The 60,345-nt window shown below is 35.2% G+C and overlaps 4 protein-coding genes across 5 annotated transcripts in view; 2 read left to right on the top strand and 2 right to left on the bottom strand.

The window, feature by feature from the left end:
- The first annotated feature begins 7,975 nt into the window (after nt 1-7,975).
- LOC136810290 (bystin-like) lies at nt 7,976-45,193 on the top strand. Its single transcript, XM_067066859.1, has 13 exons — nt 7,976-8,152; nt 8,738-8,839; nt 9,345-9,473; nt 10,705-10,837; nt 39,708-39,759; nt 41,667-41,849; nt 42,502-42,580; nt 42,985-43,050; nt 43,488-43,605; nt 43,836-43,926; nt 44,202-44,267; nt 44,751-44,823; nt 45,069-45,193. Exons 1-13 carry the CDS (start codon nt 8,018-8,020, stop codon nt 45,162-45,164), a joined length of 1,323 nt encoding a protein of 440 aa, XP_066922960.1. The 5' UTR covers nt 7,976-8,017; the 3' UTR covers nt 45,165-45,193.
- On the bottom strand, nt 12,038-19,245 carry LOC136810289 (uncharacterized). Its single transcript, XM_067066858.1, has 8 exons — nt 18,764-19,245; nt 18,116-18,245; nt 17,290-17,555; nt 16,701-16,850; nt 14,060-14,222; nt 13,601-13,777; nt 13,007-13,210; nt 12,038-12,673 (listed from the first exon to the last, which is right to left on the bottom strand). Exons 1-8 carry the CDS (start codon nt 19,010-19,012, stop codon nt 12,345-12,347), a joined length of 1,668 nt encoding a protein of 555 aa, XP_066922959.1. The 5' UTR covers nt 19,013-19,245; the 3' UTR covers nt 12,038-12,344.
- On the bottom strand, nt 20,427-32,836 carry LOC136810329 (uncharacterized). The gene is made up of 14 exons (XM_067066887.1): nt 32,766-32,836; nt 32,073-32,323; nt 31,534-31,653; nt 31,086-31,269; nt 30,523-30,685; nt 29,970-30,139; nt 29,184-29,421; nt 27,316-27,520; nt 26,567-26,693; nt 25,464-25,705; nt 23,935-24,054; nt 23,366-23,540; nt 22,828-23,160; nt 20,427-20,871 (listed from the first exon to the last, which is right to left on the bottom strand). Exons 2-14 carry the CDS (start codon nt 32,310-32,312, stop codon nt 20,519-20,521), a joined length of 2,670 nt encoding a protein of 889 aa, XP_066922988.1. The 5' UTR covers nt 32,313-32,323; nt 32,766-32,836; the 3' UTR covers nt 20,427-20,518.
- Nucleotides 45,194-53,571: 8,378 nt separating the features above from the next.
- LOC136810283 (uncharacterized) overlaps nt 53,572-60,345 on the top strand; it is an 8,302-nt gene continuing 1,528 nt past the window's right edge. Inside the window, exons 1-5 of one of the 2 annotated variants that reach the window (XR_010847085.1) lie at nt 53,572-53,609; nt 54,094-54,181; nt 54,524-54,563; nt 55,579-55,755; nt 60,265-60,345. The exon at nt 60,265-60,345 is cut by the window's right edge and continues 1,528 nt beyond it. Coding sequence is in view for 1 of the 2 variants with exons in the window: in XM_067066851.1 (XP_066922952.1) it covers nt 60,292-60,345 (54 nt within the window). In the remaining variant the exon portion in view is untranslated. Of the gene's footprint in view, nt 53,610-54,091; nt 54,182-54,523; nt 54,564-55,578; nt 55,756-60,264 lie in introns of those variants that run through there. The other variant, XM_067066851.1, reaches the window with a different exon arrangement.

Genomic DNA, 60,345 nt, shown 5'->3' with positions numbered 1-60,345 from the left:
CTTTGAGAGACTTTTTCCTAAATTTTGGTCCATTTTTTCCAAATTTTGGTGAAAATTCTTGGAAATCGTGACCCTTTGAGAGAGAAATTTTTGATTTTTGTGATTTTGGGACCCTTTCAGAGACTAACTTTTGAATTTGTACCCCTTTGAGAGACTTTTGAGGAATGAGAAAAGGTACCCTTATGGCTCGCACATACCCGGCACCCATTTTGCCTAAGTACCCCCCCCCCCCGGGGGTGGACGAACTAAATTAGTCTTTTACCCTCTGGAAATTTTAGAACAACTTTTTACCCCTTTGGAAAAATGAGAAAACACCCCCTGGAAATTTTTCTCAGATTACCTACTGGAAATGTTCGTCCACCCCTGTATGGATATAAAATGGAATGGCCCATTGTGATCCTTAAAATGTAAGACTTCAAGGGCTTCAAGGTTTAAAAAAAAAAAAGTTTATTAGCCAAATTTGGGTAAGATTTTGGATTTGTGGAAGATACTTCATTAGATTTTATCTTTAAAGAGCTAGAGTGATCTTTACATGAAAGAAAGGACTGCTGTTGTTTTTTTGTACCCAAAACTTAGCATGGATCCTTATCTCTAAAACATCGTAAAGCCAGTGTGAAACAAGCTTCACCATGTTTTTCAAGCTTATACGTATCTCTATGCTATGCTGTTATCTTTTCTTTTTCGTTCAAACAATTTTATCTGACTATATCTCAGGTAGGTCCATTCAGCATGTTGCTTGTTCTCAAATGGAATCAACCGAAAATCATTTCTTTACCACATCTTTTCAACACTCTTCTCTGGGGACTAGGGGCTGGCAGATGAAGGGTATGTGCGGACGAGACCACCAAAACCCGACCCTTAGAGAGACAGATTTTTGCTGAGAAGGTGACCCTTAGAAAGACTCTTTTACAATTTTTTCTCTCGAAATAAAAAGACCGTCCGCACCTATACACGAGTGAGTTTATGTATTTGCACTTTTGAGGACGGTAGAATAACTGTGAAGTGATTTGGAATAACTCGCAGCTCCGCCCGCAAAATTGAGGACGGTAAAAGTGCTGATTTTCCGTCGTCCTCAGTCAGTAAGGATCTAGTCCAATTAAAACCTTACCGTCTCCGTCGCAGAAAAACACACATACATTAACTCGGTACTCTGAAAATTGCTATCTCTAAGGGCTCTAAAGTATTTATTTGTACACCGTCGCACCGTGTACAGCATTATTATAAATCGACAAAAACGGTTTTCAGCAGAGCAGTGTTGTTAAAACACATTATTCACAGTTCACACAACCTAAGAATGTAATTCCAGCTTAATTTTCTTTCGAAAAATTTGGGGTTCATTTTAAGGACATTAGGGGTCCAGGTTTAACAAGATTGGGGTCCTTAACGGGGTCTGAGGTCCGGGTATAAGATGCGCGTACAAAAGTTTTGTTTGTGCGTTAAATGGATGCTGTCGAATTAATCCAAAATGGTAGACCAAGCAGCGATAAAGCATGGTGATGGTAGATATTTTTTTCTTACTGTTTTTTTTTGTGATTCATTTAGAATTTTTGTTTCAATCTTCACAGAAGATACAGTACATCAGTTTCCATTTTAATGCAATTTTTGTTTTAATGTAACACTCAATGAGAATGGTTGAATAATACCAATAAATAGTCGTTTGGGAGATGAGAACATGACCAGTCTTTTGATTGGGCTCTTCCAAAAAAAATCCGTTCATGGGGGGTGGAGGATATATTATTTTTTTCAGGAATTACCCCTGGACATTTTGATTTTTAACCCCCTGGACACGGGTTATACCCCTGGACAAACATCAAATCAACCCCGTGGACACAAAAAATTACCCCTGGACATTGGAATTTACCCCCTGGACATTGCAGTTTTTTGGTATTTTTTCAATACCCCTGGACAATTCATCCTCCACCCCCCATGAACGGATTTTTTCTGGAAGAGCCCATTATTGAATATTAACAAATCTTTACTCAAACTAGTCATACTCAAACCAAAGTAAGACTGTATAGAGATTTTTTTAAATAATAACATCATAAAGTTGAGTTGTCTTTTACAACACAGATTTTACCTAGATAATTTATACTGTTTTTACTGGCAAAAAGCAAACTAGCCGTGTTGTATAAGGAGGGTTGCGAAGCAATCCAGCAGACTCCACCTCAATTCGCAAGTTGGTCAGAGTTGGTAGCAAAATAAGAGCCACTTTGATAAAACCCCAAAAGAGACAGAGTGTTAACAGTGCATCACAAAGTGGGATATACACAAAATCGATCTTTTATCGACCCTATCGACTCATACTCGATTTACGATTGATACTAAAGCGATTAACGATCGATGACAAATCGATTAACGATCGATTAACGATCGATATACTCGATTGAAATACTAGCTCGATAATGGATCAATGAAGGATCGATACTCAAGACTTTTTAATGGCTGAATCTTCCATCGATCTCCCATCCGGATCGTTAAGTAATCAATCGATCACATATCGATCCGTCATCTAGCCGTTCCGATGATCAATCCTATCGAGCGCGGACGTCTGGAGTAACCTCAAAAACCCATCAAAATTTGAATTTTAAAGATTCTGATTTCTTCTACTTCTAATAATCGCCATCTTGAGATGTGATTTAGTTTATGATTTGATGTTATAGTCATGCGAAACAAATAATATTGTTCTTTGATTAATAGCCTTATTAGCTTTAGCTTAACACAGGATTACAGTGAAAATAGTGCTTTTCTACAAGAGTAACCCTTCAACAGTGCGTCACAAACAGCGATATTTCGATCGCACAGAAGCGCTTCAAAACACCAGCTTTTTTTGAGTTTTGTCTCATTTACCCAAACGCTTCAATCTCGCATAGGCTTAGAGGTCAAGACTAGAACCCCAATACGAAACATTTGCCTGACCGAAAAGAAATCATCATCATCAATTTTGTTAATTGTCAGAATCGTTTACTCACTGGAAATACGCAACTTTCTGAAGTTTCGTTTTTTTCGGTTGTGCTTCATTTTAAATATAACGAAGATGAAAAGTTACCATCACTCTGGCGAGTAAAAGAAAGTATTCCGACTAGTCTACGAACACTAAGCTTGCACGGCGAATAGAATATCTCGCAAATTAATATATGCATAAAACTGACGAAATCCTTTCTTTTTTATGCTTAGGTGACCTCACCATCGATCCTGACTTGACAATGGAGAACCAAATTTGGCAATGCATAATTATTACAAGCAGCCGAGAAAGTTTGTATGACGCAAAAATTGCGCGACAAACGAAGCCCTAGAAAAACGCCCACTGAAAATTGAAACTAGGAATTTATTGAATATTTCACTAATGAAGTATATATCAAACTTTTTTTTTTTTGTAAATATTATAAATTCATAATTTTTAAGTACTATTTTTTGAAAGTCAAAGGACAATTAAAGTGAATTTAAGCTGATTGGGTGGATATTGGGCGGACAGGCGTTTTGCACGTTCCGAGATCGGAAATTTTAAACGAGAGTAAAAGACGGGGGCGTCTTAAAATATGTAATATTAAGTCATTCTTCTTTTATTCTTATTTTTTCGCAATTGAAAAATGAATTTTTGATTTTTGAATTAAGGAAATATATTATAATATATTATAATTGATTGTTTTAGTAGGCACTTCAGTCACTTGACTAAAAACCGCGTACCGTAGAATTGTCTAATATAGACAACCCTCCTTTAAAGTCGACACCGGATCTGTAAAATAATCAAAACAAACCTTGAATGAAATTCCTGGTATCATTCTTATCAAACAAGTTCATCCATCAAACTAGAAGTTCAGTAAACATTGCAATTCTTTCAATTAAAAACAGCTAAATTATATAAGCAATTTTACACAACATATGAAACATGAAACGAATTATTCTCGTGCCCATCATTAAAATTTTACAACTTTATTACGTTTCAACGTTCAAGTCACGTGATAAAACTAATTCGCGCACTTAGTTGGCCTGGTTTCCCCTTCCTTATTTATAACAAACACACGCTCTAGGCGCTAAGAGGCAGCACGCCGTAATGGCCAGTATGGCGGTCACATTAAATTCAAAAGGAAACCGGGTTCTTTTTATTATTTTTGGTTCACGGTAAAAAGGTCTACTAAAAAATTCCTCGTGTGCAAAATGTTTTTTTGATTTGGATATCTTCGTTGAAAGCATGCTAATTAGTTTTTAGTGATGACTACATCGTTAAAGTTTTCTTTTCATACATAAGTAATAACACTTCATATTTCTCATATATCAATAATTTGTGACGTGATAGAGAGAGTACAATCTAGTGATTGATTGGTAACTTTGGTATGTATTTGTTTATGTTTAATTTTTTATTTCGAAGACCAGCCTACAGCTATGTCAAAATAACAAGACGCATGTCGATATTGGACGATTCTACGGTATATGTTGAACCCGACTGAATAAAAGAGTAATTACATAAATTATTGTGGAAGTGAACACAGTCAGAAATAAAAGGGGGTTTTGTGACATTTCTACCTTCTGTCATATCTGATACCATATATAATATGGTATTATAATATATAATACCATATAAGTATAGAAATTTCTCGTTGTTTTAGAAGAAACACGAATTTAAGAGGTTACTTCAATCCTGAGTAATACTTAAAAATAGGATGTGGTTAAATTGAGGTTACCCAAATGAGGTTACCTCATTCTAAAGCTTATAAATCGATACCTACTGAAGCAAAATTGCTCAAAATTTAAATATGCCTCAAGTAGGCCTCATTCTAAGCAAAAACTAATTTGGATTTTATATAAGCTGTATTTTTGGGGTTAAATTGAGGTTACAGATTCACAATTTTCATAAACCCCATTATCATCTAATTGGCTTCAAAAAAAGTGGATATTTTGTTGGCAATTGGTTTGATAAAGGTAATAGAAGCTAAATTCATCATGAAAATTATGACTGATAAACAAAAAGGTTGTATATTTAACAGTGCGTCACAAACAGCCATATAAACAAAACTCAACATTCTCACAAAAGTTGTCTTTTTGATTTCCCAAACATTTGTCTAAAGTGTTCACTTCCACAATAATTTTAATGTAATTTCAATTTCGGTCAGTCCACAGTCGGCTTCAACATATACACGTGTTTTTATTTACGTGACCGAAGTGCCTACTAAAATAATCTGGGGGTAAGTGGCGAAGCAACACTGCAGATTATTCTTTAAGTAAAGAAATATCTTTTGGCATTGACTAGGGAGGTCAAACTCGCACGTATTTTTGGCGCGAAAAAAAAAGAAGGAAAAGGAAAAAAGAGTCTTCGAGTGACTTTATTGACCCATAACTTACCCAATACTTTGAGTTTTGCATCCAAACTTCTTTCCAAATGGTAGAGAATTTATCAGAGATGAGAATAAAAAAAAATCACTTCGATATCTTTTTTCTATTGAAAGTTACATTCATATCCCCATCACGTGTCGCCATCTTGAGAAAGAAAATGGCACCAAAAATTTTGATTGAGATGTAAACAAACGGCCGTCGCTATTGAAGCGATGGTCCGTTCGTTCTCATTTTTTTTTTACTGAACGCGGGAAGTTTCAAGCTTTCTTTTGAAGTCTGCCGATGCACGGTTTAGTTTAGTCTTTTCTTTTAGAAAAAATAAGTTTTACCTCAGCCAGACAAAGTTCTAAAATTATAGAGCTTGGTTCACCTAGAAATCAGGTGAACCCCTGTTGACAGATTTTCCTGCATGAATCCCATGGCTGCAAATAAATATATGCACATAATGACATTCATAATTTCAAGATGGTACCCCAGCAGTGATAAATCAATTTAGAATGGCAGCCTTGACCATAAAATTAAAAATAGACAGTGTGGTGGAAAGTCTGTTAGACAGAAAGTGCAAAGTGAATTTTGGAGAAAAGCACTACAAAATTGGCAAACATAAAAGAAGAATTGAAGCAAAATAAAGATATACTAGTTCTTTACACGATGCAACCAAGTCATTAAGAAGATTATTAAAACAAGAATATCTAAGCAAGTAATTGAAAAGAAAACAACCAGAACATCTAAAAATTCCCATGTTTTGATCTTCCCACTTCTTCCCTACCATTATTGTTGTTTTTATTTAAGATGCGTGGTCAAACACCCAAGGGAGATAATTAGGTACTCTATTGTTATTTGTTTCGAAAAAGAAAAATCAGGAAGATTTGCAAAGCAGCGTACACGCCTTGCTGATCGCCCGCGCGGTCCATCCAAATACTTAGGCGGACACTTCAATTCGGCTCGCATAATTTCTTATACACGCGCCACCATTCAGATCTCTGATTCGCTTGGACCAACCAATCAGAATATTCGCATAATCATCCTCAGATGAGAATGCAGACAATCTAGGTAAACCAGACCGTAAACATAAGAAATATCAAAATCAAGAAAAAAGTTTACGGGCTGGATATCCAGGCTAGGTTTAGTCGGAAGGTGACAGAAAAGTCAAAGTCAGTTAGGAACATTTGGTGAGTTCCTGTACGTGGCCGCAATCAAAAAAATTATAACCACACTCATAAAAAATTACGTTTGCGTCTTTTTTTTACCGTTTTTTGCCTAGACGATATAGCAAACATAGTAAGTATAAGCAGACTGTGTCTTTAATTGGCTGTAAAAAATTTCTGCGTCGGTAGAAATTTCTCCAACTTTAAACAATGATAGAACACACCTATTTAAAAAAATTAACCAGCGCATTTTTTATCTTTCTACTTCTTCGTCTTCCATGAAGCTCTCAAAGTCAAATAGAATTAAGCACATAAGATATTCTTATAATTGTGAAATGTCGTTCGAGCTTTTGCTACATTGGAGTGCATGACGTAACCCGCGCGGCAACAAACTCGCCTTCTGTTGGCTGATCATATTGGGCGTTTTGGCGTTACCACCCTCAAAGCAGTGGGCGCCTTCATCATTCCGTAACTTTGTCCACCATTTTAAATGAGTTAACAATAGATCCAAAAGGACCCCTTATCAAGAAAGATCATTTGCTTTGGTCTCCGGCTTTGGGAAGTAGTAATATTTTCGATTGTTTTCGATGGAAAATGGTAAGAAACTTAAGTTTACAAGTGTCATTTAGTTTTTGCTGGCTGATAGAATGGCAGGATCCTGGATGGTTTCCCTAACTGAAAGTAAAGAAGATTTTTAAGATTTTTTATACTTTTCTTTAACTTTTCACATTATCAGCAGGCATCAAAAGAGTCCTTAAAGCTTAGGCTTTCTGTTGGTAACATTTGTTTTTCTTCAAATGAATTGCTTCAATAGCAATTGCTATTTAAAACATGTGTGTGACGTGTGTGTGACGACATCTTTATAGTCTGCTTCCGCGCCCCATTTTGGAATATTTTGGTGCGCACGGTGCTTTCGATTTGGCTTGGAAAGGTTGGATGCATTTTGACCAAAACAGTGAGTTTTTCAGAATCCATTTTTCAAATGTGACCCTCATTTTTTTTCTTATGCTTAGGGCTATCAGATGAGCCTACTTTTGTTTCTTCTGATTTTTAAGTTTGAAAATTTGACTGACTCCCTTACATTGACATTCAAATATAACAGTATAGACCTAACTCTTTATACAAAAATTACAGGAAACGCATGTTTGGACTTTGTACTTTGCTGCAAGCAATCACTTAAGCCAAAGTCCCGCAAAGGCGGGACAAAAATCAGTTTTTTGAAGTTTGCAAAAAAACGCTACATACAGTAGAAGATCTTTCAAATTCAGTATGTGAATAGAGCAGTAAAAAATACAACTTTTCTATTTTTCCTTTTTTTTGCAAAAGTTCTAGGAATGAAAATAAAGGGATAATGATAATCGAATACTATCCATTGATGATCCGCGGCAAGAATCACTTCACGTACTCTTAGCTTGAGAAAATGATTGACAGATTGATCAAAAGTGCAAATACTGCTGATATTTGGTGTTTGTGCTGTAGGCATTTTCTCTTTTCTCACTTTCAGGTTAAAAAATAAAAGGTGTAACAGTAAACAAGCAATAATGGGAAAGATTAAGACTGAGAAAAGAGCTGCGCGTAAAGGTTTGAGTGAAGAATTGCTGAATAATTCATCAGAAGTAAAACTGAAGAATCGACCAGGTCGTGAAAAGACTCACAGAAAGGATGATGAAGATAAGGTAAAGCTACCAACTTATCGCGTCTCCCAAAAGAAAGTTCCATCTTTTTTGCCTTTATTCAAAAAAGTGATGTAATGTTTTAGCTGACCAAATTTGACAAATGACACCTCAAAATTTAAGTTTATCCTGGTTTATCCTTCCTCTTTCCACGTTCTCTTATTAAGTAGAGACATTTCACTAGTGGATAAATTCTAGGAAACAGCTCCTTTTTCAACTGATTACTTTCATTTTCCTAGTGATTTTTGTAAAAATATCTATTAATCATTTTTCGGGGGGACTTTACTCCACTCAAAATTTAATCTACTTAGGGTATCTTAAGCCTATCTATTTTAGGGTCACTCAACATTGGTTGTCATTCAGACACAGTCTTTTATGTAGGTCTTTGGTAGGTGCGAGTCTTAGGTTAAAAAGAATTCAACTTCTTGTTTTTTTCGTGAAGTGCCTCTGTAATGAAAAACGAGTCAGTATTTGGATATAAAATAATTTCAATTTATTATTTGTTTATTACAGGATACCTTTAACAAAATTCACAAAACCTGTTAACAACACTGCATTATACTCGATAATATATTTTCAAAATTGTAGTTTGTAGACGATAAACTTTCCAAGAAGATTTTGGAACAAGCCCGAGCACAACAAGATGAATTGGAAGAGGAACATGGCTCGTCCAGTAAAAAAACTAGAAAGGTAAAAGATTCACTTCACAATATTATATTGATTGACGTTTCATAGTTGTCTGAGAATGTAAAGTGAAACCATACACAGTTTCGATGTAAAATTAATTCTTCTTTATAAACAATAGATTCTTCTGTTCTATTTATATAAATTAAGATTTCAAGTTTCACTCACTGTGTATAAAGTTGACTTACCGCTGGTAGTATACAAACTTTTAAAACACCAACAGGCTTGATCCCTGTAGAAACAGTCAAAAGACATAACAGACAGAAAATCTGTTAGCTTTCAAAGGAACTTTTTCCAGCTCACACTGGTTACCTTGACATAACAGGGATAATTATCTAAGCCAACGTGAACGATAAAAACCACCATTATAGTGGACGAGTATGTATGTTGTAATAAGTGGAGGACTAGCCTGAAAAAATCTGTAGACTGAGAACAAAGTTCTATCGACCAATCAGATTCATTCTTTAGTGATTCACCTTACCCCCTTTTATATTCTTATTTTACTTTCCAGGGATATTTATCATCAGAGAAGAGTAAAGGAACGAAAAAGAAAACTTCAAAGCATGATGACACAGATAGTGAAGAAGACGAAGAAGAGGAAGGAGATAATTTTGATGCTGAACAATATTATGAACATTTTGTGAGTTTCTTTGTAGATTTGAGTTAACGTATTTTCTTCTCCCTACATTTAGATATCCAAAACACCCCGTCTTGGATATTGATAAAATCTGGGGTGGGGCTGTTGAAAGTTTGAATTTCCTAAGAGAGGGGTTGCCAATTTTAGGTTGGAGAATTTGTGAGTTACTTGTAGCATGAAGTTATCTATCCTATCTAAGCTGTAAACTTTTTTTATATTTCTGGTTTTCTTAAAGCCATTCACATTCCAATGTTACTACTCGAAGGCTGTACTATGTCTATTCGTAGACCAAGCTATAAATAAACCGAAACATCAAAATAAGAATATGTGAGCCTTGAATATCAAGGCTAGGAGTTATATATGTAGATTAATCATCAACGCTTCTAATCTACATCATAGACAGCTCCAGACTTAAGATCTTTATCTAAACAGTTTTATGCACTTACATTATGATGCTCCATTGTATCAGAGTAAACAGCCAGTTTTTCATTAAGTGTGATCCCTACCCGGGGGGGGGGTACTTAGGCAAAATGGGTGCCGGGTATGTGCGAACCATAAGGGTACCTTTTCTCATTCCTCAAAAGTCTCTCAAAGGGGTACAAATTCAAAAGTTAGTCTCTGAAAGGGTCCCAAAATCACGAAAATCAAAAATTTCTCTCTCAAAGGGTCACGATTTCCAAAAATTTCGACCAAAATTTGGTGAAAATCAAACCAAAATTTGGAAAAAATGGACCAAAATTTAGGAAAAAGTCTCTCAAAGGGTCCCAAAATCACCAAGATTTTGTCTCTCAAAGGGTCGATTTTCGATTTTCGGCTCGGACATACCCGTCACCTCGCAAACCTAGTACCCCCCCCCCCCCCGGGGATCCCTATTTGTCTCCGCAATCAAAGAACTGTCAAGAAAGTTCCATTTAGATTTTCATCTATTAAGACTTGAAATTTTACCTGTAACATCATTCCTAAAATCTATTCACGCTTTTTTCACATCATAATAAATTACTTTTCTCTTGGGGAGGAAGCGGGTAGCTTGCCTGATGACGGGATGTTGTTGCCTGATTTTTGGGTCAAAAAACTGCGAATAAAGCATGAAGATTCTGAGCTTTGTCCTGACTTTCCTCCTTTTTTGCTACCCTAAAGTTAGTACTTACCCATACCTTCCAATTGTCTTGGTACCCTGGGTTTCAGCTCTGCATTCATTATCACCAGTCATAGAATCATTTTACTTTGCTTTCAGGAAGTTGATGAAGGAGATGAAAAAGCCATGGCAAGCTTTATGTCTGAGAAACCACAAGATCGAAGAACTTTGGCTGATATCATTATGGAAAGAATCAATGAAAAGAAAACTGAAATACAAAGCCAAGTGTCAGGTTTGGACAATTTTTTATTTCGGTTTGAGAATTGTTTGTCATCGTATCTTCAGACAAATCGATAGCATTAAAGGTAAAGCATTTGCTACAGCATGCAATTAATGGGTTCGAACCCCCGTTCAGCTCTGAGTCTTACGAGTCTTACCAGCGAATTGGAAATGGGGTACCGGTTAGAAAGGTCTCATTTTTGGGTCCAAGGCCATTTCCTATATTTGGTCGGTAAGTCGTTCGTTACTGCACGCAAGGATTTTGGGTGAAAGACTTGGGAGAGGGGTTTGAAATACTGATTAGAGGGGACTTATTTTGAACCCAAGACCTTCTCCCATCTTTAGTTAGAGTTGCTTAATAATGAAAAGGGAACCTACGACGCGCCTGCGATTGCGAATGTAATTTAAACTTGTGTTGAGTCAAAACGAGACAAAAGTTATTTAAAACAGATTCTTTGTGACAGTTTTTCTTTCAACAAATCTTCTTGACAAAAAACCCTCAGTTCAATCAAGGATATTGTTTGGTATCCTTAGATTTCTTTGATATGCTTTTTATACGGAAGTCATTCGCAGCCAAATTTCAAATTCTTTAATTAGCTATTTCTATTAAATCCATAATTAGGCGGCCTATTTTCAATTCTGTAAACAAATCATTAAAGTAATTAATACCGATATGGTTAAAAATGTCAATTTTCTTTGAATTCCTCATATTAAAAATAATATAATTAACCAGTTCGTAATCATTAACACGGATTTCCTATTATAAAATTTGATTATGTAATGGAACCTCTTGTAACTTTAATGAATTGTAGAGACATCGTTTAACAGCTTAATTAGCTAATTTTGGTATACTGTTTGATTTTTAATTTATGGCTTTAGAAATGCTCCGTCGTCGCCGTCTAGGAGGTCTATTTAAAATATTTTTTATCAAGACAGAATATAAAATTGTTACCCTATATTCAACGGAAATTAAGTCAGACTGAAGTTAATTTGCCTTGACAGATGACTAGATAGCTTTTCAATTTCAGACAGGGACCGTAAACAACTTTGATTTTGAACTTTGACCTCGTCAAGCGGTCAACGACTTGAAGTCGTCTATTTTGTATCCTGAACCTATCAGTTAGACCTTTTGTAATTCAAGGGTCAAAAGTTTAAGGGTCAAAAATGGATTTAAATCTCAAACACAAAAAATTGGCACCTGTTTGTGTATTTTACAGACCTGGACAGGTTCGTCTCATGCTTTTACGCCTTTGTGCACAGTTTTTAGACCACTAGACTATACTATATTAGGTTTCGGTAAATTTAAAAAGTTTATTTAAAAAAAATTAGCTTAAAATTACAATAATTAAAAATCATCATTGAATTTAAATATTGCTTAATGGACGTACAGTGTTCATTCATTAACATACATATTAATCAGATTGTTTTCGTTTTTCGTTTCATTTTTAAATAAAATTTCATTCATTCATTTTGTTCTTGAATTTTCACAAAATCACGTTTTCAATTTCTGTCTTAGAAAATCATCTAAGTTTTCGTGGATGGAATTTTCCTTTTGGTGCTTTAGTTGTGGTGTTTTTTGGCGGAGTTACCGTGGTTGTGGTCATGTCCGTTCTATCGCCTTTACCGGAACACTTGACATTTCTCGGGAAATCGCACATTCCCGTATTCTTTTCGAAGTCCGGTTTGAAGAACAGTCCAGCGGGACATTTGAGTTGGATACTTTGTGTGTTTGAGCAGGAATAAAAATTTTCGCAAGAGTTCGGGTCTGGGATTTGTCCGTTTTCAAGGAAGAAACACAAGTTGTTGCTCACAGCTGTCGGTTGTCCTCCACCCACTTGAAGTTCAGATACTGAAAAGAGAAAAATGTTGTTAGATTTTGTTTACAACAGTTAAAACCATTAGATCATTATGGTTTCATTTGTAAACAATAGCGGACTATGTATTTGCACTTTTGAGGCAATAAAGTGACTGAAGTGATTTGGAAAAACCCGCAGTTTTGACCCGCAAAATTGAGGACGGTAAAAGTGCTGATTTACCGTCTTCCTCAATTGGTCATGATCTAGTCAAATTAGAACCTTACCGTCTCCGGCGCTGAAAAACACACACACATAAACTCGGTAATAACCATAACCAGACAGTGTTTAGACCCTCAGAATCAAAGAAAATTATTATTATAACTTACCATCAAGGCCGTCAAATCGGCATTCGAAATTCCCAACGAAATCACATACTCTGATGATAGGGTTATATTTTGTTCCTTCAGGGCAGTTTTCAAAGCTTCCTCTTCCATGCGAACAGTAGATAAAAAGATCACAGTTGGAGGGTAGTGCGTGACCTCCGTCCTCTCGGAACAAGCAAAAGTCGTTCAAACTTTGTTGTATGGCGTCTACAAGCAGAAGTTTACAAAGTATTGTTTGAGTCAGCTTTGGTAAAGTTTCTTTTAGAAGGTATATATTAATATACGTCACTTCTAACCAATAGAATGGCTTCATTCTGTTTCGGAGCGAAACGGAACCGTCACGTGCGAACATGGTCTTAGAAGGTATATACTGAATCTAGTCAATGACTGATTTATTTAGGCAATGATGACGGAATTATATTGTTTAATAACAGTATGTAGCTTTTTTGTTACTTGAAAAATTTAGTGAAAATCATTTCAATTGGCGTATCTGTCAAGTCTACTTTCTTGAAGTCAATGATGACGAAATTATCAGAAAACAATAATTTAGAAATATTCTATATGCGAACGAAATATTACACCATCTAGATTTTATACCTTCTGTAGTCGTTGTTGTGGCGTTTGCGTCTGTAGTGGAAGCTGTGCCTGTTAATGTCGGAGCTACTGTCGTCGGTTGTGGAGCTTCTGTTGTGGTTTCTGGTGGTGGTCTTGGTCTTAGACATCTAGGATCATTAGAACTTCCACATCTCACAGTTGGAGGTACGGGTTGTTCATCTGTTGAAAACGAAAATTCAATTCATAAGTTTTTTTTTTGTGTTTTAAGCTCTTCCGTCTGAAATGAATTTCTATCTCAAAGTTTAGCAAAATTCGCTAAAATATTTTACCAATCTGGGCTAGTTTATTTTGGAAAAGTCGATTTTCTATCTTTTCTATTTTCTATCTTTTCGCTATCGAATCCCGAGCATTAACTGCTGACAAAAAGGTCTAAAAGATAGAAAATTGACTTTTCAAACTAAATATGAATATACAATCGTTAGTATCGTTTTATAAACTTACCAGTATTAGAGTTTAAATCGAAGGTAAAACTGCCTTGGTCATTGAATCCAAATTCATTTGACAACTCGTTGAATATTGTTGGTAGATCGTTAAATCGCGCCCGAAGGTCTACTTGCCTTGTGTCCCCTTTTTTGTTATCATCCCTTCTAATCGATATTCCAATCTATCAATTGAAAATAAGAGGAATAGTTATTTTTCAACATAGAAAAGTTTGTAACTATTCATTTTTTTCATTTCAAACCACCTAATACAAAAATCTTGTAAAAAATGATAGATTTTTGGCAAATAGGTCGAAACTTCGCATGTCGGCAAATCCCGACAATGGCAAGGAAATCGAAAATGCTCATATCGGCATATGCCGACATCGGCACGGAAAGGGTCAAGAGTTTTATTTTCCCATCGCAAGAAAATATCTTACTGGTAATTTCCAACTCGAGCAACGCGGACTGGGAATCATCTCAAGAAATTGAATCAATTCGAAAAAGTGCGGGTGAGGAAGTACTGTAAAAATCACGAAAAAATTCGGAGAATTGCGCACACAACATTAACCCTATTAGCCCCAGGGGGGGGGGGTAGAATCTACCACGCCGGAGTTCTTTTGTGAATATCTCTGAGAAAAATTTTTCAAACGACTTGAAACTTTCCGACTTTTAACAAAATCTTATTAAGAGTACTTGTGCAAAATTTTAGGGTCATAGGTTGTTCAGATCAGGTTTTATGACTTTATTGTGAAACATGACATAAAACCCAGCTAAAACCGCTTAAAACTGAAAATTTAAAAGAGCTGATAACTTCTGAACTATTTATTCAATTATTTTCAAATTTTGACACGTGATAGGCATTGACAATATAAATTTGAAAAATTGAAAAAAATATTTTGAAAATAATGACGTCATCATTTATGACGTCATCAAATTTTGAAAACTTTACTCATCTTCAGTATAGATTTTACGATAAAATCTTCATGGAAATTTCAAAACCGGCAATTATGTTAAAGAACCACCTTTTATCTTTCTGAATCTTTAAACAGAATCTAAATATCTTTATTGGTTCGATTGTAATAGACAGTTTAGTAAACCATATATTTGGGTTTTTTTCCGACAGGTGGAAATTTTGTGATGACGTCATCGGTTTTTGAATGATGTCATCAAATTTTTTTTTCTTCCTGGAAATTTGTTTCATGATGGAGAACATCTGTACCAATTTTCATGACCATAGCTCTTCTAGATCAAAAATAATCGAGGGTGGTAGATTCTACCCCCCCCCCTGGGGATACCAAAGTCAAAAAAGCTTGGGGCCAATAGGGTTAACATATTTTCTTTAAAGATGCCCAGAGTATGAAGTAATGTTTGCATGTCTCAGCCGATCATACTTTATTTATTCGCAATTTAATTGTGACATTTACATAAATCAGCTAATAGGAAACCCCTAAGACTGCTGGAATTCTACTAACGGATTCGTACTCCTTGTACTATCTGCGGTTTTGTAGAAGTCTGTGATTCAGAATAGAAAATCCTAGTCTAGCAAGCTAGACGACTAATTTAGACATAGTAGAAATAAAGCAAAAAGTAATGGAGGGAGCAATTTTAGTCGTCTAGAAACCTTTGTGCACTAACTCCAAACAAAAAAAGTGTCAATATTTCAATTATAATTTTTTCCCGCTCAAAATAAATTCTTGAAAAAAATGTGTGTGGATTTGTGCGTTAAAAGTTTTTCACATTTGAATTGATTTTATTTTAAGAGTTTGTTGTTGCTTGATAAATTGTTTTTGGACCTACCCCCGGGTACCCCGGTGGAGGTCCTTTTAAATTAACCCATGTTCGCTCGTTCGTTCGTCTGTTACCAGCTTTTCTCGGGATTGGCTGATTACTTTTTTCTGTTTTTAGGCACAATGATGCAAAATGATGATTCCTAAAAAGTGGCGGAGCCCGATTTTTGAAAAAAAAAATTTTGGGCAAATTTGGGCCAAAAACTACCTAAAAATAGGGTTTTTTGGACTTTGTGCAAAATCCTGTCATTACTTTTTTCTAATTTTTTGTACAAAGATGGAGGGAAAGATTCTCTAAAGAATGACTTAAGTGGTTTTTCCCGGAAAATTTTTATTCGCCTTAAAAGACGGATTTTCGTATTTTGGGGTAATTCCCTTTAACCAAATAAGAAAATATAGCTTTTCTCAATGTTGACTCATAATTTTTTTCTAATTTTTTGCACAATGATGCAAAATGGCAATGCCCAAAATGTGACGGAGACAGATTTTGAAGGAAAAGTTTTTGGGCAAATTTGGGCCAAAAACTGCTTAAAAATAGGGTTTTTTGGGCCTGAATGGTTTTCGTATTCGGGGAAATTCCTTTTTACCATTTTACATTATTCAACACACAAGCTTTATTTTTCCATTCTGAATTTTTGTACAATTATTGTCACTTTTTTTCTTATTTTCATCTGATGTTAATCATTAGATAGGTCCATTCAGCATGTTGCTTGTTCACTACGCAAATTTATCCGGAACACTGGATTTTTCCAGTTGTTTATACAAACTAACCCCCATAACAATGATCGTATTATCATATAACGCCTATACTACTGTATTACACGTATTATAAACGACTTCAGTCTAAGGAAATCGCTGTCTTGATAAACTTACATGTGCTCGTTCTTTGCAATCATTTCTGCCCCTTCCACCGGGTGATTTCAAATCTTTGAAGTATGTCTTAAGAAACCATCCTTCTCCTCCCAATTGGTTTTCTTCATCTTCAACACTTGCTTTAATCAAAAGTGCTTGGAAAGTGTTTTGCTGAAAAATGAAATTTCTTGAGATTGATATGTTGGAAAGAAGTGCAACCCCTAAAATTGAACCGTATTTACTTAAATAAAAAAGGTTTTCCGTGTATATTTAGATATAGGTAGTATTTCGTGGAAGTCTCCATTGCAGGAATACAACCTGGGACTGGTTTTCGAGGCTTGTTCTTAAGGGTTTGTCACCATTAAGAAACAAAAAAATTAACTCTAGAATAGGAATATTTTAATTATGTTGCTTCCAGTCTTTGGGACTGTATTTTTCTAGGAATTACACTTCTTTAACGTCAACATGTGAAGAGAGATAAATATGATGGGAGAAGAATCTCCCAAAACGTAGCCAAACGTAAATCTAGTGATCCAAGCCACGATAAACTTCCAATATGAGAGATCAATTTTTTCTTGGAAAAGCCCGACTCGTAGTAATATAGACAAACCTCTGCTACTTGCTGGCTTTCTCTAGCCCGCTCTTGTACCATTTTGAACCACGTTATAACGTAAACTTTTTCGATTTTATTGATCACTCTTTTCTTGAGCTCCAATGTTCTACCTTGTAAATCATTAAGAAAGAAATTGACCGCATCATTCCCGAATGCGTTGTTTAAATCATTTTTAATGATAACCAAGCGAGGATCCTCTTCTGCAGGAGGATCTACCGCAGGAGGATCTTCTTTCGCAGGTATTTCAAACATATGCACGGTACCTATGGTTGGAAGATTATGATATTAATGATATGTACCATTGCAATGTCTGCTGACATTACATCACAGACCCAACAGCTGATTGGTTGTAAGTGACGTACAGCCAATACCTCACTTTTAACCAATCAGCTGTTGGGTCCTTGGAAGACATTGCAATGGTGCAAATCATGAATATCAAAGATGATTTTAATGTGACTTTTTACTGAAACTATCGGATGGGCTTTTCCAGAAATAGTCCGTGCCCCCCCTGTTGAGGATATCGGATATCCAGGGGTTAACGATTTTTGGTCCAAAGTGGATATCCAGGGGGTTAAATATCTAAAAGGGAGCAGATATCCAAGGGGTAAAATGTCTTTTCAAGTAAAAATACGATATCCAGGGGTAAGCATCTTTATAAGAGAGGATATCCAGGGGGTTCGATACTTCGAAAAATCAATATCCTCAACAGTGAGGGTAAATTTTTTTTCTGGAAAAGCCTAATTCATTGAAAACTGTATAAGCTCGCAATCAATGACAAATTATCGAAACAAAATATGAAAGGTTTCATTCAATCTTAACTTGCCAGAGTTGTATCGCTGCCAGTAAACAGCTGCAAGGTTCTCTTCCGATCCAATGGGGCTTTTTTGACATGTATTGCCTTTAACGCTGTTGGCTGCACTATCATCGAATGTTATGACACCGTTAAAATGCACCTTGAATATAATATAAAATGTTTTATGTTGAACAACTATGTTGAATTACCCAGCTGGCACACAACGTTGTTTCAACGTTCCTCTAACATCAAATGGACGTTATGAACGTTAGATGAACCTTGAAGTAAAGTTGTGTGCCAGCTGGGAAATTTTATGAAAGTCCTTGATAAAGTTGTCAATAGAAACGGTGAATTGAAGTCCATTTGCTTAAGTGTGCTCTCTCTCTCTTGCTACTTATGTGGGAACCACACGCGAGGAAATTACTCTTAATTCTAGCATTGTTTCCACACGGTAGCAAAGAAGAGTTGCACATAAAAGCGAAAGGGCTGTTCCAGTGCCTCCCCCAATCAGCACAGCACAGATTTGTTATAAAAATTACATAAAAAACTTACATGCTTGACTTGCAATTAGGTTGCTTGTATTTAATGATGCCTTTACAAATAACACTTTTCAAGAGCAACTTTGGTCTTAAAATTATTTATTATAGCCCTCTCACTAAAATAACGAAAGTTTCGCACCTTAACACCTCTACCTGTGGTCTCAAGATCAAAGTACTTAAGTCCGTCTGCAACAGGTGGGTCGTCTGAATTACGCGGATATGATCCTTTTTTAGTCAGTATCGGCATTCCAAAAACAAAAGAAGCGCCGAGTTCGTTCGCATCTGCCACATTTCTGTTTGGTAGAGTAAACAATGATGTAGCTCCTTCAACATGAGATAAACTCAAAGTAGCCACAACTACAAAGACACTCAAGCAAAACCTCAACATCTTGATTATGTATGGGTGACCAATCACTCCTTTCTAGTTGAAAGTAGATCCAAGAATGGCTCATATCATCTTAGAGTATCTTCATTTTAATAGTTACAGTAACAGTTTGTCAGATCATTTCCGTCCTGAAATTGCTCTTCAATTTTTATTGTTCTATTGTGTTGATTTATTTATTTCCTATTTTGCTTGTATGTTGTTTTCTTTTTTTTGATCGGATATGTCTTATATAACCTGGTTGTCAAAATTATCATTACACTGGGTTATAAGTGAAGAAATGAAAAAAGAAAATCACGATATCATAAAGTGCGCCCTTCTTCCATCTCCCCTACCCAAATCTTTCTTGACTTCACCTAAAATATGGTATCTCCTTCACTACTGGGTGCACCAAAAAAAAATATACAGGTTTGTTGAGATATTGTGAGCTTCAGGATTGGAAATTTTTTGTTCATTCTTTTTTTATCGTATAGAGGATGCTCTAACTTTAATTTTGAGCTATCATACATTAAATTTGAAAAAGTAGTTCGAAAATTATTTCAAAAAACTGCTTTTTTTCCGTGTCGAAATTTCAAAAAATCATCAAAAACAGCGAGCAAATTTTTCCTCTTGACACTTACCTTCGTTACACATAAAAATACCAAAAAAAGCAACTGTGCTCGTCAAAACTTGTTACTGAATTTAAAAATATTTGGGATAATATGGAAAAGCTGAAAAAAGTTTTGGAAATCTCCAAGATAGGTTTTGATGTTGTGTGTGTGCTAAGTGAGAAAACTTTTGAGGAAATAAATCACCATGCTTCGACTAGTTGCTCAAAAAAAGGTCTGCATTGAGTTTGTTTGTTGGAAATATTCATGTTCAAATGAGATGGAGAAACTGTTGGCAAAATATAAATAACTGTTCGAACTACTTTTTCAAACCTAATGTATGATAGCTCAAAATTCAAGTTAGAGCATCCTCTATACGATAAAAAAGAATGAACAAAAAATTTCAACCCTGAAGCTTACAATATCTCGACAAACCGACAAGCCAATTCCGCAATATTTTTTCGAAAATTATATGACTTTCTTTGGAAAAGTATCAGGTTCTATCAGTAGAAAGACTTTTTAAGGGTTTTCTTTTAATTTTCATATTCATATTTTTCAGACATTTAAATTCTGAGGGGCCCGAAAATGCTGGTTAGCTCCAAGAAGCTATTTTTGGCTGCATTCAGAGATAATTTTGTCTGGATTTCCTAGTAGCTATAAACAGTATACAGGAACTCTAATATACCAAATCTTAAGAACATTTTTGCGATATTTAAGGAGCTGGAGTCAATTATTAAACACGATTTTTTGGTAATTTTGATGGTTCAATTTTTTATGTAAAGATTGGAAGTGCAACAATAAATTGAATAAAATTGAAAGCACATAGGCTATGCAGGATGTTTGTACCTATATTTCAATTCATAGGAATATATAATAATTTGAAAAGGAAAATTACAATAAGTGTTTTAAATAAAAGAAGCTATCATCAACGATAATATTTTGTTGTAGTAGGCGTCGTCTTTGTCGTTCGTTTAGTCATCGAAGTTGTCTTTGGTGTCGTCGAGTTGTTGCTGCTGCTCCCAGTAGTTGAGTCTCCAGGGCGTACTCCTTGACCGGTACATTGAACGTTCCTTGGGAAATCGCATCTTCCTGTTCGTTTTGTTTCGTCCGGTTTAAAGAACAATCCAGCGGGGCATTTGAGTCGGATACTTTGAGTGTTTGAGCAGGAATAAAAATGTTTGCAAGAGTTCGGGTCTGGGATTTGTCCGTTTTTGACGAAAAAACATAGATTGTCGCTTTCTGATGGTGGTTGAGTGACCAGTGGGCGTAATTCGGTTACTAAAAAAAACAAAAGGTGAAAGAAATTACTATGTTTGCCATGTGATATTGAATTAAAACACAAGTAATTTCTTTTCTCGGACCTTTTCGGTGTTTATAATGGTTTAATGGTGTTTGTATATCATCCGGTTCGTAAAAATGGATTTTTATGAATTTATAAATTTAAATTTTTAAAAAGGCGTAAAAATTCTTACAGTCAATGCAAGCTCGGTCGTTACTTGAACTCGGTCAAAATTTCTCAGTACAGCCCTCACTGATTGGTTATTATGGTATTAAGAGTTCGGGTGCAACTTATTAGCTAATCTTGTTTAACAATTTCTCAAACCTTCATATTTCTACAATCTTGCTCGAAATATATTGAGACTTTAGTGTATTTTAACGTTTTTCAGAATTTAAAGTTCGGGCGAGAATTGTTATTTTAGCACTACCACTTTCTTCCATTGAATATTTTGATTTTTGAGGGGTTCGATGGCTTCTAGGCTATATTCCAAGCCTGATCGAAACAATTTTGAGCTTTTAAATCCTGAGATCCTAAGGTCCTAAGTGGTCCTAAGTCTCATGTTAAAACTTTACTTTCCAACTCTAGTTTAACGCGCTTAAAAATCATTTGTGGTGTTTACAATTTCACTAGGCAATCCCCTTTGTCTCAAATATTTTGTGTGGAATTGTAGGTCAATCAATTTGGATTATAATATTTAACCGTCAATTCTATAACGTTAGTTCGTTCCAACAGCACACTAACGAGTTTATGTTTTTGTTTTCGATATTGCACAGATTGCTATTCCATAGTCCGTATAAAATACCTGGAAGGCCTTTTGTTTATTTCGATTGTTTCTTACTTGAACTTGTGTTGAGAAATTAGTTTGTTTTGCTCACTTTTTGATCATGTGATTAAATCTTAAACCAATCCCAAGGGAAATAATTGGTAACGTGATCAAAAACTGAGCAAATCGATTTTTATCTTTTGATATTAACCCTTTCCGTGCCGATGTCGTATATATCCGACATGCAAATTTTCACTCTACTTGCCGATGTCGTATATATCCGACATCAAATTTTTTTACCTAATTGCCGAGGCCTTTAAAAAAGAGGCAGCTCTTTTGCCGAGAAATCAGCTTTTAGGAAAATGGTTTTCTTATTTGCCAATGTCGTATATATCCGACATAAAAAAATCCATAGTAGTAGTGAAAGTATATATTAAGTGCTCAAAAGATTTATTTCAGGTTTATTTTAGTCTATCATAAAATATATATAAAACAAATGTCAAATACAAATGTCAAACATTGGCAAATAGGAATAAAATATCCTTGTCGTATATATACGACATGCGGCAACACGAGTTAAAATTTGCATGTCGTATATATACGACATCGGCAAATCAGGTTACTAAAAAAAATTACCCCTCGGCAAATGGATTGGGGTACAAAAACAAGGTACCGGCACGCAAAGGGTTAACAAAGGAAAAAGCTAACAAAAAGTTAAAACAATAAGCCTCCAGACCAGTGTTTCTTATAAGGGCCATGGTTATTCCGAAATAACTTATTAAAGGTTGTCCTTCCTTTAAAGTCGAAGGCGATTTCCTTGTGTCTTAGTAGCTTATCGCTTTTAAGCTAAAGCACAGTACTTTGAAATCATTTGTCTGGTATTTTTGAAACCTGAAGACACTTTTACATTCATTGTCTGTAAATGATTGGACTGCTTTGAAGCTTTAGATGAAAGTTCCGTTGACAGGTGGAGTTATTTCGATATTGTGCAGTTAATTTTTCATCGCAGTAATTCAAAAGTTTTTATCCTTGAAGGCAATTTCCTTATTTCCTCCATTTTTTTATACTGGCTTTACCGCCCGAGCCGCTGTTGTACTTTTTATAATAAATCTCTGACCTACTTTGTTGTTTTTTACGAAGAAAATTTCTGCTTCTCGCTATATAAAGGAACAGGAAGATATTGTTTACTTACGGTTAAACCCTGGGTTTTCGCATTCAAAGTTGACCGGGTAGTCACAAGTACGGATGACTGGATTAAATTTCGTTATGTTCGGACATGTCCGGAAGCTTCCCCACCCGTTGGAACAATAAATAAACACATCACAATTTGCCGGTATAGCATGCTCTCCGTCGTCTCGGAACCGGCAAAACCGTTCCAGGTCTATGTCGACGGCTTTTGGGTCTGGTCGTTGGTCCTCATCGAATTCTAGGCCACCATCTGGTCCCTTTTGCCCTTGAGCGCCTTTGTTTTTACCGCATTTTTCCTTTCCGTCGCATTTGGCTGTTGGTGGTACCGGTTGGTTTTCTATGAAAGAAACATTTAAAAAGTTTTTGTGAAAATGGCCGTTAATGCAATAGAATATCGTGTAATCTAAATACATAATACAGCGTGTTTGGTTCTCTCTTTTGTTTTGTTGCTGCAATGTATTTGCAAGCTCATAATTTGTAAAGATTTTAAAGATAATATGATAGAGTTGTAAAGCATCCATAAAGAGTTGAATATTCCTTACTAGCATCACTGTTCATATCAAAAGAATAACTTGATTGGTCATCAAAGTTGTGTTCGTTCGTCAAATCTTCGAACAGTGTTGGCAAAGTGTTTCCAAAGCGACCTCTCAAGTCCACTCTCTGAATGATTTCATTGTCGCCTGGTTTCTTGTTTGTCGCCTCTATCGCAAGACCGATCTATATGAGAATGAAAAGCAGACCGTTAAAGATAGCTTAGTTAACTAATAAGCCCGTATTCACAAGGCTAGGACATGCGGCTGTGATAAAAAAGCGTTTTCGGCGCTTTAAAGATTTTTTGTATATTTACGGATTTTAAGTTTGCCTTGGAATACTGTTATTCAGTCATAACTTATATCAGATTCTGGTGACTGAATCAAACTAGCTTAGATTTCTAGGCTACGTTAAAGAGTCACCTCGGTAATATGGAGTTTGGATTCATTTTCAAGTATCTTCAAACAAACTATCAATTGTTTCCATTGCCAACAGGTTCAACCATCTAAGAACTAAATTGACCTTAATAAAGTCGGAATTTCATTTTAGGTGAATAATTAGGAAGAAAGTGCATTATTACCTGAGCTGCTGCACATTTTCCATTGGAGGATAGAGTGTCTAGTTGATATTTGATGTATGATTCAATCTCTGTTGAGCCTGTCCTCTGAACTGTGATCAATAGTGCTTGAAATGTGTCGTGCTATAAGACATCGAACTCATAGATTTCAGGTGTTTTTATACCTGTATACACTTTACTCTCACGAAAGGGCTACATACACTACACTACACTACACAAGATATTGACAGACAATATATTGTTGAGTGCCGGCAATATATTGAAAAGGTGTCCTAGTAGAGGCCACTATGTCTTCCCGTGTGCAGCAGCTTGTGCAAAGGGATTTTATGATTGAATATTGTTCCTTGAATGTAGAAGATCAAAATTTGAGAGGTGGGGCCGGGTGTGACCACCCGTTGCCATGGAAACTGACGTCATTGGTTACTATGGCAACCAAAATAAAAAGTCGTCAAAATTGAAATTTTTTTGTTTCAGTCGAAAGAGCATGAAAAACTGATAAAGAAAAAGGTCACAACCTATATCTGAAAATGAATATATCAGGAGATATTAAGGAAATAAGGCAAAATGACGTCATAAAACGATGACGTCATCGAAAAACAAAAATTTGCCAAAATTCAAAAACTTTTGGTTTTTTGGAAAGAGTGAACAAAAATTATTATTACGAAAAAGTCTGAAAATCCTTTTTAAGAAGTCTATGAGCCAAAATTGATACTTTTAAATTTTGCCTGTAATGTGTTTGGGCAAGCTCCAACCTTCGACAGGCAAAAAATGAAATTGTCAATTTTGGCCAATAGACTTTTTTTAACGAATTTTCAAACGTTTTCGTAATAATATTTTATGTTCCCTGGAGGGTCTTTTTTCCAAAAAAACAAAAATTTTCGAATTTTGGCAAATTTTTATTTTTCGATGACGTCATCGTTTTATGACGTCATTTTGCCTTATTTCTTTAATATCTCCTGATATATTAATTTTCAGATATAGGTTGTGACCTTTTTCTTTATTAGTTTTTCATGCTCTTTCGACTGAAACAAAAAATTTTCAATTTTGACGACTTTTTATTTTGGTTGCCATAGTAACCAATGACGTCAGTTTCCATGGCAACGGGTGGTCACACCCGGCCCCACCTCTCAAATTTTGATCTTCTACATTCAAGGAACAATATTCAATCATAAAATCCCTTTGCACAAGCTGCTGCACACGGGAAGCTTTTTCGCGACATAGTGGCCCCTACTATCCGCAATGTATTGTCAGCTTGATTTGCAATTTTCCAACAATATAGGGGGTTGTTTACAGAAAGAAAATCCCATTTCAGGTGTTTATACAGTTTACTCTTTCTAATCAGATCTTCAAGGGACTAAAAATTTTCTTCGAATTATCGAAAGATTCGAATTACGGAGAGTAATTTATATGATACCTCAGATGAGGGGCACTGTTGTACAGTGGAGTCTCTATAACTCGAGCACTTGTCAAAACTACGTCATATTTTCTATCGAATGGGCGGAAATCTTTGAGTTTCAAAGTCATTGACGTACCGTTTTCTTTTCTTGTGCTACATTCACCCTTTTGGCAACCATTCTAAACCACGTGATCACCCAAACATTTTGAATTTCGGCTGCCGTAATCGGGTCTCTCGGTTGAATGTTGAGTTGTACGTTGTCTTCGAAAAAACTGACAGCGGTGTTAGAAAAAGTCCTCGTCAGATCATCAGCTATTGTTTGAAACGTGTTTCCAACGAAAGGTGTATTTGCAGTTAATGCGAATCTATGCACAGTGCCTTAAACGAAAGTTTAATTTTAATTTTACAATGGGGGTTCTTCTATTTCTTGAGATTTCCTCATCATGTCATCACGCAAATATTTTGCTCTCATCGCGATCACAAGAATTGCCAAAACTGTCAGTCTGTGCCACTAACTCGATGGGGAAGATTCTTTCGAAATGGGAAGAACCTTCCCGAACGGGAAGAACTTACTCTAATTTTTTCTGCCCGTTTGGGAAGATTCTTCCTCTTTGGGAAGTTGAAAATTGACTGAATATTCGGCGAAGCTGTATGATGACCGGCGAAAGTTGAAACTTTTTGGAGGTGAAAAAGCATCAAATTTTAAGGTTTTTCACCGAAAGAAAAGTAAACTTTACCGTAGAAATCTTGTTAAATTGTGAAAGAACTGCGTAAACTTCCCAAACGGGAAGTTCCAACTCGATCGAGTTTTCCTTATTTTCCCGCTTCTTCCCGATCTGGAAGTCCGTTTTTTAACTCTTACCCGTTTGGGTGTCATGTTAATTTCCCGTTCGGGAAGGTTCTTCCCATTTCGGAAGAATCTTCCCATTTTGAAAGAATCTTCCCATTTTGAAAGAATCTTCCCGATCGAGTTAGTGGCACAGACTGACTGTCGCATCGCGCAAAATAGCAAATTCAATTCCGAAAAGAAAACTGAATTTAGCAACTTTGAAATGAATTTTTAAATATTCTCCTTTGAAACATTTTTTCAAACATTTTTTGCCCGTTTTATGGGAATTAGCAAGTACCATGACGGAAATCTTTGGCTGACAAAAGCTTGTGGAGTTTGATGCAGGATCGTCTCCAAATCAGGCTGTTTTTGTTCAACTGTAAATTTGATTGGATGCAAAAACCACTTACCAGCCTCGTACTGTTGCCAAAAGACTGCTGCAAGATTGGCATCTACATCAAAGGGACTTTTTTGACAACTCAAATCGGCAGCATTTCTTGATTCGTCGTCCATCGCAATAAAGCCGTTGTAATGAATCTGGTGAAGTACAAAGAAATAGAAAGCAATAAAAGATTTTTGTTTTAGAACATATACCTTATTACACGAATATTGCTAGTCATTTTATCAGCACGAATTGAAAAATTTCGTGTTAATAAAAACCCCCTTAATTAAAACCAGTCATGGTGTCCTTGAAAAAGCAATAAAATTCGTGTTAATTTTTGGAATGTTAATTTCAAGGCCGTTGAAAACTTGCCTAGTAATATTCGTGTAATAAGGCAGAGCCGAAGCTTTATTCAAAAATTTAAATTTTGTAAACAACCGTGGATTAACTATCACTAAATTCTCGTTGGTTCTCGTTGGCTCCAGTTGACTGAATTGATCGATTCCATCAATAATAGAAATGAAAAGAATAGGATTTTTATTTGATTTTGACAATGCACAGGTTGCAAAATTTAAGTCTGAAGACAAATCACGTTTTTATGTGCTTGTTACATGACATTTATTTCTGATTGGTTCGAATTTATTGACACTAATAAAGTTATCAGCTGTAAAAGTTGAAAGGCAAATAACATGGGAATAAAATCTTGCAAAATTTTGCAACTCGTGTATTCGGCAATCAAACTTCTTTTAACACCCCCTCGAAAAGGATAAGACTTACAGAAATTTGTGCAATTTGGTTGAAAAACTTGAATCCTGGCATATTCAAATCGGCTTTCTGCGCATTACCCTCGTTGGTGGCTGCTTTCAAGTTGTTGAAAGGTTGACCGAAGATGATTTGTGCGAAATTCGAATTGACAACTGCATTTGCTATATTAATGTTGAAACCAGGTGGCAGTGGACGTGTAAATAAGTCTTTAGCTGCGCTAGCCAGAGCTAGAGTCACCAGTAATGAAGCCAAAGTTAATTTCCGCATGTTTTCGTAGTTTATTTTCCAACTTTAAACGCTGTCTACTCCAGCACCATGTGATTTTGTTGAGTGCTTTGAAACTAGTAAAATTATTCAGTAGCAATACTATTTGATCATATATGAACTCTTGTCTTTTACATTTATCAGGTGTTCCTTCGCTTCAGATAATGTTTGCTATATTGCCAAACGAATACTGAAAATTCTTCATTCTGCAGTCTATTTATATCATTCATAAATATTTACTTGTTTACGATGGATTGAAATTTTTAATTGTTTTTTTAATTACCCGGGACAAGGAGAGGTCATAAAGGAAATTGTATAAATTTAATGTTTTTTCCCTCTTTCTTTTAAAAATATTGGCTTTTCAAAAATATTTTTTTGATTTACGAAATTTAAAAAAGAAACACATCAATTAGTATCTTAGATACTGATTTCCTTGCCAGACACTCCTGAAATACGGTGCCATAAACATTACAAGCATACACCTTTTTTAAGAACAACGAGGCTCAAAATCGCCAAAAATTCAGAACAATTTAAGAACAATCCTGAGCATGAATTTACTCGATTTCAAGTAATTTAGGGGTCAAAGTGGTGAAAATTAGCTATAACCTTAAATACCTCAATTACACCCCATAATAAGAACAGGATAAGAACAATTTGAGGCTAAAAAAAAAGTGGCAAAAATAAGAACAGCCGAGCCTCAGCAAAATTTTACTGGCTCTAACAAATCCAAAAGTGTATGTATTATTTGTTGAAGAATCGCCCCCGAAATTAGGCTCGGTTATGCTCAGGGACTAAAGTGTTTTTCGATGTTTGAAAAAAATTCATATCCAAAAAGCAAATGACGTTAGGTGGAAAGTTTCATCATGTAATTTCTAGGAAATCATGAAATTCGTAACGACTCCTATACTACAATACACTTTTTCTTTAAAAGAACCAGGAAATTTTTTCTGAGGCTCGGCTGTTCTTATTTTTTTAGGCACTTTGAGCCACAATTTGTTCTTAAAATCCTGTTCTTATTTAAAAGATGTAATTGAGATATTTTAGGTGTTATACCCAATTCTTACTACTTTAACCGCTAAATTGCTTAAATGGTTCTTATTTTTTGGCGATTTTGAGCATCATTCTTCTTATAAAATTGTTCTTATAAAAAGCTAATGGCTAATCACAATTATCAGGGAAGCTGATCACTAACATCATTCTCCGCATTTCCTGTCTTGTAATCCACTTTTTACAAAAGCATTTTTTTAACAGTAATTGCTGTGTAATTGAAATCCATTTTGACATAGCAGAAAATGATTCTAATAATTCTGGGCAACATTTAAGTTCGCATATTCTCTTATATTGAGGCATTACAACGCATTTCATCATTTCAACCATATTCTAATCCATTTTCCGTTTATACTTCTGAAATCTAAAACACAAGGCGTTTGGTTTTTTTATGTTATAATAACCTCTATACAATAGAAAACTCAGGTGGAGAAATCCAACCCTCCAACACAAAAAAAATCACGATAATCACGGAACCCCTGCTTGTCTCTAGTGTGATGCGATATACAATAAGTCATAGTTACAGATTGTCAATATTTACACTTTCAGTCGTCCTTCTTCCTTCTTACGCTCTAACGCCGTTCCCAGTGCATTGAACATTACTTTGATAATCACAAAACCCCTGTCTGTCACTTGTTGGATGAAAGAACAATCCTGCTGGACAAGGCATACGAATACTTTGTGTGTTTGAACATGAATAGTAATGGTCACACGATGCTGGATCAACAACTTGTCCACTACCTTGAAAGAAACATAGGTTGTTGCTTTCCGGGACTGGTTGTTTGAATATTGGTCTCAAGTCCGATACTAAAAAAGAACAATAAAATGAATAAATGTGTTTGATCTATTAGAATTCAAAGTTCTTCTGTCTCAGGCAGATCTACCTTATCGGGGAAAACTTCGTCGGGGGAAATTTTCGTCGGGGAAAAATATTCGTCACTTGCTGGTAGTTGGTAAACGCATAAAGGCTGGGGAAAATTTTCGTCGGGGAAAAATATTCGTCACTTGGCCAAAATTTCGTCACTTTTCCCCGACGAAGTACGACGATATTTCCCGTGAAATTCTGCAAAATTTGGAGAAGCAGGGCTAATTCTAAGTCTATTACAAAAAAATTGCTTTGACCACTGATCTATCTAGAGATTTTCACAAGATGAAATGATCTCTTACTAATAACACCTTCTTTTTAGAACCTTACTATTTTTGATAACTACTTATCCAAGTCTTTAAATAAGCCACTAAAGTAAAATAGATTATCGACTACAGTTGACACTCTCTAATTCGACGTTCAACTATTCAATTCTATTAAAATCCAATTCTCCTTGAAAACCGAATTGGAGAAGGTCAACTGCACTTACCATCAAAGCCTTCAAATTTGCATTCGAAATTGACAGGGAAATCACAAACGCGAATGACAGGATTGAATTTCGTTCCCTTTGGACATGACATGAAGAAACCGTTTCCATGGGAACAATAGATAAACACATCACAATTGGCTGGGATAGCGTGCTCGCCGTCATCTCGGAATCTGAATGAAATATTAAATATGATTAAGATTTCGATTAAGTCGCCTAAACCTAGATCCAGAGGCTCAAGCCGTGTTATCAGTTGTGTCACAAATTATTACCAGTCCCATCAAAAAGCCGGTCGCGCCGTTAAGGGTTTATAGGTTATCGAGGCAGAATAACATTATATAACTATAATTTTAAATTATTGACATTAGCGAGTTTATGTATGCCGAGTTTTATTTAACTGAGATGGTTTGATCTAGTTCCTAGACTGACTTATGACTAAGGTAAAACAGCGCTGTCACCATTGTCGATTTGAGTGTCTTGACTGCGTGTTGTTCAACCAAATCTTTTCAGCTATTCATCCATCCGAAAACACGCTTTTAACTCGTTTCAAAATTACCTGCAGAATTTTTGAAGTCTTCTTCTTGCATCCTCACCATCGGGGAAATCGGGATCAGGTCCCAAGAAAATTCCTCTACTTCTTGCTAATTCCTCTTGAGCTGGTCTGTTTTTGGCACATTCTTTTGATTGGCATTTGACTGTAGGTGGTACGGGTTGGTCCACTAAATGACAAAAGCAGGAAAAAAATATTAACTTGTCCCTTGTTTCCTGTAAGTTAAAATTTCTTATAACACCAGAGAGGAATTATTACATGTTTTGAGGTTTTTGAACCTCTTGAAGAACGCAAAGATGTTCTTTCAATTTCTTTATGAAACTCTGGCGTTTGAGTTTACCATCATTGGCAATTAATGATATTCATGATATTCATGATATTCATTACGTATCATTTTCTACGGAAAGATCCCTGTTTTTGTCAATAATGGCGAATTAAAGCTAGAGAAAAATTGTTCAAACTTCGTAACTACCGGCTAAACCGACGCGTTTCCGTAGAAAACTTTACGTAGTGAAATGATTTGAAATCCTATGTGGAAATTAATACACATATATATTCAAAAAACTAACTTGTTCCCGCATTCAAATCAAATGTATAACTCGATTGATTTTGAAATCGGTGCTCGTTCGTCAAATCTTCGAAAACAGTCGGTAAAGTGTTTCCAAAACGACCTCGAAGGTCAACTCTTGCTTTCGGACCTTCCTCTAAATCTCCAGGGTTTTCCTTATTCGTTTGACTTACTCCAATACCAATCTAAATTGTAAAAGAAAGCATCCCCCTTTAAAGTAAAAATCTAGATGACTTCGTTTAACAATATTCATTACTTCACAATTCATATTTCGTGACGTTTTCTACGCAATCACCCCAGTTTTTGCCAGTAGTGGAAAATTTCAGCTAAAAAAAATTGTTTAAAATTTACCACTACTGACATAAATCATGGTGTTTTGGTAGAAAGAATTACGTAATGAATATCATGCATTAAATATTTTAAGGTGTGATAAATTTGTTTTCAATTACCTGTGTTGGCTCGCATCCACCATTAGAGGATAAGGTGTCCAAATATGTCTTGAGGTACCATTCCACAGCTCCCGATGGCTGCCTTACCACTTTCACCAATAATGCTTGGAACGTATCATGCTGAAATGTAAGCAGCAAGTTAAAAGTACAGGCTAAGTGGAGGATCGGGGGAATGTTGAAAGAGCTTAAAGGGAATAACAACTTTAGTTAAATTCTAATGAATAAAAAACGGTATTAATCTTTTTGACATGCTTCTCAAATTCATGTGATGATTGGAACATCTCTAGGCCGGATTAAAAAAAATGTTAAATTTCCGTCCCAACCGACAGATCGAGAAAACCTCTATTGTATCTGTGCGTTCTATTTTAAGCTTCCACCTTCTGGTTCTTCCGCTTTAATTTCAAAATCACCCAAAATGTAAACAGAACTTTCATAAATCGTCAAAATAAAATTGAAGTCCAACCAGATCATGAATTTGCGAAATTTTGTATTTTAACTAATAAATTCTTATAAGGGTATCATCTCAACCAAAACCTTACTGTTTCTTTTTGCTGATCACCGTTGTCACGTTTTGCACGCATTCTAAACCACGTGATCACCCACACATGATTAATCTCGCCCTTTAATATCGGATTTCTCGGAATGATTTCAAGATCTACGTTCGATCCGAAAAATGCTGAGGCGTCAGTGCTGAATGTTTCTGTAATATCATCTCTAATGATCTTTAACTGAGCGTCTGATAAAGTTTTTGGGCCACCATTTCTGTTGTACTGGAACATATGCACGCTTCCTTGAATATTAAAAAGGGTTTATCGCATTACATTAAGTTTAAAGCCCGGGAGGGGCTAGAGAGTAAGGTTCTGTATGGGAAATGAAGCCACGTTTATTAATTGCACAATAATTTTCTTCTGACTGACCTTTGCTTTCTGATCATTTTTGATAGCGCTGAGTCAAGTAACGTGCAAGTAACAGCACGTCTCTAGTCTGTATACGGCCTTCAGCCTTTGGTGGCACCAAATGCTATGTCATAAAGACTAGAAACATTTAGAAACACCAAACAATATATTTATGATATGCACAATTACAATGTCTTCTGACATTACATCACGGACCCAATAGCTGATTGGTTGTAAGTGACGTAAAATCAGTCAATACGTCACTTTCAACCAATCAGCTGTTGGGTCCGTGGAAGACATTGCAATGGTGCATATCATGAATTGAATAATACTGACCAGCTTCGTAGTGTTGCCAGTAAACCGGTATGAAATTCCAATCGCTTGTGTCCTTATCAGTTGGACTGGCTTGACACGTCTGCTTGGTTATTGCATTTGTAGTGTCAACATCCATAGAAATGACACCATTGAAATGAACCTACATTAAAAGAGATTTGAATATTTACCAAAAGAAAATGGAGCGTTCTCAAGAATTATGCACGCACTTAAAAAATTTGGGAAGTAAAATTCATTAGGCTGCTTACCGCTACTCTAGCAGGCTGATAAAAATAATTCATGTCGATATTTTTTATATGGAAATTTCTTGCGTTCCCTTGATCACCAGAAGAACCTGCTGAAATTTGCTGGTCAAGTCCGAATACTGCTACAGGTCCACGTCGTACCGCATCACCGGGATCCATACCAAACCACGCGAACAAATCTTTCGCGCCATGAGTCGATGATATCATTACCAGTCCTAAATAGGTTAAATACGCAGCGAAGTGTGGCAGCATTTTGTTTATTGAAGCCTTCCGGTTCTTTTTGTGTTTTTATTGAAGTTTTCTGGTGCTACTGATGTATTTCTGGAAGCCTTTTGGTGTTATTTGGAAGCCCAGTTAAGCCTCAGGATATGAAGATTTTATCTAGTGTATTGAACTCCTTGTTCTCGCCACTCTTTCGTTGGCTTTGCTTCGTCTACCTTTGTTAACTTGTCTCTACAAGCAAAATATTCGCTGCCTTTTATAGCAAGCCTTAATTTTCTCTCTGCGGTTAGCTGGTCATTAAAGAAATTGTGTGGCTATGCATCAATCATCCTGCAAATGATCAATCGCAATTTCGCCATTCCTTCACAGGTTTTAACAAATGGTTGGTACAGGCTATTCGTTAAAAGGGTTTCCAGTAATTATATTGTTTATGGAAAGTTTTGTTTCTCGTTAGCACACCGTTATTATGTAATTGGCCATTAAGAAAAAACTAATTACACGTGTTTTTTTATAAGAATATACAACACTTTTGAAACCTTCGGAAAACTGTTTGAGTTTTAAGCCTAAAATTGTTCTTATTTTCACTATTTTTGTGAGTATTTTTGTCCATTTTCCTAAGAAATCGGGTGTTTTGGAGTCTGTAAAGCCTTAAATGTTCACAACTTGTTCTTAACATTTTAGCCATCGATGCCTTATGTTCTTATATAGTTTGTTCTTATAAAAAAACATGTATTCATCAATTAAGTTTGTTTTGTTTTGTAGCAATTTAGGGATGTAGTTTATTAGGGATTCTTCTTTCTTTCTTGGCACCCAATGATGTGTAGTCCCAAATTGATAAAGACTTTCGCCACGTTGACATGTTCATTTGTTGTTGTTTCTGTAAACAATATAATTATCTTTTCAGAGGGTATCACTACTCGATCACTCTCTTCAATGAATTACTCTCTTCGATCGACCTCTGCTTGACCGGACAGGTCACCACGGCAAAATTGGTGTTCAAATTTGGGCTAATCAAGTTCCCCTTTTCAGTCTCAAATAATATCTGACAGGATAAACAACAGAAAAACAACAATTTAAAGAACTTTGCTGTAATTACCTTATTGTTCACGATATAGCCTTTGAATTTATAGAACATTGTCAATCACAATGAAAAAAAAGCTTATCATCCAAAAAAAGCCTTTTTATAGCCAACCAGAAAGAAGTTTAAATTTAGTTCATAGCGATGACTAAGATTTATTGATATGAAATTGAAGATTATGTCACTATTTTACACATTGCTGACCCGCTCTTTTATTTCCCGATTTGTTTTGACTTTTTCAACTTGATAATATACCACTCTTGATCATCTTTTCAACAAGCACAAAATCGCAAATTCAAAATATCTAATTCAAAAGTTTTATAGCCTTTCTCTTTCCACTGTAGATTACACGTTTTTTTTTATAAGATCATCCAAAATTTTTGAAGCCTATAGATGGTCTTAACTTTTTGAGTTTCAAGTTTTTTTCCCCATTTTTCATGTATTTTTGTCCATTTTCCTAACAAATTAGCTGTTTTCGAGTCCGCGAAGCCTTAAAATGTTCTTAACTTTTTCTTAACATTTTGGTCATGGAAGCCCTATGTTCTTATTTGTTCTATTAAAAAAAACGTGTATATTGAGACAGACTTTAAAACAGGCAAGCAAACGGCATTGATTTCATTCCGCCTTCCTTTGACATCAAACTGTTAATTCTTTGAATCCAGGATGCTCTCATTATATGGGAGTACCAGGAAAGTATTTAGAGGAGTTTTTTTGGGATTTATGTTAATGCCTTTTCCTGAGCGAATCTTTAAGAAGAAGGCCGTCTTTGAAGTTGTTTTTTTAATTTCTCAATCTATCTATTAGCAACAAGGATGTAATTAAAAATTTGTCATTAAACCGAAGAATAATATATTATTTGAGTCATCATAAATGAAGTAAACCGCACCGTAAAGCGAAATTGTGGACCGTTCCGGTTTTTTATGCATAAGTTAGCCTTTGTCCTCAACTACAACGGCATGAATAATCATTTTTTGGATGAAAGATGTCAAGGATTATGAGGAGCAAACGGAACGAGAAAGTACGAGAAAATCTGTTTACTTTTTTAACAATTAAATAGTGAATTTAAACATTAAAAATCATGTAACTCAGATTTAAGTCAAAAACTTCGGTAGTAAATAGCCCTTTAGGAATACCTTATCGGCCAAAACTTAGTCGGCCTTATTTTTAGTCGGCCTTAATTATAACTCAGCCCTAATTTTAGTCACCTCGTCAAATTTTAGTCATTAAGGGCCGACTAATAATTAAGACCGACTAAAAATTCGGCAATACCGATATGAGAAGTGGGTTAAGAAAAGCTTAATTATAAACTTTTAATATAAACTTTTAATTTGGCCCAAATTTTTAGTCGGCCCAAATTATAGTCGGCCCAAATTTTTAGTCGGCCCCAATTTTAGTCAGCAAGCCAAAATTTAGTCACTTAGGGCCGACAAAGTTTTGGCCGATAAGGTAGGAACATTTTAAGTTGGTGTTATTCGTTGTTAGTAGGGGGAAATTTGTTCGTATTTTTGAGGTCGCTCGACCTTTTTAGTCAAAGCACTTGTTATACATTTTTGGAAAGCTAAGGGGTAGGGGAATCAAAATAACTTGGGTGCCAATTTTTTTTCGGACATTTTGGTGTGATTTTCGGACAAATACGACGGTCTCAGGCAAAAATCATAGGGTGAAAAATTAATGAAAATTTTAGCTTGAGAAAACGGAGACCTGTTGTATATTTTTGGAAAGCTCTCAAAAAATTAAGATTAGTGATATATTGCGAGTATAGGTGATTTCTTTACCTAACTCGAGATATTAATCCTTAAAAACAGTGTTTTTAAGTGTTTTTCAGTCAGAAACAGCTGTTTTGTCCAGTTTTTGCGCTTTCGGAAGCTCAATATCTCGAGTTAGGTACTGAAATCACCTATACATAAGTCCCGCACTTCAATCCGTCATTTTAAAAGCGGTGCAAATCTTAAAGATTCATTCTTTCTTATTTGGGAAAGGTTGAAGATTCCTCTCCAGCTCTTTAAACTTGATGGGGAAACCAGCCTTGAAGATAAAGTGAGATAAAGATTTTTCTGGTATAGCCTGATTGTTTTATGGAGGTAACATTACTTGTCAGCATATTCGACTGTTTCCACTGGAGTTTTTTGCAAGCAAATTCAGTTTGTCTCTTTTAGTTACTTTAGGCGTACAAACTTTTGCGAGCAGAAACTTTCGCGATTTCCGCGAATTTTGGCCCTTTTCGCGAAAGTAAATGTCTTTAAGGCGTAGTGGTGTAGTGGTTATCGTGCTTGACTTCTGTCCAGGAGGCTCGAGTTCGATACCCACCGTGGCACTACGATTCACTTGGCAAGTGAATGCTCCTTCGCCCGGGTCAACCCATGCCATGTGAGGGGAATTGGGTACCATAACTCTGATAAAAGAGTATGGGTAGATAATTCAGACATTGTGGTGTGCCGTGACACTCAGGAGGTTCTACACCTGCGAGGACATCCGTTCTCCCGTGTAGTTCGAGTGTCGTGGTATACACCATGGCTCGGCAGCTCGCATCTGCAGGGTTGCAATGTCTGCTTGCGCTGTGATTCCTACTCCATCGTGGGTAGGACCCATTCCGATGCATTGGAGGGCATATCTATCTAAATGGCTTTAAAAATTCCAGGAAGGGCCATTCGCGAAAGTTTATGTTCGCGAAAAATTCTTGACAAAATAGAAAATCTGTAAAACTTCAAACTTTGAATAAAATGTTATTTTTATGGCACTTTTTAGCCCGCTAAAAGACTAATAAGTCAAAGGACAAATGTTTCAAGCCAAAATCAAGAAGTATTTGTCCCTCTAAGCCATTTTTTCATGTCAAAATTCTCAATTTTACGTCTTGATTCGCATGAGTTTATGCTCGCGAAAAATATTTTTCCGTTAAATTCGCGAAAGTAAATGTCGTAAATTTCGCGATTTTTCTTCCTTGCGAAACTTTCTGCTCGCGAAAGTTTGTACGCCTAAAGTAGTTTCCCTGTGTAATCCAACGCATGTGTTTGGATCAGTTTTGTTGGTTTGGAGCAATTACCCAAACATGCTGCTCATTTAATTAAATTTGTTTTCATTATAATAATCCTTCTCCGAATTTGGGTTGCTCTTTCGATCCGTCGTCCATAAGAGACTTTTCTCCTACTTTTCTTTAAAAAAATACTCAGCCAGTTATCAGAGTGTTGTGTCGCGTTAGTGCCATACATAGCATTCTTAATCTGAAACCTTAGCTCTTTTCAAGACTTGGTAAATAAAGGATTTGGCTTTAGTTATGTTGCGTTAGATGCTGTCAACTTGTCACACTTCATCGTATTGAGTCGTTTATAGTTACATTTTCAATTTTTCTTTCACCCTTTCTACTTAGGTAAACGCTCTCCTTTTTTAACTGTCAAATTGAGGCCTTACCCTATTTTTATCAGGGGGGGGGTGTTTTCCACCAGGCTGGCACTCTTTTGAAAAACTCACTGAAAAATTTTTTTAACACTCTGAAAGTTTTTGACTTTTAATATAATCCTATTAGCAGCATGTATACCAAATTTTACAATTATACACCGACCAGATCAGGTTTTATGACTTTTTTGTGCAGGCATATCATAAATTCCAGCTAAAACCCTGTAAAATCCCAAAATCTTAAATTTAGCATAACTTTTGATCTAGCCATCCAACTGACTTCAAATTTTGACAAGTTTAGATGTTAATATAATTTAAAAAATATTTAAAAAATTTTCAAACTGCTGACGTCATCAAAAATGACGTAATTGTTTTTTGAAAAAATTTACTCATTTTCTGCATGGATTTTAAACCTTGATTTTATTAGTATGGTAAAACCAGCAAATAGGTTAAGATATATTTTTGCTTTTAGAAATTAAAACAGAATGAAAAATCTCCAGCGTCAACTTTAATTGCTATTTTTATGAACAGTACTTTTTCATTGGTTAGCGATAATGGTTAAACTTTGTGACATGATGACGTCATCAACCCAAATTTTTTTCTATGAACTCCTTTTATGATAGAAAACATTTGTGCCAAATTTCAAGTCCATACCTTTTCTAGATCAAAAGTTATGCAAGGCTGGTGGAAAACACCCCCCCCCTTGAGAATACAAAATCCGAAAAAGCCTGATAATAATAGGGTTAAGAAACACCAAAAGCCACAACAAGTTGATCGCATTTTTCAAGCTTATTTTTCTGTGGTTGAAGTAAAATAAATCAAATTCAATTTAATAAAACGTTCTGTTCAAAGAATGAACTTTTCGCAGCTACACAATAAAATCAATCATGATTGGGAATTTCGGGGAAAACGGCCTAGACAAAGAAAACGCATGAACACTTTTGTTCCTGTTCAATAGGCTTAAATCTTCAAATGGGCTATTCCAGGAAGTAACGTATCCCTTCCCATTGTTGAGGAACTTAAACTTACCATTCAGGACAGGATAGTGCCTTAAAAATCAAAATTCGGGGTCTCCTAAAAAACAAAACTTTGGAGTGGTCTATATCAATTTTGACACAAATCCAGAGTGAGCCCCAAAAGGGGAACCTTTTGAAAAATGTCAAAATTCTCGGGATCTCTAAAATTTCGCCACAAATCCATTCTCTACATTATAGGTAATTCATTTTCTGGTATAGCCTTATTGACAGTGAATTAATAGATAAAGCACACGTGTATAATTTATGTTAAACTATTGACTATTTAAAAAGAGTTTCTATGAAACAATTGTAAAGTACCTTCGTTTTCCCAGAACCTCTTTCTCCTTCGACGGATTGGCATGGAACCTTTTCTTCATTACACGTGGTTAATTATTTCTTTTTAGTCTGAAATACATAGAAAAAGTTTTTATTGCATTTTCTACTCTAATTGGAACCATAAAAAGCAGCCCTAATTATATATGAATTGGTCCATGTGGAGTGAAATTTCTAATAAATCAAAAAACCGCTACATTCCGAAGAAACGCGGACAGAAAGTTGTTTACATGTTGCTATTCCTCCAAACTTGATTCTCCAAGAGATTTCCATTTCATTTGGAATTTTGTCAGCCATTTACCCCAGTCCTTTTAAGAAGTCGTAAGAAAAGCCAAAACGATTCAAAAATCTTGCAATGATTTATCAATATTCCGGTCTCCCGTCCTTTTTATTCAGAATTATATTTTAAAATTTATTTTGAATCGTAATATATTGTTCAACCTCTAAACAACGCATCAATTCGAGTTTTGGCATATTCGAATGAATATTTACCAAAATTAGGCAATAGGAGAGGTTGCCACTCCGTTCAATAAAATTCCCCATCAGGTCTAAGACCGGGCAATGCTTGAATCTGTAATTTGCGAGCTGTAGTCAAATGTTCTACCTATATTTTGTCAGGATAAAATCGCTTATACTTTTCATACTTATTTCTCTTTTACAGAGGCTCCTGAAAGACCCCCTTTGGACGAAAAGATCGTTTCCGTATTCAAAAGGTATTTTAACTCATGGCTCTGCTTGTCTTCTTATCTGGAACATTTTAATCGACCAACAACAAAAAGGTCGCAAAGCGTAATGGGTAATCAGGATCATCGCGTGCTAATAACGGCTTATTATTGGTCCAATGTTTTGAAGATTTTTGCGTCTAACCAACGGGAAACCGTTACAGGGTTCCCAGCGGTCAGGGAAAACCTGGAAAACCTGGAAAAAGTATCTTTTTGGAAAAAGTCAGGGAAAACCTGGAAAAGTCAGGGAAAATTTAGAAAAAGTAGTGAAAGTCAGGGAAAAGTCAGGGAACTTTTTTTGGAATAGTCAGGGAAAGTCAGGGAATTCCAAAATCAGTCAACTCCAAATTACAAATGATAATTGAAATGATATTATCCTTTTCATCTTTCATTTTTGCAGGTATTTTATCAGCCAGTAAGTATTGGTGTATTGTAAGCTCTGTGATATTTATTTAGTCCACAGTTCTGACAGTTTTGTTTTACTTATCTCTTCATTAGTTTCTTTTATTTCGTTTTAGTGGTAGAAAAGTGACCCGGGGGGGCACTCAAGGTAAATGACCTACCAGACGTTCGGCCCTTAAGGGTAGGTTTTTCATAGTTCAGGAAGGGTAAGGGTAGGAAATTACAAAAATGCACTGAACTGGACTGTAAGGGTAGGAAATTGTGATAAAAGGCCAATTTTTTGGTAAAATTGGCACAAAATTGGTCAATTTTGGAGGAAAATTTCCACATTTTCTTGGAAAATTGCAAAATCTTTCGCCCTTACGGGCGAGAAATTTTGAAAAAGTGCACTGTAAGGGTATGATTTTTCATGGAAATTCACTGCACTCTAAGGGTCCGATTTTAGAAGCCAAATTTTGAAGAAAATCTTTTTAGAAAGAGGAAAGAGGAAAGTTTTCATTCAAATGATAGCACGTTCATCTTTACATACATACGACGGTACCCCTTTTGTATCCTGGTTTTAGTGGGGTTTTAGTAGACTCGCTTTTTAAATAAAAATATGTATTCTCAACTTCAGTTGAGCTAGAATCTGAGAATGTCTGTGTGTCTGTCTGTGTGTCACAAAAACTTTGGGGCAGGCTGGAGACTTTAAAATTGGTCCGATTGGGTTGAAATTTTGCACACTTGATCCTTGGGCAAATCCCTGGGGGTGTTTTTTTCATTTTTTCAAAATTTTAATTTTTTGGGCCTGGGGACGAGTTTTTCGCCAAAACGAGGCTAAAACTTTGGGGCAGGCTGGAGACTTCAAATATGGTCTGATTGGGCTGAAATTTTGCACACTTGATCCTTGGGCAAATCCCTGGGGGTGTTTTTTTCATTTTTTCAAAATTTTGATTTTTGGGGCCTGTGGACGAGTTTTTAGCCTAAAGGAGGCTAAAACCCAAAATGCTATAATTTTTCTTAAGCCATTAAGTTTACAATTGGGCCTACGAATGATTTCAAAGATACTGAAGTTGAGCCAGTGCGGTTAGCACGTTCGACAGTTGAAATTGTGTTAAGTTTTATTTTTTTTATCTCAATATGGTGTTTTTCAAAACACTGTTGAGGCGAATGGTCAGGGAAAAAGGCCCAATATTCTGCTCTGGTCAGGGAAAAAGGCACCTTGGTCAATCTAAAAGTCATGGAAAAAGGTATTTTTTTTGGAAAAAGTCAGGGAAAAATATTTCTCTTAAGTGCTGGGAACCCTGCGTTATCGAGCCGAAATCGGTCCTGATTATACACATGATCGTTTCGACTGTCAAATGGCCTATAACATTGAAATATAGCGATGAATTTCATTAGCCATACTCAAAGAATGGCAAGAATTCCAAAGGGTTGTAAGCTGAATGAGAAGTCGCCAATTCTTGCAAATTTAGCCTTAAGCTCGTAAATGTTCTTCGTTCTTTTTGTTATTTCAGCGTTGGTGAAGTACTAAGTAAATACAGATCAGGGAAGATTCCTAAACCTTTCAAAATCATCCCATCCCTGGCGAACTGGGAAGAAGTTCTTTATTGCACGGATCCAGACACGTGGACACCTGCTGCCATGTACCAAGCAACACGAATATTCACATCCAATTTGAACGCCAAAATGGCTCAAAGGTATGGAATGCGTTGGTCTGTCGACTTATTATTGTAGTCCTGTATCAAATCAAACTTAAAGGGATAATTAGATGGTCTGAGATATTTGGCCGGCAGTAAGTTTTATATGGGCTTGAGACCTCCACATGTTTGCGTAACTATTTTCCAAAGTCGAGATATCATAATTTGAGATTTCTGAAAATGGGTTCTCACACGGTTCTTACGTTGAAATTATATTGTTTTCTTACTAAAAGTCAAAAACTTGTAATTTAAATATCTCAACTTTGGAAAATATTTAGGTAAAAATATTTTGATGTTTTGCTCAGGGCATTAAAAAGATTACACATGCCAAATATCTCAAACCATCTGATAATCCCTTTAAATCATACTAAATTTAGAGTCGACTAGAACTAGACGTCAAAATCTCAAAATTATTGAAACTTTTTTTGGACCACTCGGTATAATCACCCATTGTTTCCTGGAAGAACAAGATGAGAAAGTTTACTACTGTAAGCGATTAGCTTTCGCTCGTCGTTTTTTATAGTCTTTTGTTGCAAATTTAGGGAACCCTGTCAAAGCTCCCCTGCTCTATACTAGATAGGTAGTATTGTATTTGACAATTTTCCGACGATCGAGCCAACACTGCTTCAAAAGCCTCTTTCTTTATTTACAGGTTTTTCAATCTAGTGCTGCTGCCGCGCGTTCGTGACGACATCGCTGAATATAGAAGATTAAATTATCATTTATATATGGTATGAATTAATTGCCTTACGATTCTTTATTAATTGTTTGAAAGGGTTTACCATACTCAGAAGGGATGGGGTTCTTGGTTTCTGCGAATCGTTTTTTCTTTATTCTTAAAAGCAGACATGACCCTGTCCTTTTCTTGTCCGATTTAAATTTCTACAGACTTTCTACACGGTGTAAATTGTTTACATGCTGTCAACTCATCATTCAAAGGATCCCTGCTATTCGAACTTGGCTTGGAATGTTTCTCTGTAAGAGTTGTAATCCTCCCCCTTAACTAGAAGAAAGCATTTCCTGGAAGATGGAATTAACACTCTCTAAGTGCACACCTTTGTTCAACTGTGTAGGAATATCCATATCGGTTTTGAAAGGCTCTTTGTTAATGATCATCTTATTTCTTTTCTTTCAGTCTCTGAAAAAGTCTCTATTTAAACCTGCAGCATTTTTCAAAGGAATCCTTATACCACTATGTGAGGTAATTTGTTTACGCTACGTTATATATAGCTAGTAAGCTAATCAATCTTCAGACACCTCTGCTTATGTAAATGAAACAGGCCCGGGGGGGGGGGGCAGTCAGGCAAATTGACCGACGGGTATGTGCGGCGGTTAAGGGTATGTTTTTCAAAATATCAGAAATGCACTGTAAGGGTGTAAATTTCAGCAAATCTGGGAAAAATTGCAAATTTTTGCTCGAAAATGTTGATTTTTTTTGCTCTAAAAGAGTTTAAAATTTGAAAAAATGCACTGTAAGGGTATGAATTTCACCGATTCTTTTCTGCACTGTAAGGGTGCGATTCTAAAAGACAATTTTTTCGCCGCAAATACCGTCAGTTGGTAAACCCACTTTTAACAAATATCAGCCTCGTATCTTGAAAATAACCTTTCTCACAAAAAGCGTGTATTTCGTTTCAGTCTGGGACATGCACACTAAGAGAAGCAACCATAGTAGCCAGTGTTTTAATCAAAACCAGTGTCCCTGTATTACATTCCGCTGCCACCATGCTCAAAATCGCTGAAATGCAGTATAATGGTAGGAATTTCGTTATCTTTTGTTCCACAGTGGACTCTCGTTAGGTTTAAACTACCAACTCTCTTTAATCCGAATTCGAACGGAAAGTCTGATTTGTTTTAACCGAATGTTTCGGATTGAAGCGAATTCTATTTTACGAGGCTTGGCTCCATGAAGGGAAACGTCTCATATAAAGCCAGGTGAAGGGCAATGGGTAATTTCGATTTACATTATTCCTTTTATATTTACAGGTGCTAACAGTATATTCTTACAAGCGTTACTCGAAAAGAAATACGCTTTACCATTTCGTGTCATAGACGCACTTGTATATCATTTCTTAAAGTAAGTTTTCTCGTCAATCTCTGTTGGATAGATTTATGACCTTGGTCTCTATTCAAAGAGTGGTGGCCGAGTGGTCTAAGGTGAAAGCACCACAAACTAGGATTTCCTCAGTTTCATCCAATGCTCCCTTTGTTTAGTTCATATTGTTCGTGGATCCCATGAAAACAATTGAATGGATATTTTTAAGTCCTGTCTGTGTTAAATATTGATTCTATCCAAGATTACCGAGTAATCAAAGTATTCTTCTGGAACTCCATTTTGTTTCTTTTTCACAGATTTCAAAGCGACCAGCGTGATTTACCGGTATTGTGGTATAAATCCTTATTACTATTTGTACAAAGGTAAACTCAAGTCATTCCTTTTCAGACATACACCTAATCTAAAAAAAGACAGTGCAGAAATGGGAGTTTTACATATATCAACGAACGGCCTTATGCTATTATGAATACCCCCTGTTTTCCCGATTTTCTTAAAGATTTCACTAATTGTTCTGAAGATTTAACTTAATCGGGCTGTCTGAATTTTGAGTTGCGTGGTCTAAAAAAGACGACTAGTGCTAGAGTGCGGTTAAACTTCGCTTTCTTTAAAAAAATATTAGTCCAAAGTATACATGGCTTCCCTCTAAAGCTATAACGATAATGGTCTGGAAATTCATTGTTTTCGGTTTACCATTGATTTACTTGAAATTGATTCTTCTCAAAATTGAAACCACTCATCTCGTGTTGTTGTAAGGGTGCCATTGTGTTTGATTCAGGTGTTTGATTCAGCTCGCCTCAGGCCAGTGTAACCTGATTTTATATAGCTTTTTATCCTCCCTTGAACAGATATAAAGAAGATATAGCTAGTGAACAAAAAGATGCATTAATGGAATTAAGTCGGAAACACAACCACTATAAGGTGAGATTACATTTTTAACAGTTTTCTTATTTGGAGTTATATTTTTAATGTATACTTACACCCGCCCTAGCCCAATTTTAAACATTTATGTTGGCCTTAAATTGAGCTTAAGTTGAATGTAATGACTTGGTCCTTGGGTGAGCTCAGAAAATAAATGAAAATGCAGTCGAATATTTTCTTCCATGATGGCGGATTTGCCGCTTAGTTACATAGCTATACATTTCCTGGAAAACATTACATTTCAGATCACACCGGAGATACGACGAGAGCTGACGTCATCAAAGTCACGTGACGAAGAAGATCCCGCAAACGCGGTCGGAATGAACATGGATGATGATTGAGAAACGCAATAAAAACATTTTTCTATCAATCCGCTCCTCTTTTTATGTACCCTGACTTTATACCACTTTAAAGTACATCAAACTACATATCAAAGGAACTTTGTTTTCAATTCTAGTTGTCAACGTTGCGAATTGAATGTTTTGAAATTCGAACGTTGTAACGTTTTATCTAAGGTTAATTAGAATATAACATTGCGGGCTAGTCGGAGTGAACCTAGACTGCTGGCATCCCTCTCAATTGTTTTGGGTATACGGGCAACCCTACCCAAACCTCTTATAATTAAAGTGAGTTGAGTCCATTGAGTTTCAAGCCCGAAGGGCTAGAGGCGAAACTTTAACCCTTCTCAGGCAAGGGAAATTGAAGCTACTTATTTCCCTTCTGACGACGGATTGTATCTAGCGGTTCCTTTGTTTTGGAGGACTATATTTTTTGAAATCTAGCGATAGATTTGAGTTTCAATCTGGCGTTTTTGTAAAAACTACGCGCGGGCGTTCTGGATGGGAAATAAGTGGTTTCATTTCCCATCCTCCAGATGTCTCAACTCTATCCCTACTCAATGGTTTCATTTCAGCGAATACATCGTCTCGGCGATCGAAAGATCTCAATACCTTTATAAATTTATCGATTTTGACTCAATCCCTGAAAGATATTTTTCTCCTAGACGTCAAACCTTTCAAATCATTTTGATTAAATTTTTTGGTGCCTTTCTTTCTCCATTAAATGATCTACGCAAGAAAATTTTGATCTTGTTAAGGATAAGCCCAATAAGCTTCCTAACACCTTTTTTTACAATCTACAAAAAAATGTATCGATTGAACTTCTACACGCAGATCAGAGTTTATATTTGCAGATAACAGCAACAAACATGTAAAATTAACAAATGGTAAAATTTCGATTGAATTTGGATAAGTTTGAGTTTTTGAATGATTAATTTCCAAAAAGAAAACGTATCCCTCTCAGGAAGTTTTGTCAGAAAACGCGTGCCTTTAAATATTTTTTTAAAATCCTTCCTAATCGGAAGGTGTTCTATTTATTTTCCAAGAATTTCTCAGCGCTGATCTTAAATATTACGGCCTTGTAAACATAATTTCTACCCGCTTTCCAATCGAGTCAATGAGTTTTTTTATAAGAACAAACTATATAAGAACATAAGGCTTCGATGGCCAAATTGCGGACTCTTAAACGCCCGATTTCTTATGAAAATTGGCAAAAATACTCACAAAATGGTGAAAATAAGAACATGTTAAGAACATTTTTATGCTTAAAATTTAAAGAGTTAAGAACACCCGAACGCTTCAAAAATTTTGGATGTTCGTATAAAAAAAATGTGTAGTTTATTTTCTTGGAAACCCTCAGTTCCAAAATGTTTTCTACTTTGAATAAAGGGGTATAGGTTTCCCACAGAGGGAAAATGTCAAATAAATAGATTTGGCGGAGAATTTTTCGTTCTCGAATTGTTCATAAAAGGACAAGCATATATTTAAACTTGATTGAATTCAATTGAAGTCTTTGCTTTGATTTTATGAATCGGATTAATTAATTGATGTTCATTTTTGAAATTTGCGAAACAAAAATAAATTATGAAAAATATTTTATAAGATTGTATGTTTTATGATATTCTTTCCATTCAGATAAGCTTGGAATATATTATTTTGATTGGTTGCAAAGACAAATTCTGTGTGAATATGAAGCAATTGACTGTATAATCGATCGATTGAAATTCAAGAGTTGTTGAAAAATATTTGTAAATACGCAAATCAAAGTTGTTCCAAATATGCCATGATTGGTGATCATGTTTGTCCGAAATCAAACTAAAATCACAAAGCAGTAGGCTTTTCGAATCTTTATTTATATTGCCGATTTTTATTGAACCAAAATTGATGGACTCATCACTTTTATGAGAGCGTGTATGTAGGTCATTCCGCTTTCTTTATTTGAGAATAAGTGGCTTTATGTGGTTTTAATAATGTGGGTCCTTACACTGAAATTCATTTTGCTGTTGTTGGTGGAGTTCGGACATTCGTTTGACGGTAAGTTAACTACGTCATCGGCCCTTTTTACACCGGCAACTTAACTACAATATCGGCCCTTTTTACACCGGCATTAATTGCGCTAAAGGTCAAATTTTTCCATCCCGATCCCTTACGCCGTCCCATATTACGCCAGCGACAAGAATTTAACGCCAACAAGGAGTAGTGTAAAAAGGGAAGATTAGGTATTATTATTTTGTGGAATTTTGGAGGTATTTGATTTGATCGGATAATATTTTTTTGAAATTTTTGTTTTCTTCTAAAGGTAATCAAGGAACTTGGATGGACAAATTTTCTTCCAAATAATTGTTTACCTAGTCATTTGGCAAATGCAAGATTAGCAAAGAGATAACTTGTCATTTCTTTTTAAGAACAAAATATCTCTCTGGGATTTAAAGATACAGATTTTCCTGGTACCATATGATAGCTAAACTTTCCCATTCCCAGCCAAACATTCCTGGTGCATTTTAGCCTGGAGATCCATGCTATGATTTCTTATTCTATATACTGATGGCGAAATATATAGCATGGTATGGGCTGAGAGTTTGAATTTCCCAGATCCTAATAACAGTCGAAAACATAGAGAATCAAATTTTGTTGTTCTTTTACTGGTTACACTTTCTTAGAGAAAGCGCAACTTCCGAAATTTGTTTTTTATTTTAGTAAGTAAGGACAGCGCTAAATTCGAATTTCCCACTGTAATTTTTTTGAGGCAAATCTGTGCCTCACAGGTCATACCCGTCCTGTATACATCAGATTATAAAGATACAGGACGGGTCTCCTGTCTAGGCTCATTTCGGCATCTTTCCGCTGTTTTTCTTCTGATTATAACGGCAAAAAAACTTTTTTGACTATACGTGCAAATGTATGGACAACATGCAAAGGCCTAAAGATAAAGCTACTTTTGTCGTTACATGTTAAAGTTGCAAAAGTAAAGGAATGAGAAAGTTTACATCCTACGGTAGAGATAGTAATAAAATCTGTATCCTTTACACTTTAGGAAACGCCAATTATGAAGGCTGTTACATTGTGTACAATCAAGGTCGATTCAATGTCTCCTTTCAACTTCCAGCCAATGAAACAGTTCAAAATGATAACCATACAAGCTTTCAAGAAGACTACAAAAACCTCTACGACATCCAACTGTTTTACTCAAACAACTCAAACAGATATGATTTCACGCCCGGGCGTTTTTGTCAAGTTACATTCATAACGCCCCAAAACGGATCGGTTCAATGCCACTTGTTCCCATTGGAAGGGCGTGATATGTATCATATTAAATTGGTTGTCCAACGGCTGAGTGATGGGAAGATATTGATTGATCAATATATAAAATCATATTTTAATACGTACCTAGACGGATTCAACTGTTCAATTGGTAAGTTTACACGTTTTGTTTTTATTAATATATGAACAAACGATGTAAAAACAAGTTAAGAACATTTTGAGGCTTTGTAAAACACCCGATTTCTTAGAAAAGACAATTAACAAAAATATTCACCAAATGGTGGCATAAGAACATGTTAAGGGAACATTTTTAGACTTAAAACTCAAAAAGTTAACAATATCCATCCGAAGGCTTTAAAAAATGTTCCTATAAAAACACGTGTATTCTTTAAAACACTTACCGACTGGCACAGTACGCCCAATCATTATTTGATATTCTGATGGCGGATTGGCGGCCGCCTTCGTTGAAGATCTAGAGTGACGGGTCAATTTCTCATCGGTGAGAATTGAATAATAGTCGGTCTTCGGTTTTCCGCATCCCCAGTCGGGTTCAACGGCCCTTTGCGCGTTAACCTAAAAATATTTCAGTAATCCCAGAAAACAAAGGGTTAGGTTCAGACCTCCCTTGGCAAATCCCTCGACGTGCTCTGGCGAAATTAGGTAATCCAAACCCTCCAGCTGTTGAAAACCCTCCTTGATCTTTAGAACGTTAGAGTGCACTGCATGGCTGGTGAGCGAATTTACTGCAAGTCTCTAGAAAATTACTCTTCAGCCAATTGGAAATACTCTACAAGGACGCAACTAGTACACAATAGTAGGGGGAAATTTGTAAAATAGTGTGACTTTTTTAGTCAAAGCACTTGTTATACATTTTTTGGAAAGCTAAGGGGTAGGCAATCAAAATAACATGGGTGCCAATTTTTTTTCGGATACTTTGATGTGTTGTTCGGACAAATATGACGGTCTTAGGCAAAAATCATAGGGTCAAAATTTAATGAAAATTTTAGCTTGAGAAAAGAGAGACCTGTTGTATATTTTTGGAAAGCTCTCAAAAAATTAAGATTAGAGATATATTGCGAGTATTTGTGATTTCTGTACCTCATTCAAGATTCTGACCCTGAAAATAGTGTTTTCAGCCAGAAACAGCTGTTTTGTCAGGGGGGGGGGGGGCACGCAGTTACTACAAGACAGTATGACACTTACTACCGTGGTGGTACTGTATTCAGAAGTTATGAAAGCAGTTACTACATAGTGTAGTAACTGCTGTTTGGGGGTGGTGCCAAACACTAAAACTAGCACTTTTGGTGTAGTAAGTGCTTATATTTCAATTCTTTTTAAAGAACTTTCAAAATTTTTACAAAAAATGATTTTTTTTGTGAAAAAATTATTTGTTAAAAAAAATATTTTTGTTATAAATGGACGAAAAAAAATCTGAAATTTTTCTCAGACCCAACTTTGAAATTATGCTTTCCCTAATTTCATTAAAATGTTCTCAAAAGCTGTTAACCAAGTAAATCAAAAGAAAATCTAGCACAAAAATGGCTTTAGGTTGAAAAATAATCGCAATTTAGGGTAATTTCGAGCATGTTTTTGATGATATCACTCAAAAACAGGGGTGGTACCTGGAAATCTTTTCTGAAAACAGTTACTACCAAGGTGTAGTAACTGCAAAGGGTGGTGGTCCTGAAAAAAATTGTTGAAAAAGCACTTACTACACATCATGTCTTGTAGTAACTGCGTGCCCCCCCCCTGGTTTTGTCCACTTTTTGCACTCTTTGAAGCTCCCCTAACCCTTAACTTTCCAAAAAATGTATAACAAGTGCTTTGACTAAAAAAGTCACACAATTTTACAAATTTCCCCCTACTATTGTGTACTAGTTGCGTCCTTGTAGAGTACTTCCAATTAGTTGAAGAGTAATTTTCTAGAGACTTGTAGTAAATTCGCTCTTCATCCACGTAGTGATTCAATCATTAGACCTGTAGAGGAAAGCGCGTGTCTTATCATCCTTGAATCTATCTCTTAATTTTGACTGTTGATTACATAGCAGCGATAATCAGTAAGATCGAAGCTTGACCAGCTTGGGATCAAACACTAAACGTTATCTAAAAAGGCCTTTTTACACTGTGTCACTGTCGTTAGTTGAGATGCTTCTTGAATACACCTAAATTTTGAATAAAAGTTAACTCTCAATACCTTCCCATTAAACTTCTTTGTAATACTTTGCAACTGAGCAGCAATGAAAAGAAAAGTATGAAAGACATTTTGAAACGCTATTTTCACTATTGGATTCTAAAGGATTCTTGTGTTTTTCACTTTAGATCATGGGCCAACCTATGTTAAACTTTTGGAGACTTATGATAATTTGATCAAATTAGAATGGCAATATCCTTTGTACGAACTTCAGTACCTTTCATCCACGCATAATGTCTCAATACGTGACAAACAAAATGTGACAGTTTTGGAGGTAAGAGCCAATCCTACTCAGAGCTTTTTTATGAAAACTCTACAATTTGTATATACTCCAGAAAAAAAACCTTTGAAATGGTGGTCACAATATCTTCTTCTATCTTAGCAAAGTCACCTTAAAATGTGTCCATCACCCCAACAAGAAAGGTTTCCCGGGCTCTTCATTTTTTATAAGGCTGGATGTGACCACTTCTCCCAAAACTCGCTGAAATTGATCATGATTATATCCTTGAATTTTTTTAATATTTAAGGTTTTATTTTTACATAAGTATTTCCGTTTCATATCAGACACATATATCATATCAGGACAGTGTCTTGCTATTGTTATATTATGCTGATATAAGCAAAAAAGTGTTTTCCTTTTCCTCTTTCTGACCAATCTTGCTCCACATCCGTGTCGATGCAATGTGAAAAAGCTAAAATTGATGAGTAAGCGAACGATATAACTCTTAATTAAAAACAAAACCTTTAAGATATAGAAGGAAAGCGAAATCTTGGTTGTTCTTCTGGTTTGAAAAATCTCGTTAAACAAGTGAAACGTAGATAATCTCTTATTTATAAAATATTTGAATAAAATCTCTCAAAAAAATGAAAATGTTGAAAATATTTTGAAATTTATCATAGTTTTTACAAAAGATTTTAATAAATTTTGTCTATTGTCAAAGTTAATTTTTTTTTGTGAGGGCTTGTTGTGAGCTACGTGATTTCGACTTCAAATTAATAAATTTTTCTTTTTCCTTTCGAAATAATCAGACGACGTTTTAATGACTTTTAGCAACGTGCACTGCAGATGGATTTCTAGCTAAATAGGTCTAAAACTGAATTAAAGAAAAAAACCCCGACAGGGCAGTTTGAAATGAGACTTGAGTTGACTAACCTTTTCCTGACATCAGTCAATCGAATAAGCGTAGCTAGGAGATTGTTATTGTGACAAATTATTTTTGGATTTTTGATGAGGAGAAGTCACTAACACTAAGTTTTCCCTTGGGGGAAATTTGTATTAGGTGGTTTTTAATATTCGAAGGATGTCTCTTGAGTTTCACGAGCTCCTTGCGTTTCTACCATCGAGTTTGAAAGTTCGAAGGGCTAGTGGGAAATCTTAAACCTTTTTCATGCGAGAAAAAGTGAAGCCTTAAGATTTGCACCGCTTTTGGAATGACTGATTGAACCGAGCGCTTTCTTTTATTTTCACACGGCATATATTCTCCAAAAAAGTTATAAGTTTTATTTTCAATCTACCATTTGTGTGAAAACCACGTGTTTCAGATGGGAAATAAGCGGCTTCGTTTACCATTCAAGGGTTTCAACTGTAGCACCTTCGAGGCTTTAAACAATGGCCCCCGTCACCGGGGGGGGGCCAGGGGGCCATGGCCCCCCCAATATTTTGCAAAGTATTTTTTTTTTTACTTTGAAAAATATTATATATACCGTTTAGAGGGGTGAAATAAGGGCAAAAAGTCGAAAATTTTCTTCGTCGCCCAACCATGGTGGGCGACATATTTTTTCGGCCCCCTCAATTCGATGCGCACGCCGGGGGCCATGTAAACTCCATGGATTCTACTATAATTACTCTAATCAGCAACCCGAATTTTATTTCTTCTGAATTTCAAATAAGATTAAAGGTTTTATTTTTACATAAGTGTTCCCATCTCATATCAGACACATACTTCATATCAGGACAGTGTCTGTGTCTACCTATTGTTATATTATGCTTATATAAGCAAAAAAAATGTTTTTCTTTTCCTCTTTCTGACCAATCTTGCTCCATAGTCGTGTCAATCCAATGTGAAAAAGCTTTAGTAAGTAAATGTTATCACTGTTATTTAAAAAAAACTTTTAAATTAGATTTAGTTTTGCATCTACTTTTCCAGAAACCATGTCGATGTAGAAGTTTAGAATGTGAGTGTACCATATCTGGTGACAACTTGATCGAACCTTGTCAAACATACACTTTATGTCTATCTACGGTGTACAAGTTTCATAAAGAGATGGAAAATTGTCAACCTTTTTACGCTAATCACAACAAGGTGAGGTGTAATCTTAAACTGTTCATAAAACAAAATGGGCTATTCCAGAAAAAATTGTACCCCTATGTTGAGGAGATTCTTTTATGAAAAGGATCCCCTGGATTTTTTTTTTAATTTTCAGGACCCCCTTGGATTTCTTTTCTCACTTTTCGAACCACCCTGGTTTTTCAACCTCATTTACTGACCACCCTGGTTTTTCAACCTCATTTACTGACCACCCTGATCGTCACATCTCCTCAACATGGGAGGGGCCAACTATTTCTGGAACAGCCCAATTTATGATCAAACCTGTGCGGGCAACACAAAAATCAGAACAAAAAGTAGCACTATTTTTTACCCATTTTTCTTCTTTTTTTCTTACCGAATAATAAACTTTAAAATCTTAAACAGGCCTTTAGGGATAACCACTTAGCTTTGTGATAGAAATGCCCTTACTATAGCAATCTTACGCAACACAATCATTAACCTTCGACAACCACAACACTTAAGCATGGCCTAGGAAAAACCTATTGTACACAGAAGTAAAGAAAAACGCATTGAAATAACTTAGAATACTGTCAAATGTAGCATTAGTGTGCTACATACACTAAACACCTTATTTTGAGAATATAAATAAAAGACGAATAACCTAAACCTAGTGTGTTTCTTGTATTGCAGGCGAAGAAAATTGTCAACAAATTTCTCCAGAAGAAGGTGAACCCCTTTTCCCTGGTTTTCTATAAAGTTTTTCAACGACATTCCCAATAAGTCACATTCCTTAGAAAATATTAAGAATCGAAAAAGGTCATTTAATTGTTATAGCTTGAGGTATTTAACGCTATTTGACCCTTTTAAACTCTAGTCTAAACATTCAAGAACTTCAGGTCATGGCATCGTAGGGGATCTGGCCAGTTTTGGGGGACGCTTTGATGTTTTTCATCCAAATTTCGGATAAACATTAACTTAAAACTTCTAAGCGTGGCGATCGGCTAAAGCAAAACAATCACGCAAATGTAACGCCAATTACAAACATAAACTATAGAACTCTTCGCTTTCACAGTTTGTTTTGAATGTTTTAGCTGAGCAACTAGACAAGATCATCACAGTTGCAACATCCCCTTTAGAGCAGGTTTTGACCAAAACTTAGTCTTTACCATTTTAGAATTTTTCTAATGAAACATTTATCAACTTTCTTTAGACCAATGGAAGACACTGTCAATTGTTGGGATTGCCACACCCATTTCTGTTGCAATTGCTATTATTGTTTTTGTCAAAATCTATCTACGGTAAGCTACCTGAACCTGATATGGCTAGAAATAAGGAATTTCGTGACCTTTTAAGGCCTTTTTTAAGTTGTAAAGCTCTTTTTAATGTCAAAAATTCGTACGTGGTGTCCAAATTATTTTCGATATAGACTTTGAAGTTCTCTTCCGTTTTTTGTGACCTCACTCTTCGGTATCTTTCACCTTTTAAACCTTTGTAAGCCAAATTAATGAGAAATATGTAAATGATTTCTTTTAAATGACCATTTTTTGGCATGGAAATTACCTATGCATGCGTCTATGCATGAATTATTTTGGCTACTATTTTTATATAACTGATTCCTATTCTTTTTGTTCTCTCGCCAGACGTTGCAAGTCATCAAGTGTCGAAAGCGAGGACCCCGAGGTATTTATTTTTCTAAATCTATTCAAAGTCTTTCCTCAATCTCAAAGCAATGTTCTTTTGTTTTCATTTTTCTGTTCCACCATAGCCGTACCTAGAATGATATGATAACATCTGAATTTCTGGGCCCAGACTCAAAGATATCTAAAGGGCTACTTAGACTACACAATATATTGACGAGCAATATTTGACAATATCGTTTTCGGACCGTAACGAAGTAAATAACAAGTGCTCTATTATAAAAAGCAAGCAATATATCATCAATATTGTGTAGTGTTGTAACCCTTAACATCAAAACTTTGTTGTGAAGGAAAATATGAGAGAAATTCCAAAAACTACTATCTACCAAGAATAAACTGGCATAATTGTCGTTCTTATAGAGTCAACTAACTGAAAATACAATGCGGTGAACATTCCAGCCACGGCTTTCTTACGCTATGGTTCCACTCCAAATCTACCGTTTCCATTTGTTGATGATAAGTTGTTAAAAAAGGAATAGGAATCTTATCTTTAGGAACTTCAGTGAAGGGATTTTTTTCAGATATTCAGCCCCTTCACAATCATTTCTCTTAGAAACAGTACTTTTTACACTTTAACTAATCAAGCATTTGACCGGGGAAAATGAATGCGATAATTCATTCACGTGAAAGTCAGGGTATTCGAAAATCAGCTCGGCTCAAATTCTGTTTTACGTTAACGGCTGTAATTTGCGTTAATAGCTTAAGCAGTTATATAAGTGTCACAAGGTGATTATTCTCCTCATTTAAGAGCCATGTCTAAAAGTCATTTTGTATTCTTTTGTTTTGAAAATCCGAACCTTAAGCCGTTTTTTATTTGCTCTAAACAAAATTGAGCCTAGCTATCTAAGATTAAAATAAGCCTTTTTCATACAGTCTTACCGTGCAATAAACCATTTCAGAAATTTAAAATTGTGAGTCTTTTGTACTTTTGTGTTATTGAGAGTCGACAGTTTTTAAGAAATCTAAAATGTTTTTCGATATCCCTTTCTTTTTTGCAGATTTTCCCAGTGGTGCAAGAAGGGGAAGAAAGCACCTTACGTCCAAGAAATCCGGAAGGTTTAGAACCGATCTATGAAACTATACCGGACATAAGTGTCCGAAACTACGATACTTTAAATGGTATGACGTGAACCCAGAGGTTGGTGGTTACGTGGGATCGTCAGGGAGTTCTCTAGGTGAGTGAGTTTCAAAATACAGAAAATAATTTTCCTTCTAAAATACAGAGAATTACTTTCCTTACAAAATACAGAGAATTACGTTACTTTTTTTGAGTTTTAGCTTATAAAAAAATACAGAGAATTACTTTCCTTACAAAATACAGAGAATTACTTTCCTTACAAAATACAGACAATTACTTTCCTCATAAAATACAGAAAATTACTTTCCTTACAAAATACAGAGAATTACTTTCCTTATAAAAAAATACAGAAAATTATTTTCCTTATAAAATACAGAGAATTACTTTCCTTATAAGATACTGAAAATTATTTTTCTCCCAAGATACAGTGAGCCAGTTTCCCTTCAAAATACAGCAATGGTTTTCCTTCAAAATACAGAAAATGATTTCCCTTTCCCTTCAAAAATCAGGAAATAATTTTTCTTCCAAAATGCAGGGAATGATTTTTCTTCCAAAATACAGGGAATGATTTTCTTACCAAAATAAAGGGAGTGATTTTTCTTCCAAAATAAAGGGAGTGATTTTCCTTCCAAAACAAAGTGAATGATTTTTCTTCCAAAATATAGGGAATGATTTTCTTTCCAAAATACAGAGAATGATTTTCCTTCCAAAATACAGGGAATGATTTTTCTTCCACAATACAAGGAATGATTTTCCTTCCAAAATACAGGGAATGATTTTTCTTTCCAAAATAAAGGGAATGATTTTCTTTCCAAAATACAGAGAATGATTTTCCTTCCAAAATAAAGGGAATGATTTTTCTTCCAAAATACAGGGAATGATTTTTCTTTCCAAAATAAAGGGAATGATTTTCTTTCCAAAATACAGAGAATGATTTTCCTTCCAAAATAAAGGGAATGATTTTTCTTCCAAAATACAGGGAATGATTTTTCTTTCCAAAATAAAGGGACTGATTTTTCTTCCAAAATAAAGGGAATGGTTTTCTTTCCAAAATTACGATGGCCCCGAGGTTTCTCCACTTCTAGAAAAAGACAATTCAAGAAGAGAAGTAAAAAATGAAGAAGGGAACTAAAAATTTTAAGAAGAGAAGTAATTTTTTTGTATTACTTCACTGAAAATTTTACTTTTCTTCTTGATTTTTTTACTTCTCTTTCAAGCTTTGAAAAATGAAGAAGAGAAGTAAAAAATGACAAAAATACCACGTGGTTTTGATTACAACCCCTGACGTAGAAAGTTTATTGTTATTACAGAGAGACCCCTTACCAGACTCCAGAGGATGTTTGTAATGGCAATTATGTTGATTAGTGTGATTAAACGTTTAAAGCTATCCCTTAAGCAAAAGTTATAAAGCTTTTCATAAATTATAAAAACACTTTGGGAGAGTACTTATATTTATATAATCTTTGTTGTAGGATCACGTGTTTTAGACGTTGTCTTGTGCTTTAAACAATTTAAAAAGGGTTAAAACCATTTTGGCAGCTCGCCAATGTAGAAATTTAATCACAATTTCGATACTTAAACACATTTTTAAAATTTTTACTTCTGTTGTGCGCAGAAATGTAATACTTGCGCAGAAATGTAATACCTGCGCAGAAATGTAATACTTCCTGCGCAGAAATGTAATACCTGCGCAAAAATGTAATACTTCCTGCGCAAATTTGTAATACTCGAGCTGCGCAGAAATGTAATATTTGTCTGCGCAGAAATGTGATTTGGAATTCGTTATCCTTTCAAATATCATATTCTATTCTTCGAAGAAATTAACTTCAACAAAAAGACTTAGAAATTTTTCGATAAAAATTTGAATTTCTTTATAAGAATTAAATCTATAACTCTCGTTTTAGGGCAAATTTACTGTCGGTATATGGTTCTTACAAAGTAAACAAGTAACGATGCAAAAGATGGGCAAATTTATTTTTCTTATAAGAATTTTCTTTATAAGAAACAAATCTATAACTCTCGTTTTAGGGCGAATTGTCTGTCGGTTTATGGTTCTTACAAAGTAAACAAGTAACGATGCAAAAGATGGGCAAATTTATTTTTCTTATAAGAATTTTTTTATAAGAAACAAATCTATAACTCTCGTTTTAGGGCGAATTGGCTGTCGGTTTATGGTTCTTACAAAGTAAACAAGTAACGATGCAAAAGATGGGCAAATTTATTTTTCTTATTCATTCTTTTTTAGTCATAGCGGAGAAATATATACAATATGTACAATGTTAGAAATGGTTATAGTATCATATAAGAAGTACACGTGACAAGAAAATACTTTCAACTTTCAAAGAGAATATTAGACGATTTTTGATATTATGCCCAAAAAATATTTTTGTAGTTTTGAAAAAAAACTATAGATGATATCCATGAAAAGCAAACGTAAACTTAAAACGTTTATTTATGTTTATTCAAACACTAAAGATGCAAACATATGCTTCCGTTTTAAAAATCCTTATAGTAACTTGAAGAATTTGCATATATAAACTTTTTGGAAAAATTCTTATAAGAAAAATAAATTTGCCCATTTTTTGCATCGTTACTTGTTTACTTTGTAAGAACCATATACCGACAGTAAATTTGCCCTAAAACGAGAGTTATAGATTTGTTTCTTATAAAAAAAATTCTTATAAGAAAAATAAATTTGCCCATTTTTTGCATCATTACTTGTTTACTTTGTAAAAACCATAAACCGACAGCAAATTCACTCTAAAACGAGAGTTATAGATTTGTTTCCTATAAAAAAAATTCTTATAAGAAAAACAAATTTGCCCATCTTTTGCATCGTTACTTGTTTACTTTGTAAGAACCATATACCGACAGTAAATTTGCCCTAAAACGAGAGTTATAGATTTAATTCTTATAAAGAAATTCAAATTTTTATCGAAAAATTTCTAAGTCTTTTTGTTGAAGTTAATTTCTTCGAAGAATAGAATATGATATTTGAAAGGATAACGAATTCCAAATTACATTTCTGCGCAGACAAGTATTACATTTCTGCACAGCTCGAGTATTACAAATTTGCGCAGGAAGTATTACATTTTTGCGCAGGTATTACATTTCTGCGCAGGAAGTATTACATTTCTGCGCAGGTATTACATTTCTGCGCAAGTATTACATTTCTGCGCACAACACTTCCCTTCTCGAAATATTTACTTCCCTTCTTTAAATTTTTACTTCTCTTCTTGAAACTTTCAGAACTTTTTTTAGAAGTGGAGAAACCTCGGGGCCATCGTACAAAATACAGAGAATGATTTTCCTTCCAAAATAAAGGGAATGATTTTTCTTCCAAAATACAGGGAATGATTTTTCTTTCCAAAATAAAGGGAATGATTTTTCTTCCAAAATACAGGGAATGATTTTTCTTTCCAAAATACAGGGAATGATTTTCTTTCCAAAATACAGAGAATGATTTTCCTTCCAAAATACAGGGAATGATTTTTCTTTCCAAAATACAGGGAATGATTTTCTTTCCAAAATACAGGGAATGATTTTCTTTCCAAAATACAGGGAATGATTTTTCTTCCACAATACAAGGAATGATTTTCCTTCCAAAATACAGGGAATGATTTTCCTTCCAAAATAAAGGGAATGTACGATGGCCCCGAGGTTTCTCCACTTCTAGAAAAAGACAATTTAAGAAGAGAAGTAATTTTTTTGTATTACTTCACTGAAAATTTTACTTTTCTTCTTGATTTTTTTACTTCTCTCAAGCTTTGAAAAATGAAGAAGAGAAATAAAAAATGACAAAAATACCACGTGGTTTTGATTACAACCCCTGACGTAGAAAGTTTATTGTTATTACAGAGAGACCCCTTACCAGACTCCAGAGGATGTTTGTAATGGCAATTATGTTGATTAGTGTGATTAAACGTTTAAAGCTATCCCTTAAGCAAAAGTTATAAAGCTTTTCATAAATTATAAAAACACTTTGGGAGAGTGCTTATATTTATATAATCTTTGTTGTAGGATCACGTGTTTTAGACGTTGTCTTGTGCTTTAAACAATTTAAAAAGGGTTAAAACCATTTTGGCAGCTCGCCAATGTAGAAATTTAATCACAATTTCGATACTTAAAGACATTTTACTTCCCTTTTTAAAATTTTTACTTCCCTTCTCGAAATATTTACTTCCCTTCTTTAAATTTTTACTTCTCTTCTTGAAACTTTCAGAACTTTTTTTAGAAGTGGAGAAACCTCGGGGCCATCGTAGGAATGATTTTTCTTTCCAAAATACAGGGAATGATTTTTCTTTCCAAAATACAGAGAATGATTTTTCTTTCCAAAATACAGGAAATAATTTTTCTTTCCAAAATACAGGGAATGATTTTTCTTTCCAAAATACAGGAAATAATTTTTCTTTCCAAAATACAGGAAATAATTTTGCTTTCGTTTTTTAGTTTATAAGCCCAGATGATCTTATTAGTTGTTCCAATAAAACGTGTTTGTTTGGGAACTCAGAAGGTTGCTTCCCAACCATTTGTAGCTTTCTAAACATGAAGTTTGACGCACATTTCAAATGACTTCGTGTTAAAAAAATTCCTTTTTTGATTTCAGGCTTCAGAGAATAAATCACAAACAAAGATGGAAAACCTTGTTGATGAAAACAAAGATGAAGTAGCAGAAACGCAAAGTTTT

The sequence above is a fragment of the Clytia hemisphaerica genome, unplaced genomic scaffold, assembly GCF_902728285.1.
Source record: "Clytia hemisphaerica strain Z4C2 unplaced genomic scaffold, Clytia hemisphaerica genome assembly, whole genome shotgun sequence".
Taxonomy (NCBI): Eukaryota; Metazoa; Cnidaria; class Hydrozoa; order Leptothecata; family Clytiidae; genus Clytia; species Clytia hemisphaerica.
Note: the sequence above shows the minus strand (reverse complement) of the source record. Positions and strands in the feature narration are given on the sequence as shown.

Coding starts and splice junctions, on each gene's coding strand:
- LOC136810290 (XM_067066859.1), top strand. CDS start 8,018: ATGGGAAAGATTAAGACTGAGAAAAGAGCTGCGCGTAAAGGTTTGAGT. Junction 8,840..9,344: donor CCAGTAAAAAAACTAGAAAG/GTAAAAGATTCA, acceptor TTTACTTTCCAG/GGATATTTATCATCAGAGAA. Junction 43,927..44,201: donor CTTGTATATCATTTCTTAAA/GTAAGTTTTCTC, acceptor TCTTTTTCACAG/ATTTCAAAGCGACCAGCGTG.
- LOC136810289 (XM_067066858.1), bottom strand. CDS start 19,012: ATGTTGAGGTTTTGCTTGAGTGTCTTTGTAGTTGTGGCTACTTTGAGT. Junction 14,223..16,700: donor ATTGCAAAGAACGAGCACAT/GTAAGTTTATCA, acceptor TTCAATTGATAG/ATTGGAATATCGATTAGAAG. Junction 12,674..13,006: donor CCGATTTGACGGCCTTGATG/GTAAGTTATAAT, acceptor TTCTCTTTTCAG/TATCTGAACTTCAAGTGGGT.
- LOC136810329 (XM_067066887.1), bottom strand. CDS start 32,312: ATGTTCCAGTACAACAGAAATGGTGGCCCAAAAACTTTATCAGACGCT. Junction 26,694..27,315: donor ACCAAATTGCACAAATTTCT/GTAAGTCTTATC, acceptor GTACTTCACCAG/ATTCATTACAACGGCTTTAT. Junction 23,161..23,365: donor TGATATGAACAGTGATGCTA/GTAAGGAATATT, acceptor TTTCTTTCATAG/AAAACCAACCGGTACCACCA.